The 69,725-nt window shown below is 54.0% G+C and overlaps 1 protein-coding gene across 9 annotated transcripts; it reads right to left on the bottom strand.

Annotated features, from left to right (window-relative positions):
* Positions 1 to 12,842: 12,842 nt before the first annotated feature.
* On the bottom strand, positions 12,843 to 45,133 carry ELN (elastin). 9 transcript variants are annotated; one of them, XR_004967555.1, is made up of 37 exons: positions 44,930 to 45,133; positions 38,975 to 39,037; positions 37,834 to 37,863; positions 37,279 to 37,311; positions 34,974 to 35,003; positions 33,615 to 33,641; positions 33,040 to 33,129; positions 32,679 to 32,783; positions 32,537 to 32,596; positions 31,806 to 31,853; positions 30,858 to 30,929; positions 30,302 to 30,331; positions 29,721 to 29,792; positions 29,110 to 29,151; positions 28,647 to 28,706; positions 28,327 to 28,374; positions 26,874 to 26,969; positions 26,746 to 26,790; positions 26,041 to 26,235; positions 25,025 to 25,078; positions 24,417 to 24,533; positions 24,143 to 24,184; positions 23,597 to 23,719; positions 22,705 to 22,761; positions 21,563 to 21,664; positions 21,420 to 21,479; positions 20,732 to 20,869; positions 20,162 to 20,200; positions 18,443 to 18,523; positions 18,299 to 18,358; positions 17,938 to 18,027; positions 17,470 to 17,504; positions 17,267 to 17,305; positions 17,006 to 17,059; positions 16,542 to 16,583; positions 16,114 to 16,155; positions 14,030 to 14,086 (listed from the first exon to the last, which is right to left on the bottom strand). XR_004967555.1 is itself a non-coding variant. In XM_036309303.1 (36 exons), the coding sequence occupies exons 1-36, from the start codon at positions 45,009 to 45,011 to the stop codon at positions 14,043 to 14,045; spliced, it is 2,412 nt and encodes an 803-aa protein (XP_036165196.1). In that variant the 5' UTR covers positions 45,012 to 45,131; the 3' UTR covers positions 12,843 to 14,042. The 9 variants fall into 9 exon arrangements, 7 of the variants coding, with proteins under 7 accessions (XP_036165196.1, XP_036165200.1, XP_036165199.1 ...); XM_036309303.1 differs by lacking the exon at positions 17,470 to 17,504 and having other exon boundaries at positions 12,843 to 14,086; positions 44,930 to 45,131; XR_004967556.1 differs by lacking the exon at positions 16,114 to 16,155 and having other exon boundaries at positions 13,988 to 14,086.
* Positions 45,134 to 69,725: the final 24,592 nt, after the last annotated feature.

The following is a 69,725-nucleotide window of genomic DNA, read 5'->3' as shown; positions in this document are numbered from 1 at the left end:
ACCTTCTGCCAGACCGTGACAGATGTGCTCAGGGCTTTGCTCTTTGCAGTGCTGGAGACTTGAGGCTGGCGCCGCCCGGCCCAGGGTTCAGGCGGGGGAACAGAGGAACAGGGTTTTGGCTGAGTGAAGGGGCCAGAGGAATTGGTTGGTTCCCAAAGCACAGGGGCCCAGTTCAGCACTGGAAGGGTGTAGCACCCTGCCTAGAATTGGAGAATCCTAGAATGCCCCCTGGGGAGGAGCCACCCCCATCTCCCCCTAGGCCCACCCTCCCCCTTTATCCTATTGTCCAGGAAGCTGTAAGCAGAGAGGTGGAGCCATGTGCCCAAGTGAGTAAAGGCAGAGGTACCCAGACTCTGGCTTCAGCCATCACATTTGCTAGACTTCTCTTGCCAGGGCCCTGGCCAGTGGCCTGTAAGGCCAGGCACTCACCCCTGGTGCAAAACAATTACCTTGGGGGATATTCACATCTTGATTTCTAATAATAAAGAAGCTGGGCTTTAAACACACTGAATATTTAGACAGACACTAGTGTCCTCCCTGCCTTCTGGTCAGATGGCCCCAGAACACTTACAGGAAAGTGTCCCAAGGAGACATGGAGGCCCTCAGAGGCTGTACAATGTTTTTGCTTGTCTATAGGGCATATCTCAGATGAGGTCCCGGCAGGAAACAGGAGCACTCAGTGGGGGTTATTGAGCAGAGTTTAATAAAGGAGGTTTTACAATGGATCGGGCAGGGTTAAGGGAGACCAAGGAGACAGGCACCCTCTAGGGCAGTGGTTCTCAACCTTCCTAATGCCGCGACCCTTTAATACAGTTCCTCATGTTGTGGTGACCCCCAATTTCATTGTTACAAATTGAACATAATTAAAGCATAGTGATTAATCACAAAAATAATACGTAATTATATATGTGTTTTCCGATGGTCTTAGGCGACCCCTGTGAAAAGGTCATTTGACCCCCAAAGGGGTCGCGACCCACAGGTTGAGAACCGCTGCTCTAGGGGGTGGGGGGGTGGGGGGGTGGCAGCAGTCACTTCCCCAGGTGGAGGGGCTTAGGAGAGGGCCACAGTGCAGGGTGAAGGGAGTGCTCAGAGTGGACCTGGAGGGGCGATGGGCCTGTCCCCGGTTAGCTGAGTGATACTACCTAGTTTTAACAAAACTAACCCGCACAGAATGGACTTGTGTCTGCAAAAGATTGCTGAAAAGAAAGCAGAGATAGACAACAATGCTAATACTGCAAGGAGACTGACAAAATAGAGCTGGCATTTCCATCCCTCGTTGGAGCTCCTTGTCAGCAACATCACCTGGTGAAACCAGTAACCGGCTCATCAGATCTGACACATTCGGCCACATTGCTCATACACTGCATTGCCTGTTTAAAACTGAAAGCAAAAAGGAATATTGTACTTTTAACAAAGACAATAATTCAAAAATTGTTTATCTCATCTTTAGAACACCCTTCTTAAACTCTTTTTGCATTGATATGTGAACATATTTTATTATTTGTATAGTCAAGTGTGTATATAATTTCTAAGTGAATATGTGTACATGTGTGTGATAGGGTACAGATCTTAATTTGGGTGCAAATGAAGAGCTCTGGCTTCAGTGTGTTAGTTTTAAGTGCCCATTTGCAATCCAAGTGGCAAATACACATATTTGCTAAAAAATATTGTATTGATGGGATTCACGATAAAAATTCTCTAGACAAGGGGTTAAGAGTCCTGTGGGAAAGGTTGTATTACTCCAGATCAGTGATTAGGATTTGTGCAAACTGGTGCCCGGCTGAACACAAACTGGTGATAAGTGAGAGGCTCCGTGAGGACACTGTCACAGGATGAGCCCAAGACTGTTCCCCAGGCCAGAATCCAGAGCCTGAGTTGTCCTAGCCTAGGGAGGAAAAGAGAGCTGGCATCATGGGACCCATGCTGTCTGACCCAGTCTGCCTCCTCCTCACCCAGACACATGGCTCAGTGACTCCCTCACTCCCTCCTTGAACTGCAGACACAAGGACCCAAATGTCTACTTGGCATCTTTACTTGTGTGGCAAATGGGCCTATCAACTTAATGCATCCAGGCCAGAGCTCTTAATTTGTGTCTGAGCCTGCTCCTCCCCAGGTGTTTCTTATCTCAGTAAATGCCACCACCGTCATCTAGAGTGGCACAGGCCAAAACTTGTAGGTGCCCTTGACTTTACTCATTCTCTCTCCCTACTCCTTGCGTCTGATCCATCAGCAAATCTTATTGGCTCTCTGTACAAAATATATCCAGAAATCTACCAGTTCTCCCCCTTGTCTCTGCTCTAGCTGGACTTTCAGTGTAACAGCCCCAAGTCTGTCCCCACTGCTACCCTTCAGGCTGCAGTGGTTCTCAACCTTCTGGCCCTTTAAATACAGTTCCTCATGTTGTGACCCAACCATAAAATTATTTTCGTTGCTACTTCATAACTGCAATGTTGCTACTGTTATGAATCATAATGTAAATATCTGATATGCAGGATGGTCTTAGGCGACCCCTGTGAAGGGGTCGTTCAACCGCCAAAGGAGTCTCGGCCCACAGGTTGAGAACCGCTGCTTCAGAGCTTCTGAACAAATGGATGAAAACCTGACATTTCCTTGCTTTTAAATCCAAAGCCCTTACTTGAATCCTTATGGGACATAGCACATGGCTACTTCTTTGCCCTTATTTTTTTTTTTCTATTCTTCCTCATTTTTGTTAACCAAGGTGTACCTCTCTGCTCTTCTGACTTCCTAGGTATGTACTTATCACAGGGCTTTTGGCCTGAGGTCAGGTGTCCTCAGCCATCCCAAGTAGCTTAACATTCTTTGTCATTCTTTGTCTCCTTCCCTGGCTTTTAATCTTCATAGCATGGATTCATTTGACATTAGAGTGATAATTTATTCAATGTATTAGTTTCCTGTGGCTGCCATAAGAAATGACCACAAACTTGAAAACTTAAAGCAACAGAAATTAGTTTTCTCACATTTTTGGAGGCCAGAAGTCTCAAATCAGTTTTCCTGAGCCAAAGTCAAGGGCCACAATCTTTCCAGGGGCTCTAGCAGAAAATCAGTTTTTTCCTCTTCCAGCTTCTTCTTTTTTTTTAATTGTGATAAAGATCACATAATATAAATGTACTATTTTAACCATTTTTAAGTGTACATTTCAATAGTGTTAATTATTTTCACACTGTTGTGAAAGAGATCCCCAAAACTTTTTTATCTTGCCAATCTAAAACCCAATACACGTTAAATAAAAACTCCCTTCTCTTCCTCCCCTCATCCATGGTAACCACCATTCTACTGTCTGTTTCTATGAATTTGGCTATTTTAGATACCACATGTTAAGGGAATCACACAATATTTGTCTTGTGACTAGCTTATTTCACTTAGTATAATATCCTCTAGGTTCATCCAGGTTTTGGCATGTAACATTTCCTTCCCTTTTAAGGCTGAATAATATTCCAGTGTATCACATTTTGTTTATTCATTCATCTGTAGACATTTAGGTTGCTTCTACTTCTTGGCTATTGTGAATAATGCTGTCATGAACATGGACATGCAATATTTCTTAGAGATCTTGCTTTCAATTCTTTAAAAAAAAATATATTCTTATTGATTTCAGAGAGGAAGGGAGAGGGAAAGAGAGATAGAAACATCCATGATGAGAGAGAATCATTGATCGGCTGCTTCCTGCACACCCCCTACTGGGGATTGAGCCCGAAACCCAGGCATGAGCCCTTGACCGGAATTGAACCTGGGATCCTTCAGTCTGAAAGCCAACGCTCTCTCCACATAGCCATACCAGCTAGGGCTTGCTTTCAATTCTTTTGGTTATACACCCAGGGGTAGGAATGCTGGATCATATGATAGTTCTATTTTTAATTTTTTGAGGAATCTCCATACCATTTTGCATAGTGGCTTCACCATTTTACATCCCTACCAACAGTACACAAGAGTTCCAATTTCTCTACATCCCTGTCAACAATTATCTTTTGCTTTTTTGATAGTAGCCACCCTAATTGATGTGAAGTGATATTTCATTGTGGGTATTTTTTTTTTTAAATATATTTTATTGATTTTTTACAGAGAGGAAGGGAGAGAGATAGAGAGTTAGAAACATCGATGAGAGAGAAACATCGATCAGCTGCTTCCTGCACATCTCCCACTGGGGATGTGCCCGCAACCCACGTACATGCCCTTGACCGGAATCGAACCTGGGACCTTTCAGTCCGCAGACGGATGCTCTATCCACTGAGCCAAACCGGTTTCGGCTCATTGTGGGTATTTTTTTGAGAGACTGGTTCAGAATTTTGATTCTCATGTAATCACAATGTACATTTGGGAATATGATGTAATTTAAATATTCACATCAGAAAAAATAGTAAATAGATTAATTAATTCATAAGTCTTTTGTAAGAGGAAAAGTAAATAAGGATGTTTAACGGAGGAGAAGGTTTAATGGAGAGGGGTTGTCATTTTAGAAAACTTCTTTTCATCTTTTTTTTATCTTGACCTGTAGAGATTCCATAGATATATCTGATAAGTTTTAATTTTCCTCTGCAATATTTAGGCTATTTTTTTGAGATGTCAGTTAGTGCTTTGTGGTTTTAATTTGCATTTCTCTACTGACTAGTGATGTTAGTAGGCATCTTTTCATATATTTGTTGGTCATTTGTATATCATCTTTGGGGAAATGTTTATTCAGGTCCTTTGCCCATTAAAAAAAAAGTCTTTATTGATTTCACAGAGGAAGGGAGAGGGAGAGAGATAAAAACATCAATGATGAGAGAGAAAACATTGATCCGCTGCCTCCTGCATGCCCCCTTCCTGGGATCAAGCCCAGGCATGTGCAACCCAGGCATGTACCCTGACTGGGAATCAAACTGTGACCTCCTGGATCATAGGTTGATGCCAACCACTGAGCCACACTGGCCAGGCATTTGCCCATTTTTTTTAACTGGGCTGTTTGACTTATTGTTATTGAGTTGTAGTTCTTTGTATATTCTGAATATTAACCCTTTATCAAATACAGAGGTGGGCAAAAGTAGATTTACAGTTGTGAGTATGCGAAACACAGACTTTATTCTTGTAATGTTATTGATTAATTATTGTATTATTTTTCATATGAACAACTGTACACTACTTTTACCCACCTCTGTATATGATTTGCAAATATTTTCTCCTACTATGCGTTGTTTTTTCACTCTGTCTATCTTTGATGCACAAATGTTTTAAGTTTGATGTATTTGCATTTGTCTTTTTTTGTGGTTGTTGCTTGTGCTGTTGGTGTCATATCTAAAAAATCATTGCCAAGTCCAATATCATGAAGCTTTTCCTCTATGTCTTTTCTAGGAAACATAGAATTTGAGGGAACTTATAGTTTTGAGTCTTAGGTTTAAGTCAGTTTTGGATTAATTTTTGTCTATGGTATAAGATAAAGGGTTCAACTCCTTTTGCATGTGGATACCCAGTTTTTCCAACACTATTTGCTGAAGGGAATGTCCTTTCTCCATTGAATGGTCTGGGCATCCTTGTTGAAAATAATTTGACTGAAAATTTCTCGGGGCTCTGTATTCTATTCCATTTGGCCCATTTATCTATCTTTATACCAGTGCCACATTATTTTGATTACTATAGCTTTGGAATATGTTTTGAAATCAGGAAATGTGAGGCCTCCAACTTTATTCTTCTTTTTCAAAATTGTTTGGTCCTTGAGATTTTATATGCATTTTAGGATGAATTTTTCTATTTCTGCAGAAGATACCATTGGAATTTTGATTAAGATTGCATTGAATTGGTAGATTGCTTTGGATGGTATCAACATCTTAACAATATTAAGTCTTTCAATCCATGGATATGGGATCTTTCCATATATTTGTGTCTTATTTAATTTTTTCAGCACTGTTTTGTAGTTTTTAATGGATAAGTCTCATTTCGATAGTTGAATTCCTAAAAATTTTATTCTTTTCGGCATTATTGCAGATAGAATTGTTTTTTTAAATATCCTTTTGGATTGTTCATTGAAGGTGTACAAGACCACACTGATTTATTTATTTATTTATTTATTTATTGTAATCCTCACCTGAGGATATTTTTCCATTGATTTTTAGAGAGAGTGGAAGAGAGAGGGAAATACAGAGAGAAATATTGATGTGAGAGAAACACATCAATTGGTTGCCTCCTGCACATGCCCTGACCAGGGCCCAGTCCAGGGAGGAGCCTGCCACCAAGGTACATGCTCTTGACCGGAATCGAGCCTGGGACTCTTCGATCAGCAGTTCTATCTATCCACTGAGCCAAACCTGTTAGGGTACAACTGATTTATTTTTAATTATTTTATTTAATTAAACATCTTTCCCACATTTTTTGGCATCTGCTTTTTGTGTGTGTTAAGTTTGTATCTTACAAATTTGTTGACTTCATTTATTCTAACAGGTTGGTTGTGTGTGTTTGTGTGTGCGCGTGTGTATGTGTAATCTTTAGGATTTCCTTACATATAAGATCATGTCATCCATGAGCAGAGATAATTTTATTTCTTTCCAATTTGGATTCCTTTTATTTATTTTTCTTGTGTAATTGTTCTGGATAATATTCTGTAGTAGAAGTGGTGAGAATAGGCATCCTTGTTATATTTCTGATCTTAGAGGAGAAACTTTCAGCCTTTCTTCAGAGAGTATGATGTTAGCTCTGAACTTATCATTTATGGACTTAATTACGTTGAGGTAGTTTCCTTCTATTCCTAGTTTGTTGAGTGGTTTTTTTATCATGAAAGTGTATTGAATCTTGTCCAATGCTTTTTCTAAATCTATTGAAATAATCGTGCGATTTTTGTTCTTCATTCTGTTAATACGTTGTGTTATATTGGTTGATTTTTATATGTAGAACCATACTTGCCTTCCAGGAATAAATCCCACGTGGTCATTGTATATAATCCTTTAAGATGCTGTTAAATTCAGTTTCCTAGTATTTTATTGAGAATTTTTGCATAATATTCATCAAGGATATTGGTCTGTAGTTTTCTTTCTTTCCCCTCAAAAATCAATCGATCAATCAGTTAAAATATCTGGCTTTATTGAGGTATAATTGACAAATAAAGTTTGCATATTTTATTTTTTATATGATAGGATGTTTTTATATACCTATGCATCGTGAAATGATTTCCACAATCAAACTAAATAACATTTTAACATTTTCATCACCTGACATAGTTGCTTTTGTGTGTGTGTGTGTGGTGAGAACACTTAAGGTCCACTCTTTAAGAAAATTTGAAGTATACAATATAGTATCATTAGTTATAGTCATCATGCTGTACATTAGATCTCCAGAACTTATTCGTACTTCATAACTGAAACTTTGGACCCATTAACCAACATCTCCCTGTTTCCCCTACTCCCTGACAACCACGATTCTACTCTCTGCTTCTATGACTTTGATTTTTAAAAAATTCCACATGTAAGTGATACCATGCAATAGTTGTCTTTCTGTGTCTGGCTTATTCTATTTAGCATATTGTCCTGCAGGTTTGTCCATGTTATTGCAAATGGCAGGATTTCCTTCTTTTTCTTAGGGCTGAATAATATTCTATTATAATTGTATATACACAACACGTTTCCTTTATCCATTCATCTGTTGATGGATACTTAGGTTGTTTCCATATCTTAGCTGTGATAAGTAATGCTGCAATAAGCATAGAAGTACAGATATCTCTTTTAGATTTAATTTTCTTTGCATGTATACCCAGAAGTGGGATTTTTGGATCATAAGAGTTAATTTTTAATTTTTTTGAGGAATCTCCATACCATTTTCCATAGTGGCTGATCCAATTTACATTCCCACCACCAGTGTCCAAGAGTTCCCTTTTCTCCACATCCTCTACAACGCTTGTTATCTTTTTTATAAAATAGTCATTTTAACAGGTGTGAGATGATACCTCAGTGTGGTTTTGATTTGCATTTGCATTACCTGGTGATGGATGACGCTGAGCACATTTTCATATGCCTGCTAGCCATTTGTATGTCTTCTTTTGAGAAAAGTCTATTCGAGTTCTTTGCCCATTTTAAAATCAGGTTTTATGATTTTTTGTTTTTGCTGTTGAGTTGTTTGAATTCCTAGGTGTGTTGGATATTAGCCTATATACAATGTGTGGTTTGGAAATATTTTCTCCCATTCCATAGGTTGCTGGGAAAATTGGATACGAGATATTCAGATGCAGAAGAATATCCACAGTTTGTTTCTTCACTCTATTGATTGTTTCCTTTGCTGTGCAGAAACTTTTCAGTTTGATGCAATTCTACTTGTCTATTTTTGCTTTATTATCTGTGCTTCTGGAGTCATATTTAAAAAACACACAAAACATTGCTCTGACCAATGCCAAGAAGTTTTCCCTCTATTTTCTTCTAGTATTTTATATTTTCAGGTCTTCTGTTTGTCTTTAACCTATTTCGACTGAACTTTTGCATATCGTGTGAGATAAGGGTCCATTTTCATTCTTCTGCATCTGAATATCCAGTATCCAACTTTTCAACACCAGTTATGAAGAGACTATCTTTACCCACTGTGTGATTTTGGCACTGTCATTGAAGATCAGTTGATTGTAAATCATGGGTTTATTTCTGTACTCTCTATTCTTTTTTTTTGGAGAAATTTTATTTTATTTTATTTATTTTAAAATATATTTTTATTGATTTCAGAGAAGAAGGGAGAGGGAGAGACAGAAACATCAATGATGAGAGAGAATCATTGATTGGTTGCCTACTGCACGCCCCCTACTGGGGAATCAAGCCTGCAACCTGGGCATGTGCTCTTGACTGGAATTGAACCGCGGGACCTTTCAGTCCACAGGCCGACGCTCCATCCACTGAGCCAAACAAGCTAGGGCCTGTACTCTATTCTGTTCCATTGGTCTATATGTCTGTTTTTATTACTATAGCTTTGTGATATATTTTGAAGCAGGAAGTGCGATGTCTCTAGCTTTGTTCTTCATGCTTTAGCTGTTTGGGGTCTTTTGTAGTTCCACATTCATTTTAGAATTGTTTCTGTAAGGGAATGTGGGCTGAAGACCTCCTGTTCAGCCATTTTGCTGATGTCACATCTCTGTAGTTTTTTCTTCTTGTGGTGTCTTTGTCTGGCTTTGGTATCAGGGTAATGCTGGCCTCTTAGAATGAACCTGAAAGTGTTTTCTCCTTTTTAATTTTTGTAAGAGTTTCAAGAGGATTGATCTAAATTTGTCTTTAAATATTTGGTAGGATTCATTAGTGAAGAAATCTGATCCTGGCTTTTTTTTTTTTAATTGGGAAATGTTTGATTACTGATTTAATCTCCTTACTTGTTATTGGTCTGTTCAGATTTTCTACTTCTTCAGTCTTGATTCAGTCTTGGTAGGTTGTATTTTTTTAATAAAATATTTTTATTGATTTCAGAGAGGAAGGAAGAGGGAGAGAGCGATAGAAACATCAATGATGAGAGAGAATCATTGACTGGCTGCCTCCTGCATGCCCCCCACTGGGGACTGAGCCCGCAACCCAGGCATGTGCCCTGACCGGGAATTGAACTGTGATCTCCTGGTTCATAGGTTGATGCTCAACCACTGAGCCAAGCTGGTCAGGTGGTAGGTTGTATGTTTTTCAGAATTTATCAGTTTCTTGTAGGTTATCCAAGTTGTTGTCATGCAGTTCTTTCAGTTTGTTATAATAATATATATGATTGCACTTGGGGCCCCTCATAATATAGGATAATCTTCCCAGCTCAAGACTCTTAACTTAATCACATTTGGGCTGAATTATGTCCCAACCAAATTCATACATTGAAGTCCTAACTCCAATACCTCAGGATATGACTATGTTTGTTGATGAAGTCTTTAAAGAGGCAACTAGGTTAAAATGAGGTCACTAAGGTGGAACCTAGGCCAATAAAACCAGTGTCCTTATAGGAAGAGGTGATTAGGTCACAGAAATGCACAGAGGGAAGACCATGTGAGGACAGAGGGAGAAGATGGCCATCTGCAAGTGAAGGAGCGAGGCCTGAGAAGGAACCAACCCTGCCAACACCTTGATCTTGGACTTCCAGCCTCCAGAACTGTGAGGAAATAAATTTCTGTTGTTAAAGCCCCCCGGTCTGTGGTACTTTGTTATGGCAGCCCAACCAGACTAATACAGTAATATTTATAAGGCTCCAGGGATTAGGACCTGGATATCTTTGGGCTATTATCAGTACACTTGCTTGCCATCTGTCTATCAGAGTGTATAACTAGGGAAAGCAGGGAGTTTATAGATTTTGTTCTTAAAACAGTGTCTATCCTTAAGGAGTTTACATTCTGCTATGGAGAGTTCATTAAAAAAAGGACAATCTAGAGAAAAAGAAGGCAGGGGCAGGGTAAGAGAGTGCTGCACAGGGGAGGGTAGAGGTTGCAGTTTTAGGGGATAGGGAAGGACCTTCTGAGAAGGTGACATTTGAGTCAAGACCTGAAGGAGATGAGGGAGCCACGCGCAGTGACAGCTGAGGAAAGAGCATTCTGGGCAGGAGAGACAGCAGACGTGGAGGCCTGCAATGGGGGGCCGTCTGCCCACAGAAAGAACAAGAGGGCCCGCATGGCCTGGTGTAACCGCATGGCCTGGTGGAGGGATGAGTAGCAGGATGTGAGGTCAGAACAGCTGGTGCAACTCAGGTAGGGGCTTCTGAGCCTTTGAAAGGCTGCTGGCTTTGTGCCTGAGCGAGATGAGAGCCGTTGCAGGATTCTGAGCAGACACATGACCTGAACTGACTTACATTGTAAGAGAATTGTTTTGGCTGCTGTGTGGAGAGAAGGCTGCTTGGAGAGCCAGGGCAGAATCAGGAAGCCAGTTAGGAAGCTGTGTAGTAATTCCAGGCACTAGCTGCTGGCGGACCCCGGAGGTTGTGAGAAGTGGCTGGACTCTGGATATCTTCTGAAGATAGATCTATCGCAGAACTTGCTGGCGAATCTGCTATGGGGAGTGGGAGGAGAGGACCCAGAGATGGCTCCAAGCTGCCAGACTGACCCACTGGAGATGCTATCTACTGAGCTGGGATGGTGGGGCAGGGTGTGGGGTGGGGAACCATCCTGTACATTGATGCCTTTGAGACTTCCAGGTAGAGATATAAGAACTGGCCTTGGGTGTGCAAGGCTGCAGCTTAGGGGAGAGGTCTATGCTGGAGGTATCACTTTGGGAGTTGCCACTTCATGGGTTGTATTTAAAGTCATGAACCATAAGAAATCAAAGCAGCAATGATGCCCCCAGCTGGGGCTGGCCAACTTTTGGAGGCCAGAGAACTGAAGAGGGATCACAAGGGATATTTTTGTTGAAGGAATAAATGAATGAATGAATCTCCTTTGCCACTGTTCTTGGGCAGGCTGTCACTCCTCACTGATGGCCATAGCAGCCCCCTGTGGGTCTCCATGAACCCACCTGCTACCAACTTCAGATTCACCTTCCATCTTTTCTTAGCTCTGCCCTGGCTCACTAGGGCACTCCCACTGTCCTGCCCTCTAGGCCTTTACACAGGCTGCTTTCCCTGCTCGAAAGGCACGGCCGTCCTCCCGGCTTTATTCTTTGCCTGATAAATTGCTTTTTGCACTCTACTAGCCTTTAGGAAGCTCTCTCTGAGATCATCCCATCCTCTTTCTCTTTCCATCCCAACTCCTTCTGCACTGCAGAGGTCCTGTCGAACAAATGCAAGAGAGTCCGGACTGCCCACTCCGTCCACACTCCCAACAAATAGCTGCCTAGCCACCCTTCTGACGGAGGGGTGTGTCACTGGCCCTGGAGTCTGCCCCAGGAGGTCAGATGCAGGCATGAGGCCATGTGGTCCCTGGAAGTGGACTTGGTGGTATAGGGAAGGAATTCCGGAATCTGGTATCCAGAGCTAGTCCAGAAAGGAGTGGTAGGCATGGCCCGAGGCCCCATGGATTTCTGGCCCCAAAGGGAGGGGGATGTCTCTGCAGATGGGTGCACCTAAGAGTGGTACTGAGTCTCCCAGTGCCACCTGCAGGTGACATTTGTTATATTTTATTTTTAAATGAAAGTTTTAGTGTGTGTGGTTTTTTAATACATTTTTATTAATTTCAGAGAGGAAGGAAGAGGGAGAGAGAGAGATAGAAACATCAATGATGAGAGAGAATCATTGATTGGCTGCCTCCTGCACACTCCCCACTGGGGATCGAGCCCTCAACCTGGGCATGTGCCCTTGACTAGAATTGAACCTGGGGCCCTTCAGTCCACAGGTTGACGCTCTATCCATGGAGCCAAACTGGGCAGGGCTGTTATGTTTTATAAGAAAGTGAAGTGGTACCTTACTTGGCATGTGTGAGAGTGGATGTTTCGGAGGAAAACGCGTCTTCTAGTTTTCGTAGGTAGGACCGTTTTCTCCTTTCTGCACTGCTGTTCACCAAGGCCAAGGGTTTGGTCTGGATGGAAGGGTCACTTTTGTTTACTCCTCCCCTCCAGCTGCACCCTCAGTGCTCAGGGGCCGCCACCAGTCCCTGCGCTCACCTTAGTTCTATGGGGCAAGGGCTGGGGACGGCCCACCTCCAGAGGAGACCCACCGTGGGCAGGCGTGTGTGTGTGTGTGTGTGTGGGGGGGGGGGGGGGGGGGGGGGAGTGTTGAGGCGGGGACTGGCTGGCCCTGTTTCCCCTACAAAGGGGTTTTAATTGTTAAAGGACAATCCGAACTTGGAGAAGGATCAAACCTCAGAAGCCAACAGCAGAGGATTCTGGTGAGCAGCCCCCCAAATACACCTTGAACAGTGGAGGTTTCCCAAGGCCGAGCCCTGTTCCCTATCTGGGCTTGGAGCCGACAGCACGAGGGGATTAACAAAGGAGGCCAAGACACAGTTTCCTTTAAAATATTTTCATTTATTAGTCTTTTTTGAAGCAGTTAATCCTCTTTTCTTATTTTAAAAAATGTGTGTTTCATCCAGAGTTATACCAAAGTGATTAAAATGAATTTTCTTCTGGGGATATAGCTCCCCAGATCAGAAAAAAAAATTTTTTTTCAATTAATCACAAAAATAAAATCAAGAGAAAACATCAACAATCAAAAATAATCCCCAAATATCCAGGACAAAAAATAAAATATTTATTGATCTATCACAGCGAGACACAAAGAGATGGGCGGGGCAGGGGTGGGAGATGCTGTGAAGTACAGTGGCTCGAGGGAGGGATGGGGGATACAGTACTGCATGGGGGGACCCAGGTTAGGGAGGGGATTCCTGCCACCCCAGCTGGCACAGCCCCTCACACCCTGGGCCCCTTTGTAGGGGTGTGTGTGGTGGGGCAAAGGCAGGGCACATGCTGCCATACAGGTTAACCAGGTTGATGGTTGGGGTGCCCAGCCAGCTAGTGGTGCCAGGTGGACAACTGAGGGCAAGGATGGATGGATGGATGGATGGTGGATGGACAGATGGGCGGATGAATTCCACAAGAGAAAGAGGTCTATTCCCATTGGGGTTCTTCTGATCTGAGGTGCCCCAGATATGGGGAACAGTGATTGGTGGAGGAAAAGGGAGCCAACGGGGCCAAGAGATGGTGTGACCAAATCCAGCTTGAGGTTTGTGATGCTTGGGTACCAACTGGACCGCAGCCAGGGGTGGGTCCTGGTGGGCAGGGGGAGGTGGGACTGCCCAGGAAGTGTCTGCACCATTTTCAGAGGAGCCCCAGGGAGGGGGCTTCCAGAGGGGCTGCCCTTCCCTCCTCCCTCCCCTGGGAAGATGAAAGCACCAGCACTTAGCACCGAGTTCCCCTGGAGATGGAGAGTGTATGGAGGGGGAGCTCCTGGGTGGGAAGGGGGAGGGGGCAGGGGGCCAAGCCCACCCACCCCTCGCCTCTGAAGTAGGGGCTTCCCAGGGCCCACTTGGCCACCGTTCTCTTGTTTCCTTGTCCTGTGGATTTCCAAGTCCGCCCGGCCAGCCCTGTCCCCTCCAGAGGTGGGGACGTAGGAGGGGGCGTAGAGGGGAGGGTCACAAAGGGTTTACATTCTCCACCAAGCAGTAGCACCAACGTTGATGAGGTCGTGAGTCAGGGGTCCTGGGAAGCTCACTTTCTCTTCCGGCCACAGGATTTCCCCAGGCAGGCTCCACCTGGGTGGGAGGGGCACACACAAGGTTAGTCTGGCCCCTCCCTGTTGCTGCTCACGCCCACTGCCCACTGACCAACTCCAGCATCATCACCGTGGGGAACAGAGGCTCCAAGAAGCCTCCAGAAGCCTGGGCTCCACCCCAGGCCAAACTCATCGTACAAACTCCCACTGGACAGGTGAGTGGGATCAGGGCTCAAGATGTGGTTGATGAAACCAAGTCTCAGAGAAGGGAAGAGGCCAGGCCACGGGTCCAGGTCTGGGAAAGACTGGGCCTGGGCAAGGTCTCTATACTCTGAATCCACTCCATCTGGGAAGCCTTTAGTGAGTGACTCAGAGCACCCCCCAACAAGGGAGATAGTGTGACAAGCATTCCAGTGTCTCAAATAAGTAAACTGAGGCCCAGAGAGAGTGAGAGCCTTACTCATCCACAGTCAGTGGCTAACTTGGGACGGGACCCCAGAACCCCTGCCCTCTCCCGGGGAGGGTCTGATTGGGAAACCTTGTTTCTAATCATCAAGACACCATTTTCTGGTTGGAGGGCTGGAGCAGTTCCTACCCCTGTGGGAGATAGACATGGCTTGTTACCGCCACCTGGTGGCAGTGAGAAGCCAAGTGGGGCAAGGACAGGCGTCTGTGCGAAGCAAGGGGTTATGCCATGGCCACAGGCACCACTAGGCACCCTGGAAAGGGCCAGGCTGGCCTTGCCTCAGCCTCTCCCAGCCCTGGCCTTGCCTCAGCTGCCTCATCTGTGTAGCGGGAAGCAGGCGGGGGCAGGCGGGAGGGGGTGGTGGTGGTGGAAGGGAATCCACAGTCTGAGCGGCCATAGGGGTGGAGCTGCGGCTTCTTTGGGTCTCCCTTGGGCATTGTTGGGAGGAGCTTGGGAGGTGGTGATCAGGACCCACCGCACACACTTCCAGCAGCGTGTGTGCATTTGTGAGGAAGGGTGTGGCTCAGTGCCAGGTAGTGGCTTCTGCCCACTCTGCCCAGCCTGGGCACCCTGCCCACCCTTCAGATTTCCCTAACCCTATGGCTCCCATCATCTCATCCATTTTCTCCCTCTGTGTCTGCTCCTCTGAGTTCTTCCCCCCTCCTCTCCCTTCTCTTTCTCTTGGCTCCTTCCTGAAAGTGGGCGGGGGGCGGGGGGTCATGTGGGCAGCAGGGAGGCAGGGACTGCTAGGCCAGGCCAGGCTGGGTGAGTATGGAGGGTCCTCGGCCTACTCCCAGCTCTGATCAGCTGTGTTGGAGGCAGAAGAAGGGATGGGTGAGCTGTGCAGCTCCTCCAGCCTCCCCACTGCTGCCAGGCTTAGTCCAAACGTGCTCCCCTCTCTCCCAGACTGATGGGCCTAGCCTCTGCCTCGTCTCTGCCCCTCCTTCCATGCTGTCTTCCTTGCTCCACTCACCTTGGTACCCTAGAGCTCCCAGGGCACCTCCATAGGGCTTGGGAGGTTTGCCTGTGTGAGGAGAGGTAGGGATTGGGGAGGGGACCAGGCTTTCCCGCCTCTCTCACCATATAGGGCCTCGATCCTATCACCGCAGGTTCTGAAGGCCTTGTGGATCATATCCTGCATATAGAGGTCTGAGCAGCTTGGAGGGTGCCTCCTCCCACCATAGCCAGACCCCAGCCTTGCCAGCTAACATGCTGGTATCAGAGAGGTTTTGACCCCCCTGGCTGCCTGCTTGACGGACCTTGCTCTTCCCTTACAGTTTCTTTCTTTTTCTGTGGGAGCTTGTCAGTCTCAGCACTTAGACCCCAAGCTCCAGGGTGACCCAGGTCCCTGTCTCAGTCCTGGTACCTAGTCAAATGCCAGGCTGGGAGCTCTAGGAGTCAGAATCCTTGCCTCCTATCCCCACACCCCAGGGCTGAACTGTCAGCTTCTATGATTCCCCTCAAGCCCCCACACCAGAGGCCCACCAAGGGTTGTGGTCATACTAGCCACTCCCTCAACAAGACTCGTCCCCCCTCCACCCCAGGAGAGGAGCTCAGAGCATTGCTTGAAGTGGGGCCCCTCCTTCTTCTTGCAGACTCACCGCCAACTCCCAGGCCCCCAGCCCCGACTCCGGCTCCGCCTCCTGCAACACAGGAGAGGGGCGGTGAGTGTGCCCCTTCTGGGAGTTGCAAGGCCTCCTGGCAGCATGGGCCTCGCTTGAGAGGGGCCAGGTTCTGGGCTTGGGAGCCTGGCTCTGCCTCACTCACTGTGTGGCCTTGGGTCAGTCCCTGATACTCTATGAACCTCAGTTTACCCCATTTGGAACTGGTGTTTCAGAAAAGCTGATGCTCTCTGGCCTTGCAAGGGGGGAAGAGAAGAATAAAGGGGAGCCCAGCGCGGTGTAACCTGAGGATAGGGGACCCCTCCTGGGGCTTGACCTAGCCCTCCTGAGCAGGAGATGAAGCAGGGGAGGGGAAGGCTTGGGGCCAGAGCTGCAGCACAGGGCACAGGGTAGGAAGCCGGGCATACCTGGGAAAATAGGAGACAATCCGAAGCCAGGTCTTCCAACTCCTGCAGGAGGGACTTGGGGTTGGCATGGGGCAGGCCCCACTCCAGCCTCGCCCCCTCTTTCTCTCTGCCCACTACCCCCCTCCCCTTCTCCATGGCCAGAGTGGCTTTCTTCACAAACCTTGTCCCTGCCTTGCATCCTGGTGTGGGACCCCATCGCCTCAGCTTGCCAGCCTGGTGCCTGAGACCCATGGTGCCCCTGACACTGAGGCCTGCCCCTCTGCCCAGGATGTTTCCTTTCCTGGACTGTCCCCTCTCCCCTCTCCCTCTGTCCTCTCCCCTCTCCCCTCTCTCCTCTCCCCTCTCCCCTCTCCCCTCTCCCCTCTCCCCTCTCACCTCTTCCCTCTGTCTTCTCCCCTCTCCCCTCCACCTTGTGGCCTTGTGCTAGCTGCAGCCCCAGGGTTGCACAGCAGAGATGGCCCTACCTGCACCTGGGAATGGCCTGGCAGCTCCTAGGACGCCTCCAAGGCCAGCGGCACCTGAGAAGAGGGCAGATGGGGTTTGCGACAAGGTACAGTCTAAGGAGTCATAGCCTCCCCTCCGGGTTCTGGGGTCAGGGAGATCCCGGACAGGCTGTTAGGACTGAGCAGGATTGAGGCCTGAGTGGGTGAGATGGGATGGTCGGGATGGGGTGTATTAGCAGCCTACAGGCCTGGGCAGGAGGAGGGCAGCAGGGAGCCACTCACCATATTTGGCTGCTTTAGCAGCTGCAGCTGGGGACACACCTGGGGAGATGGGGTGCATGAGAGCCCAGAAATATCCCTTCCCTCCCAGTCATGTCCCCCTTCTGACCTGTTCACTGTTTACCATCTGCCCACCGACTCATCCTTCTGCCGTCCCTCCACCCCTCCTTTATCCAACTTTCCGAAAGTCTTTATTAAGCGCTTACTGTGTGTCCAGTCTTGTGGCGCACACAGGAAGAGACTTCAGGCGGGTTTAGGTAGGGAGATACAATGACGACCCAAGAAAGAGTGACATGTCAACACAAGAACGGCCAGGATGGCAGAGACTTTGGAAAAGTAATTCCGTCCAAGCTTTGGTTTTTTTCCCCAGCAAGTGGGCATGACCATCATGACCCTAACAAACTCCCACTGGTTGTGGTCATGTGGGTCGAAGGAGAGGAGAGGGAGAGGGAGAAGCAGCCCTCGCTCCTGCTCGCTCAGGCCCCTCGAAACGCCAGAGGAGCCAGAGAAGGGGCAGGCCCACCACAGCCCTGAGTGAGCAAGATGTGGCAAATGGGAAGGCCTCTCTCTCTCTCTCTCTCTCTCTCTCTCTCTCTCTCTCACACACACACACACACACACACACACACTCATTCACTCACAATAAACTAATAGATTCTAGAGCAGCCTCTTACCTCCAAAGCCCCCAGCCCCTGGGACACCTCCAAGTCCCAGTCCTCCAGCTCCGAGCCCGCCAGCTCCGAGTCCACCGGCTCCCCCGAGGCCTGCGGAGAGAGCTGGGTGTTAAAACCCCATCGGCGAGACCCCTGCCGCTCGTCTGTGAAGAGCTGAAGTTTTCCTCCCAGTCCCCAGGTGGAGCCTGAGCTTCCAGAGCCTTTGTGGATGCTGTGGGGCCAGGAGGTGGCTGCGCCCCGGGGAGACAATGCCCCTGAGGGCCGCAGGGGCAGGGCAGGGAACAGTGCTCCACAGTGCGTGGCCTGAGGCCCCCCAAACCCTGGGGACTGTTGGCAGCCCCCACCTCTACACAGCGCTCACCATATTGGCCAGCTTTGGCAGCAGCCTTGGCGGCAGCAGCCAAGGCAGCAGGTCCGGCTCCTGAGGACACAGAGGGAGCTCAGGGAGCAATTCTCCACGGGTCCGTCTCCCTCCCTGCCCAGCCCATCCTGGGGTTCAACTCACCTGCCACACCGCCTGGGACACCTGCTCCACCAAGACCACCAAGACCTCCAACCCCGCCAAGGCCCCCAGGCCCTCCTGCTCCTAGGAGAGGGGCAGAGTCAGTCCCCCATTTCTGAAGGACAGGGTCTCCCTGACCCAGGGGCATTAGTCAAGCAGACGGGTGATCAAGGCCATGTGACCCAGTGGAAGGAGCACTGGACAGAAGTCCATTCCCAGACACCTGGGCCCATGTCCCTGACCAATCAGTCAAGAAGAGCAAGCTTCCTTGCCCGGCCAGTGTAGCTCAGTGGTTGAATGTCGACCTATGAACTGGGAGGTGATGGCTCGATTCCTGGTCGGGGCACATGCCCAGGTTGTGGGCTCGGTCCCCAATAGAGGCCATGAAGGAGGCAGCTAATTGATGATACTCTCTCATCATTGATGCTTCTCTCTCTCTCCCTCTCCCTTCTTCTCCGAAATCAATAAAATTCTATTTTAAAAAAAAAAGAAGAAAGAAAAGAGCGAGCTTCCTTGAGCCTTGGCCTGCCCATCTCTTCTCGTCCCCCCTGGGCTAGCCCTGGAGCCACAGGTGGCCACAAGCTGCGGAGGTGGGAAGACTAGTCTCAGGTTCTGACGGTCCTGGGCTCCAATCCTGCTTTCTCCATTCATTAGAGCCTCTCTGAGCTGCCACCTCTCCCTAAAGGAGATGATGATCCTTACCCCACTCACCCTACAGGTGTTTGGAGAGTAAAAGAGCACACCATCGGGGAATGTGCCCTGAGGTTTGAACTGTTGTCCCGAGCAGAGCTGCTACGAATAGCAGCAGCGGGAGTTTCACAGTTCTCGGTGCTTCTCACAGAGTAGCCTGCTTATTATTCATTGCAACAGGAAAGGTGGGGACTATTGTCATCCCCACTTTGCAGATGAGAAAATTGAGACGCAGCAGAGGTTAAGAAATATGCTCAAGGTGCCGCAGGCAGGAAGTGGCTTTGGAGCCTGTCCCCTTAGCTGCTTTGTTTCCCTGGCAAAATGCGCTAGACTCCGGCTGGCAGAGCAGCCAGCAAGGAACAGGAGAAGGCTTGTGGGTCACCAGGCCCGCCAGGGGTGGGACTGAGGAGACCGGGATTTTCCGAGTGGAAACTGGCCCCAAGTGGACTGGCCGGGCTGATTGGTGTTTCCCTGGCAGAGGCCCTGGCCTGGCTCTCAGAAGGCCAAGAATTCAGGGGCCACAGACAGTGTGGGTCTGGCCAGCCAGGGCTGCTGAGCGCCAAGTGGAGGGGCAGGCTTGTCTGCCACGTCTTCGTGGCTCGTGGCAGACGCAGTCATGCTGACTGGGAGGTGGGCGGGGGGCCGGGGCTCTGCTGGCCGGGAGGCAGAAGCTGCCTCGCTGACAGCAACCCTGCCCTGGGCCCACAAAACTGAGGGCCAGGGGGGCCCCTGGGGACCACGGTTTTCACCAAGGTGGACTTGCGCCCAGGGAGGCCAGAAATGTGAGGGGCCTCTTTGGTTGTCCCAGGGCTGGAGGCTCGATAGGCATTTTGTGGGCAGGAGCCAGGTCTGCTAAGCTGTCATGAACGTGTCCTAGAAACTGCCTTTTTCCACCCTGACCATCCCAGCCCTGTGCTGCAGGCGCCGGGCATGGGGCCCTGGCCCAGAGGGAGGGGAGGTGGGTGACCAGTGCATCAGGGATGGTGGGGCAGCAGTGGAACCAACCGTGGTGGCCAGTGTGGGGACACTCACCATATTTGGCTGCTTTAGCAGCAGCCAAGGATCCAGGTACTGCAGAAAAAGGAAATGTGGGGTGGTCAGCAGCTCAGCTCTGTGCTGAGGGGTACTGCTTCCTCCTGGGAGCCCTCCCTGCCTTCCTTGGCCTTCTTTGCTCCTCTCAAAGCCCTGAAGCTGTGGCTCCCCAGCCAGGAGCTCACCCTGCCTGGGTAGATCTCCGGTCACTAACCATGTCTCTGCCAGTCTGGTCTGGGAGCACTTGAGGGCTGGACTGTGCCTCCTCCTTCCCTCTGCCCCTCCCAGCCCCTTCAGACTCGGTAACCACCAGGTGAAAAACTGGAGCTCCTAGTGGCCACAGCATACTGCTGGGGGCAAGCCAGGTGGGCCCACCCATGCAGCCTGGGGCTTCCTCACCTGGCCTGCCCCCCTCTGTTACCCTAGTCATCTGACTGCTCAGGAGAACCTAATGGGGGAATTCACTATGAACCCTTCGATGAGGTGCTGGGGGATGTGCTGGGAGGGAGCATGCAGTCTCCCTTCTCTGAGCTCAGGGGTCATTTCTGCCCAGGCTAGAAGGCCTCTCACCTGCACCCGCACCTGCCCCAAAGCCAGGAACACCAGCACCAGCTCCAAATCCGGGAACACCAGCACCAGCTCCAAACCCAGGAACGCCAGCACCAGCTCCAAATCCGGGAACGCCAGCAGGAAGGCCAGCGGCAGCCCCTGGGAAAGATGGGCAGTGGGATGGTGACAGCAGGCAGGAAGCATGCCCCTGTGGGGTGTCCTGCCCGGGAGCTGAGACAGGCCCCAAGAGAAGGGGCCAGACCCCTTAATCCACTCTCTGTGCTGCCACCAGAATGGCCTTCCGAGAGCTCCCGCTGACCACCAAGTCCAGCCCCTCCCCCAGCTGGCATTCAGGGCTGCACACTCACTACACCACTTTCCTTTCCAGCCCAACCCCCACTCTTCCCTCTGGATGAACTCATTTAATTCTCCCAACAACCTTCTGCAGCAGGCGCCATCAGCACCCACATGTCATGCCCGAGGACAGGAAACTCAGAGGTCACTCAGCTCGTGTGGGGCCCAGGATTGGAACCTGGGTCTCTCCTTTGCTAAATCTGCTTTTCCAACCCCTTGTCTGCTGTCTTGGGGACCTCCCAGCCTGCAGTGGACCTGAGAGCCTGCATATTGTGGGGCCCAGCTCCAGCCTGGGTCATGCTGGGCCAGCCTGCGCTTGGTGGGGTGAGGAGGGAAAGCCAGGCAGGGCACTCACGGAGCTGGGCTTTGGCGGCCAACTGAGCAGCAGATTTGGCGGCACCCGGGGTCCCTACTCCTGGATGGAGAGGGAGGGGGTGTCAGCGTGTCAGCCACGGAGGATTCAGAGGCTCCTCAGGCCCACTTTCTCACACAACTTACCTGTAACGCCGCCGGGGCCAATGCCAAGACCAGGAACCCCTCCAGCACCGGGGAAAACGCCAAGGCCGGGAACCCCGCCAACGCCAGCGCCAGGGCCTAACCCTACAAGAGTGAGAAGAACTAATCCTTAACCCAGTCTCAACCAAGGAGGACAGAAGCCAATGGAAAGAGCAGCGAGCTGGGAATCGGGAGCCTTGGGCTTTCATCCCCGCTAGGGCACAGATTGCTGTGGACTTTGGGCAAGTCATCTTCTCTTTATGTGTCTCAGCTTCCTTGTCCCTAATATGAGGCATATGTAGGGTCAGGAGTTCTTAACCTTTGGAGGGACAAGAACCTGTTTGAGACTTCTGAGGGTGGTGGAAGCAGAGCTATGTGGTCAAGGGTGCTCTACAAGACAGGCAGACACGAGTTCAAAGCTCAGCTCAGCCACCGTTTAGCTGTGTAACTGTGAACAAGTTACGTAAGCCCTGAGAACCTCAGTTTCCACATCTCTAAAATGGGAATGATGCTACCAACTTCATAAAGTTGCTGTAAGGATTGCTTCAGCAAATGGCAGCTTTATCTAAAAAGGGGTTGTTTGTCATATGTGAGTTTCGGGGGGTCAGTGGACCTAAAATTAAGATTTCTCTGGCCTAGACAGCTCTAGATTTTCTGATCTGAATCTTGCTGCCCACAGGTCCCTGAAGCCAAGGCGTGTAAATGCCCTGGCCCAGGCCTGGTAGACATTTAAGCTCTAAGGTGGGGCTACTGCCATTGGCTATGTTCAGGAAGGTGTGGGTGCTTGGGGCTGCCCTCAGGTCTATGGAGAAATGGAGAACCTTGTCAGGGAGCAAGAAATACTGCCACGGAGGGTGGTGGGCACCCAGAGAAACCAGCTTGAGGTCCAGAATGGGGGCGGCCCAGCTAGATTGGGGGCAGTAGGGCTTTGGGAAGAGTGCGGAGGTTGGTTCTGGGGTCTCACCAGGGCCTGTTCTCGCTTTGCTTTCCTAATCAGAGACTTGACCCACACCTGAAAGTGGCCAGATGGGTCAAAGGCCCACAGCGAGAATGTGAGCTGTGGGGCTGCCAGACCCCAGAACAGAGGACAGGAGAGTGGTGCTATAGGATGCGCGCTGGGAACAGAGTCGGGGCGGGACACATACCATATTGAGCAGCTTTGGCAGCTGCTTTGGCGGCTGCAGCTGCTGGGGTTCCAGCTCCTGGAGAGGTAAAGAGAAGGGGCTGGGGAGGTGCTCCCTGCACCCCTCCTCACTCTCCCCCAACCCTCACAGCTCCAGGGATGCCTCCAGAAGACCCGTGCTGTGCTCTGTGCTGCCTCCTTACGCTGGAGCCAGAGAAGGAAGGGTTCCAGGACTGCTGTGAGGATGGCCCGCTAGCCGCCCTGGACATGCCCCTTCCCTGCAAGCAGCTCGGGGACTGTGACAGTCTAGCTCATTCTATGGTGGTGGGAGCCTGAAGCGGTGGCTGGCCAACCGTCTCCAAACCTCTGTTAAAGGATTTGTGCAGCTTTCTGCTAAAGGCGATGTTAATTTTTAAAACTATTGGAGGAAATGTCTCATTTTGGAGAGAAACTCAAAGGGGGAATTTCCCCCCAGAAAGAAGGAAAATGGAAATCCGGTGGGCAAAAAACCCGAGGAAGGTTATAACTTAATCTCATTGTAACTCTTCATTTCTTCCCTTTGGCCTCTGATTGGTGGAGGAGAAAGAGTGCAGGGGAACCAAAGGGTGACAGAGGCCCTTCCACCTGATCAGGGACAGAAAGGACCCTAAAGTAAGCGAGGCCACCCAGCCCTGACAGGGCAGAGCTCCTGCACCCAGCCGCTGACATCCCCGAGGGAGGGGCTTGCCAGGTTGTTCAGCAGACTGGAATCCCGTAAAAGGTCTTCCCTCCACACTAGGGGCATTGCTTTTCCTCCTCCCCATCTCTGGGCTCAGTCTTGCCATCTATAAAATGGTGCCCTTGACCTGGGTCCACTCCAGGGGCCCTTCCACGAGGCAAACCAAACCCATCTCTGGGTTGGGAACACAGCTCACCTGGCACCCCTCCAATGCCCGGCACCCCTCCGATGCCCGGCACCCCTCCGATGCCCGGCACACCTGGTACAATGCCTCTGGCACCTGGCACCAGCCCGCCCAGGCCTCCTGCTCCTCCAGCACCTAGAGTAGTGAAGAGCATCAGCGCTGCCCTGCGAAGCTCCCCTCCTTGCGGGAGCAGAGGGTGAAGGTGGGGTGGGGAACAGAATGGCTGCGGTGAGCACCTTCAACTCGCTGGTTTGGGGTGGGGTGATAAGCTGGGCACCAGGAACCCTAAGGATTGGGCAATTGAAAAGGGCAGGCAAGTTCAGCGTGGCTTGGGAAGATGGGGTCAGGGGCTCCTGATCTTGGCCCAGGTCATTTCAGCCCTGGAGGCCTGAGTGCGAGCTTGCTTTGTCCTCATGCTGGAGAACTGCTCTGAGCTCAGAGCCTGGGCCCCAGGGCAGAGCAGGGCTGGGGTCCAGGCTCTGAGAGGAGGGGATGGTGCTGCCCAGGAGGGAAGGACACTGCCCTGGGCATGGGGGCAGGCAGGGCCGGGGCACTTACCATACTTAGCTGCCTTGGCGGCTGCGGCTGCCTGGGCTGCAGCTATGGCGGAATGAGAAAGAGAGAGAGAGACCCTCAGAAACCTGGCTGGATCTCAGTGGGGCTGTGCTGACTGCTCTCCTACCCTGACAGGCGCTGCAGGCCCTCCCTGCACACTCCCCAACGCCTCCCTGAGCACGTGCAGCCCAATCAACACTCCCCCACCGCCTCAAGCTCTACAGAAGAGAAGCCCCCATGCCTTCGCCCTATTTCCCCAGGTGGAACTAGGGCTCACGGGAAATGCCAGCTCCAGGGACACCTCCGACTCCAGCTCCAAGACCACCGACTCCAGCTCCAAGACCGCCGTAGCCTGGAAAGCCCCCAGCACCAACTCCCACTCCGGCTCTGCCCCCTGCAGAGAGAGGAGAATGGATAGAAAAAGAGATCAGTGAGAGAGGCTGGGGGGACCCTGGGGGTGCTAGTGGACTAGGAGAGTAGGAGCAAGCCCCCCTCAAGTCTGGTCCTTGAAGGACAGGAAACCATAGAATGCCTGGGCCCCCAGCAGCCTTTTCCAGGAAACCTTTATTGAAACCCTCCCCCAGCATTTCTGCAGCCCCTCTCTTCTCGGATTGGGATCGGGCCCTGTTGGTTATGGAGAGAGGGTGGGCAGGTCCCATTTCCCCAGCCAGACTTGGGCTTCTGTGAGGGGGGTCCTGGCTGGGGTGGGGAGGGGCGGGACACTGTCCCCACTGCCATACTACAACTCTCCTATCACTCAGCCTCATGGCCTCATCCTGGGGCCCAACAGGTCCAGCTCAGCCAGTGACCTGCTATGTAACCCAGGGCTAGTCATCCCCTTTCTCTGGCCAGAACAGGGTGGGGCAGAGCTATCAACACACTTACCATATTTGGCTGCTTTGGCAGCTGCTTTAGCAGCTGCGGCTGGTGACACAGCCCCTGGAGAGACCAAGGGGACGCAGATGATCAGGAGAGAATGGAAGAAAGATGGTCAATATATATCCACCCATCTGTCCAGTCTATCTCCCTTCTCTCTATCAAGCCAACCCAGTGGATGTTTAGTTATCTGTCTACCCAGTCACATCTCCATCTAGTCCTCTGTGTACTTAACCACTCATTCACCCACCTACTTATCTACCCACGTGTCTGTCCATTTGCCTATCTATCCTTAGACTTCAATACAACCACTTATCTCTCTGTCCATCCATGAACCCATCTGACCATCCATTTATTCACTCATCTACCCATTCATCTATTCATATATCTAACCATCCATTTTGCATTTGCCTCTCACCCACACATCTATTCGTCTGTTCATCCAACTATGTGCTCATCCACCATCCATCCATCCACCCACCCATCCATTTATCAGTTTATTCACTTATTTTGTCCCTCATCTACTCTTCCATCTGTCTTTCCATCTACTCATTCATCCCTTCATCCACCATTTTACCCATGTATCTATTCATTCATCCTTTTTTTCTGTCCATTCATCCTCTTATCCTTCAACCTCTACTTATCCACATGGCCATTCACCCACATACCCAGCTGTCCTTCTGCCCATCCATCCATCCATCCATCCACCCACCCATCTATTCACCACTTACTGAGCATCTATCTATTCATCTAAGGACTGGAGACATAGAGATGAAAAAGACATGGTTCCTTCCCTCAGGAGCACACTGGCAATGAGAAGGTGAGTGGGAGGAGATGATGCTGGAGGTTGTTATAGCCCAAGGGAGAGAAGATGAGTCATGGTCAAGGTATGGGAGAAGAGGATAGATAAGTGAAGTGTTAGGGAGAATCCAAAAGTCTTGGCAATAGTGTCAGTATTTCTCTCTTACAACACACACACATACACACACACACACAGCCCAGCTCACTTGGTCCACCCACAATACCTGGGACTCCAACACCTGGGATCCCAACACCTGGGACTCCTCCAACACCTGGGATTCCAACACCTGGGACTCCTCCAACACCTGGGATCCCAACACCTGGGACTCCTCCAACACCTGGGATTCCCCCAACACCAGGGACTCCAACACCAGGGACTCCAACTCCTGGGCCACCAGGTACCAAGCCTCCAGCAGCTCCTGTGGAAGGAAAGAATTATTCTGGCCTAAACCCTGTTGGAACCTTAAAGGGCCTATAAGGGCATGGTTCTGGGGAGCTGTGGGGGTGGCAGGTCCTGAGTCCAGGATCCCAGGTGGGCTGACATTGCCTTTGGAGTTCTAAGGGTTTGGGTCTGTGGGTGGGAAGAACATGGTCTATGTCTAAAGCAAATTCAGAGCATACCACTAGCACCCAGGCAGGTGGTGCAGTAGCTATGGGTTGGCCTTGGGAGTAGGGTGGGAGGAGCCAGATGCTCCACAGGGGTCCCCCATTGCTGGGCCAATCAGTGAAGAACAACAGACAGGGCCAGGCAGAGTGGTCAGACAGGCATGTTTGGGGAGGTGGAAGGGAGGTGTCCACAGGTGGACAAAGGCCAAGTCCATTCAGTCTTAGAGAACTGAGGTCTCCAAGGCCTAGTAGAGGCCTGGGTTGGCTCCAAGGGCCTGAGGGCAGGCCAGAGTCCCACGTCTTCCTCCCCTGAGGGCACTCACCATATTTAGCTGCCTTTGCAGCCGCCTTCGCAGCAGCCCCGACCCCTGGAAAGACAGCCACAGAGGGTGAGGCCTTTCCCTGTGGCCTTCTCCAGGACACCCCCACCCCCTGCTGGAACAGCCACTACCTCCAACGCCTCCAATCCCAGGAATTGCACCAGCCCCACCAGGAATGCCGGCACCTCCAACACCAACACCAGGGAGAACTCCGGCTCCTCCAGCACCTGCGGGGATGGGGACAGTGCAGATGTAGCTCCCAGGGCCCCTCCTGAGGCTGGGAAGGAAGGCCACTTGGATGCTGGCGTTTTAACTAGCACAGTCTCCTCTGGGAACGAGGCCCAGGCATCTCTGGCGGGGCCTGCTTGAGAAGGCCCCCACCCCACTGTTCATTGACTCACCCCCAAAGTGTCCATTTCAACACGCTCATTAAGGGACTTGTATGTTTTCAGACAAATCCCATTCTAATCACTGCCACATACTGAGAAACCACAAGCGGCCACTCCCTGGGCCAGAGGGGCCCCTGTAGGAATGTTCAAGGCTTCCTCTCCTTGTGTTCCAAAGGCTCGGCCAAGTTTGTAATCCAAGCGCCTGGCTGCCTGGCTCTGGCAGGCCCTCGCTGTCCCAATCTCCTGCTCCCACATTCCACCCTCAGGGGCCTGGAGGGACAGCCTATGGGGCCTCCTAGGGGCGGCCTCCAGCTCAGTGCTGCCCTCCACATTTTCGCCCCCTTGGCTGGTCCCACCATGGCTGCAGGAAGGGCTCCCCTGGCACTGGAGATGAAGGTGAGGACTTGAGCCCCAATGATCTGACTCTGAACTGGGGCGACCTGGGACAGGGGGACAGAGGCCCATGCTGCTCACAGCATGGGCACAGGGAAGGGCATACCATGTCTGCCAGCCAAGGGATCATGAGCTTGAGGAGCCAGTTAAAATTTTTATAGTGCACACTACATTGATACTAAACTGTTACATTTTTAAAATGCTCATTCTAACCACCATAGTACCCATTCCCCTCTGCACGGGCTCCTTCTTCCTGCTTTAACCACATGGCAAACTCCACCTATATTTTAAGGCCTCAATCAAATGTCATTTTCTCTGAGAAGGGTTCCTGATTTTCTTCCCCCAGTAGAAATAATATCTCCCTCTTCTCCAGTCCCACAACTGTGCCTCCAGCCTCCAGCAGAGCTCTTATCTGTCCCTGGTCTCTAGAATGGATGGATAGATGGAGGGAGGGAGGGAGGGAGGGGTAATTAGATGGGTGAGTGGACGGATAGATGGTGGATGGATGAAAGAATGGAAGGAGGGAGGAATGAATGGATGGAGGAATGAAGGGATGGATGGAGGAATGAAGGGATGGATGGAGGAATGAAGGGATGGATGGATGGATGGGTGATGGAGAGAGGGATGGAGGGAAGAATAGATGAATGGATGGAAGGAAGGAGGAATAGGTGGGGTCAAAAAAGTTGGACAAAGGCGGGTGGGCTGCCTTGGTTAGTTATCTGTGAGGCAGGCTCTCAGTGATAACAGGATGGAGAGGTTGTGAGGCTGGGGGCTAGCAGCTAGCGACTTCAGAGGTACTCACCATACTTTGCTGCTTTAGCTGCTGCTGCTGCAGCCTGGGGACCAACCCCTGGGGGAGGGGAAGGGGAGAGACTGAAAACTGTGGCCCTGCATCTCCAGAGGCCTCCACTCCAGCCCTAGGAGAGCCATCTGTTCACATATGGGTGTAGGTGGGGGCATCATAGCCACCAGAGGCCATAGCGCTGTCCCACCCAGGATCCTTCTTCCGGCTCAGACGGGGATCTGAGTGCAGGGTGGGCTGGCCTGATTTCTGGACAGATCATGGCCCGCCCCAGAGCCCTGGAGCCAGGGTGATCAGAACCCCTTTGGCTGGCACCTTACCTGTCCCTGTTGGGTACCCAGTCTTGGCCCCGGCGCCAGCCGCTCCTCCAGGCCCATACCCTGTAAAACAGAGGCTCACTGGGCATCCGTTCAGCTCTCACTGCAGCTGCCCCCCCTGCCCTACCCATTCAGGGTCTGCGCTGCCCAGAGTCTCCACCATGTCACCTCCAGTCAGAGTTAAAACAAGTTCAAATATGTGTGGGGGATGGTTACTCCCACTGTACAGATGAAAACACTGAGGCTTAGGAAAGAGGCCGGTTCTCTCAAGTGTGAGGGTCAGGCTTGAGAACCAAGCTGTCTGAGTCCAAGTTCCATGTTCCTTCCTGAGGGAGTTCCCTTTCCAAGACCCCACCCACCCCCAGCGGGTACTCTCCTAGCCCTGGGCTGGGGCTGCAGCTCTCTTGCCAGGACCCTGCATCTGGAAAGAGCCAGAAGCCCACTGGTCTGGGAGGGCCTTACTCACCATAGGGCAGTTTCCCCGTGCTGTAGGGCAGTCCATAGCCACCTGAGGGGTGGGGAGGGCAGGCTCAGGTGTTGCCCCAAAGCAGCCCCATGCCTTGTTGGGCTCCCACTACCTTGGTGGACAGATCTATTCCCACAGCTGCTGAGGCCTGAGACCCTTCCGAGGGTCACGAGCAGCCCACGGTTGCTCTCAGGAGAGCAGAGGCCCTGGGTGGAAGCGGGGGGGGGGGGGCACCCCACCCGGTCCCTAGAGTCTGAGTAGCTTCCTTACTCCCTTCCCAATAAGAAACAGCTCATTATGTGACATCTGAGGGGTCTTTCCAACGAACAGTGTTTCTTACCATCAACACCAATGGTTTCCTATCAGGACTGGGGGTCTCTGTGCCTGTGTGTGCATGCGTGTGGGTACAGGTGTGCATGTGAGTGAGGCCAACACCTGCAGGATGGCTTCCCCATGCTTTTCTTTGCTGGCGACCAGAAGTGGGGCTCGGTACACAGGTTTCCTGACACCCCCCACAAGAGACACCGGTGACCAAAACTGTGCTCCCACAAATGCCTCCTCAGCTGTGAGACTCGGTGAGAGGTGCCTCTTGATTCCTCCTTCTGACTTACCTGGCAGCTTGGGTGCCTTGATCGGGTACCCCAGTGGGACTCCAGGCTGCTGACCTCCAAAGGGTCCAACTCCTGTGAGAACAAGGAGAACAAAATCAGGCCCTAGCAACCTGAGCCAGCAGCTCCCGTTGATCCCCCAGCCTCGCTCCCCATTTTCTGCCCAGATAGAGGGAGCCCCACTGCACCCAGAAACCATCCTGCCGGGAGGGTGTTCCTGCTGCTGTCACTGATCAGCTGAGCCCTTCCAGTGCTGGGCCAAGGCCTGCAGAAAGCTGCAGAACTCCCCCCCTCCTGGGGCTTGGGCCAGTTGGGCCCTGCAGCCCTTGCAGCATTTGGCACAGACTGGTACGTTTCCTGGACTCAGTGGGCTGCTACACATGAGGGGTTGGGACTGGGAAGCAGAACTATGATCAATGCCACTTTGTTTGGAGCCAGTCCAAGGCCTGGAGCAATGGGCATGAGGGGCACTGGACAGGCCTGATGGGATTCTGAATGCCCCGCCCCGCCCACGGTGAGAGCCTTTGCCTGGCTGGACGCCCTGCTGGCCTGCCCACCCACCGGGGATTCTCGCCTTGCCTCACCTGGGATTCCAGCAAAAGCTCCCCCTCCACCTGCAATGACAAGGAGCCATCACTGTAGTCCTTTCACCGTGGGCGCAGGGCCCCGAGGCACCAATGGCTGGTGTGAGGCAGCACAGAGGGCTGGGGAGTGGCCAATTCTGCCCCGATTTCCAGGTTTATGCTGCCTCACACACACTTGGGATTTCTGAGAGGTGTTCTGAGAGGTGTCCATCTCGGCCACCAGTACCAAGGCTGGAGCACAAGGGGTGCCCACCCAGAGGGCCCTGAGCCCAGGGTCCCCAGCCCCCCTCCTCCTCCCCTCCATAGGGGCCTGAGGGTAGATACAGGTTCCCACCATGGGTCCCCAGCCCCCCTCCTCCTCCCCTCCATAGGGGCCTGAGGGTAGATACAGGTTCCCACCATGGGTCCCCAGCCCCCCTCCTCCTCCCCTCCGTAGGGGCCTGAGGGTAGATACAGGTTCCCACCATGGTCCCCAGCCCCCCTCCTCCTCCCCTCCGTAGGGGCCTGCGGGTAGATACAGGTTCCCACCATGGTCCCCAGCCCACTGGTCACATACCTGGGGCCTTGGGCTTGACTCCTGTTCCAGTGGGAACCCCAGGGAGCACCCCCACACCTGGGAACCGAGCTCCTGTGAGAGCAAAGGGGGTCAGGCAGTGAGGGTGGGAAGGCAGGCCTAGAAGGCCCAACCTGGCTCCCACGCCACCCCTGGGGCAGGAAGTTGCCCTCCTTCTGCACTGACCATCAGTGACGGCACAGCTCATGTGGGATGGGGGCGGTTTGATGGTGGCTTCTCTTCCCTGTCTGACTCGGAAGATCTGACTTTAATCCCATTTCCTAGCTATATGACCTTGTGCCTCAGCTGGCCTTGTCTCTGAGCTGAGGCCACCCTGCCCACCCTTACCAGAGAAGGCAGACAGTAAAAACCGGCAGGAAGTGGGAAGCCTGTGCCCACAACCGAGCACACAGCCCTCTGCTGTGGCCGGGAGCTCCGCACTTGCCAGTGCCTGGCCCTCCCACCTCTCCTGTCTCCCCTGGGACTGGGCCACCTGGGACAGAGGGAGGGACACTGTCAGCAAATCTCCCAGAGCAGCCCCAGTCTGGGCTTTTAGGGGAATTCAGGAGGTCACATGTCGGGTGGGGTGGCCAGGCCTGGAGGGAGAGGAGGGTGAGAGGGCAGCTCTGAGGGTCTCCTACTGGGCAGATGCTCTGGGCGGGCTCCCTGGTGACGCATGGCTTTTGGGAATCAGCTGGCTACACCGGGGACTTGGTATGTCCTCAGGGGCCCACCTCGGGCTGCGACAATGATCTGGGTCAGGGCCTGGGGTCGGAGCTTGGTAGGATGAGGGGAAGCTGACTGGCCTTCATGGGAAATGATGACAGGGGCCCTGTGTCCCTTAGCCTGAGCTTTGATGCTCTGGTGGCCTCAGCTTACAGGGAGTTGAGGGGCCACCAGGAGATGGTCTCCAGGCTATAGGGAGGGTCTCCTTCTTCTCTGTGATTTTACCTGTGCCTGGGAGCACTCCACCTGGGTATACACCTGGTAGACCCACACCTGTGGCCAAAAGAAGGAGGAGCCGTGAGCAGCGCTCCAGCATCCAGGAACCCCTCCCTGGCCTTCCCTCCACAGCTCCAGGCCTCACAAACCAGCCACCCCAGTGACTGGCAAGGATAGCCAGGGACATGTGTTGTGGCCACGGCCTTCCTCCCCTGAGTTTCAGGAGTCATCTGCAAACCCTTCTGTGCATGGATTTATCTTGTCTTCTGGAGCCTGTTTACATGGCTGGCCCAGCCCACCTCTGGGCTAACAGCTTCCAGATGTTCCTTCCCTGCTGTGTGGACTCAGGCAGGCTTTTGTTTAACCTGAAGTCACTTCCTCAAGGGCTTGGTGCAGAGGAATGAGCACCAGATGGGGAGTCAAGGCTCCTCTGGCCACCCTGGCTCTGCTATGACCACCAAGGGCCCTCTGCACTGACTCCCATGCTGAGCCTCAGTGTCCCCATCTGTCCCCTGGATGTCTGCCACAATCCTGTTTCTGAGATCTCTGAGATCCTGGAAGAAGGCCCCAGAAGGTGGGCTGGAGTCCCTCTCCCCATTTTGAACAGGGCCCCACACTTTGGGCTGGTCGCTCTTCCCTGCCCCGCTGCAGCCAGGCCCCACCTGTCCCACCCAGTACAGAGGTGAGGGCCTCAGCCCCTCCCTGAACCTGCTGTCCAGCCCCAGGGACTCCACACTGACCCGGCACTTTCCCAGGCTTCCCTCCAGCTCCGACTCCCACTCCGGACGGCACCACTGCACCTGGCATGGAAGGGACCGTGTCAGAGCTGGTGTCACCAGGCCTTCAGCCGTCACCAGGGCAACTCAGGGTTAGCCGCCATACCTGTAGACACTCCTAAGCCACCGAGTCCACCGACACCAAGTCCACCGACACCAAGCCCGCCGACACCAAGCCCGCCGACACCACCAGCACCGCCAAGCCCAGCACCTACAGAGCCAGGAGTGGGAGAGGCGAGGAGTCATGCAAGGAGCAGTGGGAGGTGGGAGGGACCTGGTGCATGTGGAGAGCCCGGAGATGATATCTGATCATGCCACCACCTCCCTTGGAGACTGGTTGCCTCTCTGAGCCAGAAGATAAGAGATGAGGATCCCGCCTGCCTCCCAGGAAATGGTCTTTGCAAAGTGGAGAGCCCACGGAAGCGAGAGGGTCTGTACTATGGCATGTCCCAAACCGTCACACTCACCAGCTTTGGCTGCAGCTTTATAGGCTGCAGAAGCGCTAACCCCAGGCGGTAGAGCCCCCGGGAAGGCGCCCCCAGGAAAGGCGCCGAGCCCTGTGGAGGGGAGGGGAGGACAGGGTGAGGCCCTGAGCCCAACCAGCCCTGCCCAGGAGGCACATTGAGGTGGCTCTCCTATTCTCTGCAGGACTTCCACGCCAAGCAGCGGCCTCTGTCCCCAGGACCAGGATCAGTGTTGGAGAGCAACATGTGCCAGATGGTTCTACTCAGTCTGACAAAGCTGCAGGCTCTCTTGGGATCAAACTTCCACACCCCCTCCTCCAGGAAGTCTTCCTGACACCCTGCCGAGTTGAGCAACTCCTCTGGGCTCCACTGGCCCCTGCAGCCTCTTGGCACTACATCATACTAGCACTCAGGACGCAGCGGTTACTTCCTTGTGTCCTGGGCAGCTGCTTAGGGCAAGTGGTCTCAGCATCACCCTCACACCAGCGCCCAGGGCTGGCCTGGCCCACATACCAGGCAGACACCCTGGGCTTGGCTCTGGCCCCAAATAGGCGTCTTGCTTGGATGTCAATACTAACCTGCCCCTCCTGGGAGCCCTCCAGCACCTGTAGGGAGAAGGAGACAGAGCCAGTGAGGAGACGAGAGACTGGTGTGTGGGCATCATTCCTGGATCCTGGGCGGGAAGGGTCTCATGATGGGCAGGCAGGAACCAGGCAGGGCTGTGGTCTGTGCAGCCACTCAGACCCCAAGCTGGACTCGAGCCTTTGGTGCTCAGGGGCTGATCTTGATAAAACAGCAGCTCCCATTTAGTGACCAGCTACTATGTGCCATGTAGATGTAATTGTATTGACCATTCTCCCCCCCCCCCCCCCCCCCCCCCCCCGCCATAATGCACCTAGGCCAGGCCTTGCTTCCCCTAGAAGGCCTGCCAACAAATGGGAGACTGAGCAGGGCTTTCTCTGAGGGTGGAAGCTGAGTAGAGTCTGTCAGCAAGACCTGACCCAGGCCAGGCCCTGCCCGGCTCCCACATTAGCCCCCAACCCAGACCTCTCTTCTACTTCCTTGCAGGTGTCTCCTGGCTCAGCCCATTCCCTCTCCCTTGTATCTGGAGACCCTCCAGTTCCCAGCATGTCTATGTGTCCATCCAGCCTGCCTGCAGTCCAGGAGCCTCCTCGATTTCAGACGGATGCTAAAATGTTTATGAGAAGTCAAATGGTCCCTCTGGCTCTCTCCTTCTCACATCTGGGCCCAATCGCTCCTTCTCCCCCTCCAGGAGACATTCCGGGCTTTGGCCAGGACGGATGGGCAATCAGGTTGGAGTTCACAAGCGTGCCGGGTTTGTTTCCAATTACGTGAGACTCTCTCCTGCAAGCACCAGTCTGGCTGCCTGGCTGCCAGGGTCCTGAGCCCAGGGAAGCCCTCTCTGGGGACTGACCCCAAACATGGGGGACTGCCAAGCTTGGGGAGTCTACCTGGCTCTCTCTGGGTGTGGTCTCCCTTCCCCCCACTTATTTCCTACTTGTGTGAGTTGGCCCCACCTGCAGCTCAGCCAGCCCTCTGTAAGATGGGTGTCTATCTCTGGCTGGTCTCCCTCCCAGGCATGCCTGGTGTGGGTCAGGCCTGGCCTGGGGGCAGGGAGTTCACTTCCCAGCACTGTGGGCCCTGCCCCTCCCCAGCTCTGACTGGGGCTTCTTTCAAGCCAGGCCTGTTTCCTGAGCTCCAACAGGCTGGGACCTTTCCTGAGCACAGAGGGGCTGGACGAGAAGATGGGAACTGAACAGGAAGTGACAAGAGGCTGGGACAGGTGGGGGTGGGAGCAGGCAACCTCTCTGGAGCCATCTGTCCTTTCCCAGCCTCCTCCCTAGGTGCCTGGTCCCCAGGCCGCCCTCCAGCATGACCAGCCCCTCTCCTGTTTACCCTCCTTCCTTTGGACTCACCTGGTCCAAATCCCCCAAGGAGTCCAGCCCCTGGAAAGGAGGAAAGGAGGGGTGAGGTGCTGGCCACAGCAGGGAGCCCAGGGGCCTGGCCAGCCCAACCCCCTCGCATCCTGGAATCAGAGAGCTCTGGATTCAAATGCTGCTACTCCTGCCGACTCCATGCGTGTGGGAGAGAGTCTCTTCACCTTTCTGAGACTCAGTTTCCCCACCTAGAAATGGTCATTGTGTCCCTGCCCTTCCTGGGACCAGTAAGATCATAAGCAGAAAGCACCTAGTGTGTGCAATATGCCAGGGTGTCCAGTGGGTGTGGCCCATTCCTTCCAGTCCTCTCGTGTGGGTGGCTGGCCTCCAGCTGGTGCTCAGGGTGTGGGTGTTGCTGGCTCCCAGCTGCCTGGTCCCCCACTGAGAGCCCAGGCAGGGCCAGCGCGCTGAGGCCCACATGGAGCAGCTGCCAGGCCACCCACCCTCCACTTGCCAAGGGATTAATTGTTCCTAAGCATGACACACACTGCCCATGCCCCGTTCCATCTTGCCTGGGCAGGCCCGGACACCCCCTGGGCCGGATGGAAGTGAGGAGCTGCCGAGGGAAGGAGGGGGGCTGTGGCTTTGTCCGGACTTTTGTAGCTGAGCCCCGAAGACCTCAGGGAGGTCGTGGGATCCAGCCCCTTTTCATCAGGAGGAGACACCCTGACTTTTTGGGGGTCTACTCCTTCACCCTGCCCTGCGAGTGCTTTCGGAAGTCTAAACTAGATCATTAATAAAAGCTTCACTTTAGCAGCCACCCGTTATGGGGCTCTCTGCAGTTTCCTCAGTCTCCCCTCCTAGGTCTAATCACAATCTGCCATGTGTCCCCAGTGAGATCAGCCAATCCCCTCTCTAGCTTTGCAGTCACAACCTCCACAACTTGGTTCTTCTCGGCTAAGCACAGACCTGTTTCCACGTCTTGGCTTATCTAGTCCTTCTCGACATTCTTTCTACCATCAGAGACCCTGTGAAGGTCCCTCCCAGGAGGGAGGAGGCAGGTTCTGGCAGGATCAGCAGTGAATTCCAAGGGCTCCGGCCTCGTCGACCCCCAAATCCCAGGAACCCCTTCCCCTGGCTTCCTGTCCTTCTGCCTCCCCCTGGCCCGGCCCAGCCCTGATGTTTCACAACCCAGATGGGCTGGCAGGGAGGGGGGACTCTGGGTCTTGCAGATTCATCTGCAATTGGATCATCCAGCAGCGGGTTTCGTAAGAGCTGCTGGACACCCAAACTGTCCTGGAGCCTCGGCTTCAGAGCCAGGGAGACACAGAGCAGGGTGGGGGGGCAAGGCCCCATGTGGAGTATCTCACGCCAGTGGGGTCACACATCTGGACAGAGACACCACTTCCTCCACCTGCTCCTTGTCCACCAGTGCTTCCTGGAGGGACACACCCTCCTTCTTTCCTGGGGGTGTGTTCTTTGGAACTGGTGGTGGACCCTGGTGTCAGATTCGGCAGGGCCAGGACAGTCTAGTCCAGTGGTTGGCAAACTCATTAGTCAACAGAGCCAAATATCAACAGCACAACGATTGAAATTTCTTTTGAGAGCCAAGTTTTTTTAAACTTAAACTATATAGGTAGGTTCATTGTTATTAACTTAATTAGGGTACTCCTAAGGCTTAGGAAGAGCCACACTCAAGGGGCCAAAGAGCCGCATGTGGCTCGCGAGCCCCAGTTTGCCAACCACTGGTCTAGTCACATCTCCTTCCTGGAAAACTCCACAGTCTGGACAGCCAGAAGGGGCCTGGGATCAAGGAGGATCCTCATCTGGGGCCAGAGTCAGGGTCCAACCTGGGGTTTAGTTTCGGGCTTGGTCTGGAGTCAGGGTTCAGCCTGGCACCAGGACAAGGGCTCAGATTGTCATCAAGAGTCAGGGATATGGAGTTAGAGAGGCCTGGGGTTAGAGAGGGCTTGGTCTGAGTCAAGGGACCATCAGGTGGGGTCTGGAGCCTACCCTCTGTGTCTGAGTCCCAGAGTGACATTCACAGCATGGTGGCCTCTGGAACATCAAGCCCCCCCTTTGTCCTGAGCACCAGGGCTGTGCTTCTGAGGCCATGTGCATAGGGGACAGGGCAGCTGGGCACAGAGGCCCTTGTAGAATAGATGCTGGACACTCCTCGCAGAAGCTGCTGCCAGCTTCCTGTCCCGGACTCCGGCCCCGGCCTGCACATACCGGGGGATGGTACCGCCCACCACTTCCTTCCTGCCTCTTGCCCTTGCTAGGTAGGCTCTCCCCTCCCCTGCCCCCTGGCCCACGCTCAGCACCCTACGACCCCAGGTCTTACCTGGCTTGGGCGGTTTGCCTCCAGGCCCCAGCCCTGCAGAGGGAAGAGATGGCAGTGAATGGGGAGCCCCAGCACCCCTGTCTTATACCTTCAGGGCAAAGCAAGAGCACTGTGGGGTCTTACTCTCCAAGTCCTAAAAGGGCTGTGAGGAGCAGCCCTCCCTTCGGACAGGGAGCTGCTGGGAGCCCAGGGTCTAGACATCTGGTGGGAAGCCCAGCTCCAGCCCAGATTTGTGGTTTTTACTTTCAGACTCAGTTTCTCAGAGCCTCTGAGGGAACAAGGACACCTGCTCAGCCAGCATTTTAGGGGTGTGCGGAGGATCAAAAGAAAGCGGGAGAAGGCGGGGGCCACCAGGGAGAAAAGCCTGGGGGAGGGGCTTGGAGGTCAGTGGGTTCCAGTTCTCAGACAAGTCTCTCCCCAAGAGGCACTTGGTCAATAAAACAAGAGACCCTTGATGCTTGGACTTTCTGGGGTTCTGAGGTTTAAGGACCTGTATGGGCTAGAGTGACACTTAGACCCCATCAGTGAGGAAATAGATTTGGTTTCTGCACTCACCTGCTCCTCCCAGGCCTCCGATACCAGTCCCTAGGGGGGTGGGGGGTGGGAGAGAGAAACATCAGTGTCCCTGTCAGATCAGTGCCCCTGCCAGAAAGCCACCCATCAACCCACGGTCAAATCCATCACTGCCTAGCTACACCACCTCAGGCAAGCCTTAACTTTTGCGAACCCCAATTTCCTCATTTGTCTCATAGGGCCCATAGCCCTGTGCTAGTTTGTGCCTGAGAGTGTGCTGGTAGCTGCCCTCACTTCCATGTCAGTTCGGAACACTCCAATGCTTCTTAAGTATTAAAAATATGACTTTGATCTTTCAATCTACTTTAAAACATTATGCTTTTTTCTAAATGGCATTGCTCCGACATTTTCCCCATTTTTTAAAATATATTTTATTGAGTTTTTTACAGAGAGGAAGGGAGAGGGATAGAGAGTTAGAAATATCGATGAGAGAGAAACATCGATCAGCTGCCTCCTGCACACCCCCTACTGGGGATGTGCCCGAAAGCAAGGTACATGCCCTTGACCGGAATCGAACCTGGGACCCTTCAGTCCACAGGCCGACGCTCTATCCACTGAGCCAAACCTGTTAGGGCTCCCCATTTTCTTTTGGTGGTGGGGGGACCTCCCAGTCTCCACCTACACATGGTCGTTGCCTTTATGTTGTTTTTACTTGAAAAACATGTCACCATATTGCACAACAGATAACAAATCATACTTGTTAGTAACTGGGTAATATTTCCGAGTTTACTTAATCACACCCTCCAGTCAGGTGGGTTTCTTGCTTTACAGTTTTGCAAACACCACACCTATGAACCTCATTGACGATCATTCTTTTCCTCTTCAGTTATTTCCTCTAAGTGGATTTCCAAAGTGGGGTTAATGGTTGGAAGACTGTGAATGGCATTAGTGCGTGAAAGCACTTACTTTCCTATAGCCTCAAAAGCACTGTTTCATCTTTCAGAAGATTTATGCTCTCGCTAGTGGTAAGACAGTGTCACGCAAACTGCTTTTCTAAGTAGCAGGGACTTGTGGGTCTTCTGTGGTAGGCATGACAATGTTCTTCCCTTCCGCAATGTGCATCTCTCACGGATGTACTCACAAGCTTCCTCCCCTGGGTAGGGGGAAGTTTCATGTACATTACCTGGGAAAAAGCCTCCTCCGGGAAGTCCTCCGGGAAGTCCTCCAGGAATAGCTCCTGGGACCCCTGGAAGGAAGTAGGTAGAATCCTCTATTAGCCAGAGCTAATAAAAACATGGTAACAATGTGATGATGATGAGGAGGATGATGATGAGAATGGTGATGTTGTTGGAAATCTGCAAAGCAATTTTTGTTTTTGAAGCATTTTTTTCCCCCATTTATGCTCTGCGAAGTGGGAAGGGCTAGGATTATTATTTACATCTTAACAGATGTGAAATCAGGCTCAATGAAGTTGAGGGATGTGCCTGGGGTCACACAGCTGGAAAGAGATGGAGCCTGGATTAAAACTCAGGCAATTCCTCCCCCTGGAGAGGGCCTGGCATGAGGCTGGGTCTGAGCGCCTTTCGATGGGCAGCCAACTGTCTCCAGCCCTGAGCAGCATGAGCCGGGGCCAGGGTTGTGGCCGAGCTGTAAGTAAGTGGTAAGGAAATGCGGCTGCTGCCAGTAAAAATGCAGCCATTCCCACACTGATAGGACTGCGTGAGGTCAGCGTCCTCAGCCACTGGGCAACAGTGGATGGGTGGGGTTCTGGCTGTCTGACACAGGGCTGTCTTAGGAGGCGCCGGGCCCCAGAGGGGGACACCATGAATGAGCAAAGTGAATAGTTTCCTAAGGAAAAGCGAGTTCACTGGCCAGGCCAGGGGCTGTCTGCCCAGCCAAGATCACGAGTTCAGTCCCCACCGCCGGGCGAAACACTCACTGGGGGATGCTGTGGTGCTGGGCCCAGACCCATGCCTGGTCATGGCAACAGATGATCCTGGTGCAGACCAGGCCCTAACTCCACCACCACAGAATGGCCCCAACCCTGATAAGCCACCTTGCCAATGCCTCATCCCCAGCACCACCCCACCGAAAAGGGCACGGGCAGGGTTGGGGGACAGTGTCGGTCAGCTCTGCAGTATGACCAGAGGCCTCATGGACAGACATCTGGCCTCGTGGCCTGGTGATGCTGCACAGCTGGGTCTGTTGGCCCCAGGGCCCTGTCAGCCTCAGCCCCAGCCCGGCAGGGTAGGGGATGCCAAGCTGTCACAGCCACTCCGTGCCAAAGTCCTGGCGCCATCCCCCTCCCCCAGGGCCTGTGGTCCCCCAGGAACTGCAATCCAGGCCTAGAGCGTGCGAGCAATCTGGTCAAAGCCTCAGGGGCTCAAAGTGGTGGCCTGAGGAGGGTGGGCCGGCTGGGAATGAGTGCTTTGGCCCTGTCATGTGTTGCCAAGCACGCACATGGCCTGTCTTGAGCCTTTGATGCCGTCCCTGGCTCTGGTCTCCAGCTCTGAGCCCTGTTTCTTATGTGCCCTACCCCGGTGCGCCCCAGGCCTTTCTCTGCCTCGGCCTCTCTCCCTCCTGTCCAGCTCCAGAGCGATGGCAGGAGCAGGGCCGGGGATGGAGGGAACAAGGGGCTCAGGACGGACCCATCTGCCTCTCCTCCTGGCTATGCCACATCTGTGTGACCTTGGGCAAGTCACTTAACCCCTCTGAGCCTCAACTTCCTTTTCAGCCAGGTGGGGCTGATAACTGCTGCCTCGCAAAGTGGTTGCAACTCGTCAGCGGGTTCAGTAAGAGCGCCGTCCTGCCCTGGACCTGGCACACGGCAACGGCCCAAACAAAAGATGGTGACCCCTCGTCTCCACTTCGCTGCGCAGCACACGGCTTGGGGTCGGGTAAACAGGACATGTCCAATAAATGATGTGTGCATTAGGTGGAGGGGAGGCAAGGATGCTGCCTGTGGCTCTGGATTCATCCTGTTCTATCCCCAACCAACCCGGGGGTCTCCCACCTTGGGCCTGGCTGACCCCCCTACTTCCTCTCTTGGGGTTCTGCTCTCCCACACCCGCTTGTGACCAAGCCCCTCCCGGGCCTGCCAGCTCCTCCTCTGCTTCCTCTCTCCCCAGCGCCTCCCCATCTCCTCTTCTCACTCCCCACCCCCATGATTCACATCCCAACAGCACGTGCCAAACTCCGTGCCTGAACCATCACAGCCTGGGGAGCTGTGGATTTTGATCCCCATTTTGCCCTGAGGAAATGGAGAAGACTTAGTGGGTGTAAAGGGTGCCCTGCCCTGCTTTCTCTCTTCAAGTGCAGGAGAGGTGAGACTATAAGACAGGAGGGCCTTCAAAAGGGCGGCAGCCACCCTTCCTGCCGGAAATGCGGTCTCCTCTCCCCAAGTCCTACCCTTCCACCAAGACTGAGCTCAGAGTCTCCCTCCTGCCTTCTCTCAGCCTTTGACTCTCATTGCTGAGTTGGCCGGCAGCACACTTGTCTTATTTTATGTGGGTTTGGCTTGTTTCACCGGCCAGTCCAGGGTGAACTCGTCTCTTGCATCTTAGAATCATGATCCTAGACTGTCAGGGATCATAACGGTCTTCGGGCCTGGGCTGAAGTTCCTTCTGCAAGCATCCCCTGGTGCTCCTGCTTGCACACCTCCAGTGACAGGGACATCACCACCTCTGACGCTGTCAGCTCTACCTGCAGAGAGATCTTCCTCCTATCAAGATAGACTCTGCCCAGAGATCTCTCTAATTCTGCCTCCCAGAGCCCTATAGACCGAGGCTCACCTGTCATCCCAGGATAGCTCCCCACACACTGACCTTTCTTTAAAGGTCTAACTCAAATGTCACTTCTGCTGTGAAACCTTCCTCGGTTTCCTGGGTCTCCTCCAGGCACCCCCTGCCTTCGTCCCGTCTGCTTTCTGCACCATTGAACTCTGCTCCCCACTAGACAAACCATGGCATGAAGAGCAGGAGGGAAATTAAAGCTTATAACTGTGCACGAATTATAAGGGTTGAGCAGCTCAAGTTGGCAAATTCTGAATAAGAAGATACATCGTTTTAAAAATTCACATTTCCACAGTCCTCTTCCTTGATACATTCTTGGCAGTTGTTTCATTGCTGGAGCCGCCCACCAGCCCTAGGAGATAGTGGGGCAGGGAGGTTTCTCCCCATTTTATAGCCAGGGAAACCAAGAGCCAGTGAAACTGAGTGCCTGGCCTGGGACCTACAGCTGAACCCAGTCGCACACGGGCCTTCTGTCTGGGCCCTGGGCTCCAAGTTCCAAGATCTGGGAGAAGGTTGTTTAGGAGCAAGCAGTGAGCCCGCGGTCCTCAGTAGGGGCTTTGCCAAGCCCGAGTCCAGAGGGCCAACCTGGGGAGCAGATAAGACCACACGAAGCTGTTTGTTGTTGGCATGGAGAAGGGCTGCCAAGGGCTTTTCAAAAACCATCTGTCCTCCAGTGGGTGACTCGATCCCTCACTGGGCACGTCTGCCCTCCTGCCTTGGCCTTAGTGGACACAGAGAGCAGGATTAACCCCTGAGCCAGAGCTCCTGGGCCCAGGAGGCTCACTAAAGTCACCCTTGACAAAGCCTCTGTGTCAGGGTCCCTCCACGGACCAAACAAAGCAGGAATTCTTGGGTGGGACCTCCACATCAGAATTGTTCTTAGTTCCCTGGGTAACTCCAATGTGAGGCCAAGGTTGAAAACCCCTCTCACCCCCCACCTCCCAAAAAAAGAAAACCCTCTTCCAGATTGTCCCCAGTCCTGGAATCAGAAAAAAAGTGATAATATTTCTGGGGGATGGGGAGATGCCTGATTTCTTTTTCTTTTCTCCCCACTCCCCTCTCGCTTTAAATAGTATTGGGGGTCTAGGACAGCTGGACCTCAAAGTTGCTTTTGACCCATCCTAACTGGGTCTAGACAACCCTTCCCATTGCACAGCCATCCTGGGGAGCCTCTCTTTCTTGCCTCCACTGACAACGTGGTTCTTTGGATCTGGGGAGCTCGTGGGGTGACACTGTCTTGGGGTGGGGGGAAGCTGGGCTCCCCCAGGGTAGCCAGAGTGCGATGGCTGTGTGTGTGTGTTTGTGTGTGTGTGTGTGTGTGTGCAGCCTCCCTATTGCTTGACCTCTCTAGCTTTTGGTAGGCTCTGGGCACAAGCCCCTGAATTTACACAGCCCTTATTTGGACCCAGTCCTCCACCACCTGGGGCAGAGCTGTGATTTATGTTTGCAAGGAAAGAACAAGGCCAGCGGACATTTCGCAGTGTCACTGAGGGGACAAGGAGAAGGTGCCTGCTGCCCTAGGGCGTGCCCACCCTAGAGGGCTCAGTCCCAGGCCGGATCTTTCCCAAGTGTTGCCTAGCCCCCCGGCCCCTGCCCCCTCATCCTTTGGCCCGGGGCAGAGAGCTGGCTGGTACTAAAGTCCCTGGGACTGCCTCAGCCTGTCTGAACCTCAAGTTCCCCAATCGTAAAGTGAAGACAGTAATTGGTAACCCTCAGGGTTAAGGTGATCCTGTGGGGATTAACTGCCTCACTCTAGGCGGGAGCTCTGGGAAGGCAGGCAGGTGTTCAGGGGCCACACCTTGGAGAGGGGAGGCCCAGACAGGTCCAGAGCTGCTGCTCTCAGGCAGCTGGGTGGCAGGTCCTCTGGGCTGTCTCGCTCCCCCCCGCTGGGCTCCACCTGATGGTGCGCACGTCCCATAGCCCCGTTCAGGTCCGAGAGCCAGTGACCTCTGTGCAGGAAGCGCCTATTCCCAGCAGTGCTGGTCCAGAAAGTCAATCTCACGGAAACAGCTGCCGCTCCTCCCCGGTCCCCCACTCCAGCCCTCCTGCCTGGCCCTGCTCCACCCTGTGCAACTCCCGTGCCGGTCCCCACTGAAGGTCTGGTTCTCATGGCAAGGAGGACTCGCACAGGAACCTTACCCCACCCAGCACACCCTACCAAATGCCTTGTGAACCTTCACTTCCCTTTTCCCAGAGCCAGGAGCACCAAGGCGGGAGGGTCATTCCCAGGGTCCCCCAGGGTGTGTAGCAGCCCCACAGGGGTACCCTTGGGACCTGTGCAGGGCACACCCTAGATGGTCCAGGACTGCCCTGAGGTCTACTCCAGCCTCTGCCATGGCCACACTCCCTCTGCCAGGAGATGGACACTTTACCCAGCTTCCCTGTCCTCCTTGTGTTAGACACACACACACACACACACACACACACACACACACTCACGCACATTCACATGCACACCTGGATACCAGATCTCCCATGTGTATAAGCCTGTCAGGTGGCAGACCTTTGCATATGCCAACAGGCACTTTCACATACCCTACAACCTTCCTCCCCCCAAACACACAAATACACACACACACACACACACACACACACACACACACACCTGTCCAAGGATGAACTTGTGAACAGACATTTATCCCGGAAACCTTCTCCACTATTTGATGAGATATTTGGCATACACACCCATGCCCACCTGTGCAAGAGCATGCAACACACTCATTCATGTATGCATGTGTACGCACGTGCACACGCACACACATACTTCACACACACACACTCAGAAGTCCCAGTCCTTCTCACCAGGGACAGACCACAGTAGCAGTTTTCCAACCACAACTCCATAATCAACTAACCCTGACCTTCCTCAGAGGGGTCCCTGCCTTCCCAGGGGACAAGGAACCTGCTGAAGCCACACCGGTCACTTTGGCTGCTCTCTAGTTCAGGTCCTCTACCCGCAGGGCATGTGTGCCACTGGGCTGGGTCCGCAGGTGTGCAAACTGCAGGTGCCTGCAGACCCAATGGGAACAGTCCCTCCCCAGCATGCGTCCAACACCCCACTGGGAGAGCACGAGGGACGGAGCAGGGGGCCCTCCCTCCACCCAGGGCAGCAGACCCCGGACACTCTGGGGACCATCCCAAATCGTGGGGTATCTATGTGACAGGTTTCCCTCAGCATGGGCTGGGTCCTGGGAAGGGCAGCTCCAAGGATCCAGTGACTGCCGGGCTCCTGCCGGGGAACCCTGGAGGATGCTGGGGGTGAAGGGCACCCTCTCATCTATTAGCCCAGACACCTGGCTGGGAGGATGGAGGGCTGCAGGCGGCTCCGGGAACAGGGTGAGGCCTACCTCCAGGCTGCGAGGGGTGGATGATGGACAGCAGGAGCAGGAGGACTCCAGGCCACAGGGCTGTAGCTGTCGGACCCGCCATCTCAGGGAGAAATGCCCAGCCTGCTCTCCGCGCCTCGTTTTATCCCCAAAGCGTAATTGCTGCCTCCTCGGCTGCGAGGGAAGAAGGGAGGGAGAGAGGGCGGGCAGGAGGGCCTGAGCAGGGGGAGGCCTGGGGGAGGGGGCCGCAGGGAGGGGGGCAATTACGAAAGGCCGGCTCACAATCCTCCCAGGCTGGGTCTGAGCGGACTGGACTGTGGGCTTTTTTCCTTAAAACACATAGTCACTCACGCGTGCGCATACACACACACACACACACACACACACACACACACACACGCAGTTTTCCCCATCTCTCTCCCGCTTTCCCTCTGTGGCTGTTCTCTCACTGCTGGCCCCGTTCCCGCCAGAAAGTGTGAGGGGGGCCTCTGCCAGGACAGCCCTCGGGAGAGGAAGCAGGAGGGAGGGCCCTGCAGCCCGGCCAAAAATCCAGTCCTAGCCAAGTCCTGAGTGGCCAGGCCCCCGCCCCTCCGGCTGGGCCCCGGGCCCAGTGTGGGGACACAGGCCAGCTGTCCCGCGCCTCTGCCCCCACCCTGGCCCTCCAGACTTCCCCAACACCCCCAGACCTGGCCACAGACAGGCCCTGCTTAAATCTGGGGAAGTGGGGTTTTGGGCTGGTCTGGGGGCTGGGCCAGGGCCAGTGTCTACAGAGGTTGAGGTTGCTGCAGGCAGAATGGCCTGGAAGGTAAAATCGTGTTGTCATTGTCCCCTGAGGCACCTGGGAGCTGGAAGGGGGACCCTGACTCACTACACAGCTCCATTCTGCAGGGGCTAAGGTCACAACCTCCTGCCTGAAGCTGGGGGGTGGGGGGTGGGGGGGGGCGGGGGGGGGGCAGGTCTTTGATCCATGTCTGCAGAGGCCGAGGGGCTGCCCTGGGGGACGGCCTGGGAGTTAAGACCATGTTGGTGTTGTTTCTTGGGGCATCTGGGGGACATGTGGGAGACCCTGGCACACCACAGGGGTCCCATTTACATGGATCAAGGTCACAGCCCCACATGTAGGCTTGTGCAGGTCCAAGTGTCTGGCAAAGGTCAGTCCGGGTCCCGCCGGTGCCCTGTGGGTGCACAGGGGTTTAGGGAGCCCACCAAGGCTGATAGGTGGCCCAGACCCCCTTTATCACTTGGCCCCCACCTGTCCCAACACTAAGCAGTGGAGCCCCCAGACCAGTCACAGGAGCTTCAGCTGCCGGTTCTCTCCCAGCCCCAGAACACCCAGGACTGACATTCCTCGGGTGGCCAGGAGGGGGCGACCCTGCGCTGAAACAGCTGGGACCAGCATTTCCAGCAGGACTGGGACTGTTCCTGCCTAACTGGGCAGGATGAGGACCCGGGGGGTTGGGGGGCCGGGAGTAGGGGGTGGGGGGACTTGAGAGCCAGAGGGTAGGAGAGGGGCACTGGCGCTTGCCCTCATCACAGGCTGGAGGGGAAAAGTCGAGGTCACAAAGTCTGAGAGCTTCTCCCCACCTGCCCTCGCCCAGGTGGAGAGTGAGGGGAGGACACACCACAGCTCCCAGGAAAGGAGGGAAACGACCCCTCCTCCAGCCAGGAGCGCCCGGCAGTCTGCAGGGCTACCAGGGGTGGCCCAGAGTGGAGATGCCAGAGGCAGGCGCTGGACTCCGGGGGGACCTAGGCCTCAAATCTGGCTCTAGCACTTCCTAGTGGGGTCACCTCTTCATAGAGCTTCAGTTTCCTCACATGTCAAATGGTTATTAATATGGCTACCTGGGAGGGTTATTGCAAAGATAAATAAAATGTGGTCATATCTTTCTGTCCTGTGCCGCCTAGATCCCAAATGCTCTGTACTCACCTGGTGCTAGTCCTGGTAATAATGCCAGGTTACTACCACAGGTTCTGCAAGCTCCACTCCTGTCTGTAGAGGAACTCTTGGGCTGCCTCTCTGCTGGGCCACCTCGGGACCCTGGGCCATCCCTTCCTCTTCCCGCTCTCAGGTGATGGCGCTCCAGGAGTTTGGAAGGGGTGGGTGTGCCAGCAGAATTGTCTTGCGGCTGTGTTTGCACAGCAAATGTGCAGCTCTTACTTCCAGGGTGTGTGATTTGGGGGTGTTTTGGGGGTAGCTGATGGAGATTATGAGCCCAAGCCAGTCCTTGGGGAGGTAGGGGCTGCTCAGGGTCAGGGCCTGAGGCTCAGTGCTGGGATATGCCTGCTGGTGGGGAGACCAGAGGGTGCCTCTGCATGCCTGCCCCTCCCCAGGAGGGGGGAGGATGGGGTGCTGGTGCGGAGCGGGGCCCCACTCTTTTCAGGGCAATGACGTGGGCAGGAACCGGCTTTCAGACTTACAAACCGCAGTCTGCTCAGAGTCTTTATTAATTCCAGGACCGGGAGAGAAGCTGGAGCCAGCTGGAGAGAGCTTGCTGTGGGGGGATCCAGGAGAGGTGTGGAGGGGCGCTTGCAGGGATAGACTTGAGGCTGCTGGGCCAGGCCTCTCTCTGCGGGACCAGGGCCCTATATCCTGCCCCCCCACCCCGACCTGTGTTCCCCCTTCTTCTTAGCATCCCATGCTCACTGCAGGAGCCCCATGAACTCATATCCACCAAGGTTCTGCGCACCTCCAAAGGGGAGCCTCAGTTCAGAACCCCATCCGTTAACTGGATTACCCAGTGCAGTTTAGCCCAGTGCCTTCCATACATAATGGAAGGATGAGGGGTTACAGTTATCAAACAATTTTCATCCGTTCATTCACTCATACATTCAAGAAAGCCAACAGCCCTCAGCTGCTCTGGCCCCACTCTTAGCTATAAGGATTAAATAAGGTCATGAACTTCCCATAGAGGGCTCCCCAAATGCTGGGGAAGCCTGGCTTCACCATTATCCTTGACAAGCCACATCTGCGGGGCATCCAGGTGAGTCACTGACAGGCCGTCTCTGTCCTCAGCCCCTGCAGGTTCAGCCCTTTCGGAAGAACAGGGCTGCCAGCCTCCACACGGCTCTGAGCGTGCCGCTGCTTTGCTCAGAAACCCTCAGTTGCCTCCGGATAAAGTCCAGACTTCTGAGAATTGCCTTCAAATCCTTGGCCCTACCCAGCTCAGCTTCTCTGTCACTCTCCTTCCCCCTGGCCGGCCAGCCTCCCTTCTGGTTGATGCCGCTGCTCCCAGCTGCCAGGCTTGTCCTAGAGGCTGGACACGGGACCATTGTTGCTGATGTTCCCTGGTCTCAGCTTCTCTCTCTGCAGGTCTGTGCCCTCAGCATCCTTGCCCCTTGGATCTCTACGAGGGCCCGTCGGTACTCAGAATTTCATCTTATCCCCTGCTGGCCTGGCCTTCAGCGGAGCCAGCTAGAGGATGGAATCATTTCTGTCTCCCGCGTCGTCCAAGAGTGTCTGATAATAGGCAAAGATGCGCTCTTCAGAAGATGGGGACACCGCCAGAATGCTGGGGTGCAGTTTTTGTCTTTTCCCTTGTCTACACACAGTCCTTTTATCCACTGAGTGCAGGGTGCTCTATCTGCATGAAACCTTGAACCAGAGAGAGAGATCAGCACGGGCTGCCTGGCTAGTCTGGGAAGAGCTTGGAGTCAGGCAGACCCAGGACCCTGCTGTGCTCCCTACAAGGTGAAAGTCTCTGCTAACGGTCATTTGCAGCTCTGTGTGCGGGAGGGAGGAGCGTGGCTTTCTCATGTGGACCTAGGTGAGGTTTGCCACAGAAAAGAATGTGGATTGGGTAGCATGGGTTCAAACACCTGCCCTCATCCCTGAGACCCAACTGCAGGCATTGAGAAGATGGCCAGAACCTCCTCATCCTCTGATTTAAAATTTTCTAGTAGTCATATAACATAAAAGATACGTAAAATTTAACCCACTACATCTAAAGTACTATCATTTGAACATGTCATTGATAGGGAGAGTATTAATGAGATGTTTTGCCTTCGTTTTGTACTCCCTTAGAACACATCTCAATTGGGACTAGCAGCGTTTCAAGTGCTCAGAAGGCACATGTAGCCAGTGGCCACCGGAGCAGACAGCACAGGTTGAGACTATGAGGGGACTCGTGAGAATGAACCTGACTTAGGACAAGAGAGGAGGGAAAGCTAAATGGTGACTTCTGCTGCTCAAAGTTCACAGGTGAGAAGGGTGTGAGGATGAGGGAGAGAGCCAGGGCAGGAGGGACGGCCCTGAGGGCTGGCAGGGAAAGACCTGGGCGCACCCACGACAGGCAGCCCCAGGGGAGAGGCCCTGCCCTCACGCTGGTGACCGAGCCAGAGCGGGTACCGCCTACTGAAGGGTACCAAGCAGCATCGGCCCAGAGCCAACACTTTGGCTAGAAAATGAGAAAGGCCTGCGTAGCTCTTGTCTCCCCAGCGGCAGCCGGGACCCCTCTGACCGCAAGAAGCCAGGAACAGAAGGGACCTGCAACAGGACAGGTGTCAGACTTCATTGGAGGTAAAGGGTCTGCAGCCGGAAAGAGATGGGGCACTGCTGGTCTGGGCCACCTGAATCTCACTTCATGCAGGCGTGGCTTGAGGGGAGAACAGGCTGTACGTGGAGAGGGGTTTAGCAGCTGCGATGGGGGCTGGGATTCCAGGACAGGCTGCTTCTGCAACCCCAGGCTAGGGTGCTGGGAGCAGAGTGGGGCAGGGGTGTGTGGCGCCAGTGGTCGGTGATATGGCCGGGATTGACACTGACTGACATGAGTAGCAGGTCACCTAGTCGTTCCTGATAATGGCGGTGTAAAGAGTCATTAACCCAGGGAAGCCCCCGTTTCCTCTAATGGAGACAGGGCTTTGCACACGCTTTTCAAGATTGAAGGCTCATGTCTTAAAAGCCTGGTACACAGCAAGTGCTCAAAGGTGGGATGAGGACCACAGCACCATCTCAGGCAACCGAAGCAAACCGCTGAGGCTGGGGGAGGGGGGAGGCAGCCCCTCCCACAAGTACCAGCCCCCCTACCACCCTGGGATACCCTGCCCTGAGCTGCCTTTGATCCAGCGACCTCTGTGCAGTCACTGCCTCTGCTCAGGCCCTGGTGTTTGCGTGTCTGAGTCATTTGTCAGTCTGGGTCCTTGGCGGGTGCAAGCCAGGGTGGGGGGGGGGGGTGTCCTGGACCGGTCGTCCTGCCCTGTGCTTTCCCACATCGCCTCGCGGGCTGTCCGCTGCGGTCTCGGGGGAACATTGTGAGCCGGGTGCTGGGACCACCCCTCCCCAGGGGACGTGGGATGAGGAGGCCAGAACACGCCTCTCATTTGACACTTGACAGTTTACACAGCACATCTCCCTTTGCGATCACAGATATTATTATCCCGGTTTATAAACACGGGGTCAGGAGCCCTGTCTACAAACTCTGGCCGCCAGAAAGAGCGCTCTCGGTATCTCCTTTAGATCTATTTAATCTTAACTCTGAGGCCCCTGTCACATGGGCGGGCAGCAGTAAATTCTACCCCAGTTTACTGGGGCTCTGCCTCCATCTCGGACCAAAATCCAGGCGTCTCGAGAGTGTGGGGTCTGGAGACAGAAGGGCCCTGACCTCCATGACCCCCTTGTTGGAGCCTCTGTGCCTTTGTGTACCCTGAGACTGGGCCGAGGCTGGGGAGCCTGGAGCCTGGGCTGCCTCGCGGACGCTTGTGAGGAGAGATCCGCTCGCGGGACCACAGAGCATTCTCCCATCTCTAGGGTGGGACGTCTTCCCCCTGAGTCTCCTGCCCCTTTAGGATAGGCTCTCAAAGGAAAAAGGCTTCAGACTGCTTTGGCTTGCAGCCGGGTGAGCTATAGGAGGAGCAGGGTACAGAATGGATACACGCAGGTGTTCATGACGTAATAAAACACCCTGCTACCCGGGTGAGGAAACAGAGTCCTGTAGAAATACACACACTGACCCCAGGTCACCTCAAGACACCGTGGCTGGAGCTGAGGGTTTTGGGGTACTTCACCCTGGCCAACCACACTGCCCTCCTATGGGGCAGTAGCCCCAGCTTCAGGTGCACGAACACCTGGAGAGCAGGCACCCCGGGGGTTTCTGTGCTGGCTCTGGGGCCTGATGGGCAGAGCTGTCCATGCTCCCCCTGCCCCCACCCTGGCCCATGCTCCCTCTGCCTTGTTCACAGCCATGCAACCTCCTGCTCTCTCTTATCACCTCACCTCCCCCAGCCTGCCGTGCCCAGGAGCCCTTCCAAGAGCCTGAACCGGGAACACGGCTGGGCAGGGAGCTCTCTTCCTCCAGGGTTCAGCCGGTCTCCATCCCTACACCACGTTCGGCCACTCCCTGCCCTGGATAGACCCCTCCACCCATGCCCGGAACCCTCAGCTGGCCTGATCCCTGTGGCGCCGGGCGGGTCCCACCGGGCGGGCAGGGCAGCTGCCAGGATGCGGGGTGGGAGGCAGGCGAGGCCGGGCCAGGGGCTCCCACGGGGCCTGGGTTATCTACTCCCTCATTTATTCTGCTCTGCACATTTCTGAGCTGCCTGGTCTGGCTTGGAATCGAGCCTTGGGAGGAGGGGGTACAGACAGGACACTGGCACCTGCAGTGTTCTGGGCAAGAGAAGGCAGTCAGGAAGGCTTCCTGGAGGCGACGATGCCAGAGCTGACTCCTATTCTCTTCTCTCAAGGGGAGATGTGTCCGGGTCGTGTTTGCAGAAGGAGGAAGGCTGAAGCAGCTCTGCCTGAGGCTGGCCTTTGCTCTTCAGGCCACCCACAGGCTGCCTGCTCCTTGTCAAGCTCCTGAAAACACCGATCCAGGCTGTCCCCGCCCTGCTTACGGCCCACCAGTAACTGCTTCTGGGAGGATGTCGGCCCTTCCTGCTCAGCCTTCCACATGCCTCAAGCAGTTTTCATATTGCAGGATGTGGTCCATTGGTGGGGTGCAAAACTGATGTAGTGGGTAAGGAACAGCATTTAAAAATGAGGGAACAGGATGAAATAGATGCCAGTGTAATACATGTGACCAAATTAGCCTTGTGTCTTGAATTTTTTGTCTGAATTACATGTATTTGCATGTGAGCACTGGATTATGATGGACTTTTCTTTCTGGATGTCGCAGAAAGTCTGAAAGAAACGATTGCAATGACTCTTCATGAGTTGATTTTCACCTTCCCACGGGGCTGCTGTCCTCCTCGTGGGGAGGAGGCCTGCTCTAACGTAGACGCCCGCAGTGTGGCTGAGCCCATTACAAGTGAACAAGTGAACTGGGGAAAGGGAGACTCCTTGGCTGTGAGTTTCCCTGACCCCTGCCTTGGCTTGGCCGCAGGGTCATGCTTCTGCCAAGCTGGTAAGAACGGGGGGGCGGGGGGGGGGGTGCTGGCATCCAGGCTCTGGTTGCCATTGTTCTGGAGAGCAGCATGCGCCTACCCTGAGCCCCAAAGCCCTTCAGGCTCCCCAGGGCTCCTGAGAGGACATCTCAGGGGAGATCAGGGATTTCAGGGCACGCTCCTCAGAAACCTGAGGACAGAGGAGGGGCTGCTGGGTGGGCAGGCCTAACGGGGGCCTTAAGCAGAAGAGGTGCCAGGTGGGGTCAATCTGGGAAGGCTTCTCAGAGGAGGTGAGAGGTGGCTTTGGAGTCCAGATTGTACTGTGCTCCTGCCACCTGCTCACCATCCTGGGGGCTTCCATGAAAATAACTGGTTTAACCTCCAAGCAAATGCAGAGGTGCTTTTATTCCCCTATATCAATCACATCTTTTTATTCTGTGGTTTTGATGACTGGATGTCTTGGGGTCTTGCTGCCTCTGGAGGGACTGCCCCTCCCAGGGCTAGCTAATCCCTGGAGAAAGCAGATAACTTGCCCAGGAGCATGCCTCTCATACATAAACCAGCCGCCCCAGAGTCCACGCCCAAACCACCTCCTATGTGGGCTCTCACACTCGGGGCCACTCCCCACTTGCCCTAATCACCCCACGGCCAGGTATCAGACAGCCAGAGACGGCCCCTGTGCCAAAGAGCCTGCTGGGTTTGAAATTATCCCGACGAGCCAATCTGAAATCCGCTTACCCTGCCTCGCCCGTTCCTTCCCTCAGAAGCAACAACAAAGGCTCTTGCCCATGTTCCCCTCCTTCTGCCTCCTGACCGATCCTTGTGCTTCCCCGTGGGGCCCGTGGTGACGTGGCCGCCACCTGCACTCGGGAGCTGCGCGTAACAAGCTGTCTTTCCAATGGCAGTTGTCTCCTGATGGGTTGGCTTCACCATTCCCAATATAATGAAGCCTATATTTTAAAACATTCTTCTCCCATTTTTCAGAGTAAACTGAGGCCCAGAGAAGTGAGTGATGTACCCAAGGTCCCTCAGCCAGTGACAGCAGAGTCAGGGTTTGAATCTTACCCAAAGTCAAGCATCTGCCTAGCCCCAATCCTCAGACAGAGCAGGCCCGGGAGGAAGAAAAGTGGGGGTTCAGAGGTCGCTGAGGCCCATCTCCTGGAGCTGGGCCACTGCACTGGGGGTCCTCCCCCTGCTGAGCCCAGGGCCCGCTCTGGTTGGCGCATCACTTCTGTTCTCTGGGCTCTGTTCTATCTCTGGATTCTTGAGGGGCTTGGAAGCAAATGAGACACAAACTCCCCTGAAAGAGGAGGAGGCAGGCCTGCCCTAAGCCGGGCTCCCTCCTTCTGGATAGCTGGGGCCTCTGTTTCCTACTTTCAGGAGCTCCCTGGGGGCTGGTGCTGTGTCTCAGCCCCTCTGTGTTCCCAGCGCCACCGTGGCCCAGCCCACCACACACACCCGGGGGTAGGAAGAAAGTGACTGGATAGATGTTCCCTGCTCTCTGTCCCCTTCTCTCTGTCTTTCACTGTGTGCCTCTGTCTCTTTTTCTGTGTGTGCCTCTTTCTCCCTCCACTCTCTCCATGTTCCTGCTGGCATCTTTCTCTGCCTCTCGGGACCTAGTGCTGCAGGCCTGCGGCTATCTGTCCCTGGGCTTTGCATTCCGTTGTTTATCCTAAGCAGACCCAGCTGCCCGAACTCTCATTCCAGGCCCCAGAGGAGGAAGTGGGACCATGGGGTGGTCTCCATGTTCCCCACACGGGTTTTAGCTTTCAACTCTGGGGGAGACGCATCCTTCGTCTGCCTCATACTCCACACTCGAAATCACCAGGCAGCCTGGATGGCCCTCCTTCCAACCCCTGCTGATCACAGAGGAGGAGAGGAGGAGGCGGAGGCTGTGGGGAGGTGTGGGTGAGGGGGTGTCGGTGAGGGAAGGTGGGTCTGTGTGTGTGTCTCTGTTTCAGTCTGTCTGGGGTATGTGGTGTGTGTGTGTGCTGTCATATTGATTTGCACAGTGAACTCTGCTTACCCAACAGCTAACTCAACTCCACAAGAGCATGTGAAAGCAAGAATGACACACATGAGTAAAGTACACACAGCTTAGGTGCGCAGTTTGAGCCTTACGAGTCTGTAACCCGTAGCATCACACCCACACCAACACGTAGAACAGTTGCAGCCCCGCAGGCTCCTCTGTGCCCCCCTCCCAGTCAGTACCTGCTGGAGATGACCGCTCAGCTGATGTCTCTCACCACAGATTAGTGTTGCTTAGTCTTGAACCCGGTTGTGAGTTAAATTGTATCTTCCAAGATATATGTTCAGGTCCTACACCCTAGTACCTGTGAATGTGACCTTATCTGGAAATAGAGTCTTCGAAGATATAATCCAATTAAGATGGCATCATATTGGATTAAAGTGGGTCCGAAATCCCATGAGTGGTGTCATTATCAGAAGGCCATGGGAAGACACAGAGACACAGAGACACACAGGGAGGAGACGGCCAGGTGAAGATGAAGGCCAAGATGGGAGTGAACCAGCTATCAGCCGAGGAACACCAACGATGACCATCAACCACCAAAAGCTAGAGAGAAGCATAGAGGAGCATAGCCTTTCAAACACCTTGGTTTTGGACTCTGGCTTCCAGAACCGGAAGAGAATAAAACTCTTTTATTTGAACACCAAGTTTGCAATACTTTGTTATGGTAGCACCAGGAAACTAAGACAGACTCCATATAAATGGAATTCCAACATAGGTTCTCTTTTGTGTCTGGTTTCTTTTACTCATATTGTGTCTGTGAAATGTAATTATGTTGTGTGTTCATTCTTTTTCATCACTATGTAATATTCCATCTTAGAACCGTGCCACAATTTACTTACCCATTTTAATGCTAATGTACATTTGGGTTTTTTCCTTTTTGTTGTTGTTCTTATGAGTAATGCTACTAGGAACAGTTCTTTTTGTGGACATACAGTCTCATTTCTCACGGGGATAGAGCCGGAGTGGAATTGCTGGGTTTGACGATAAGTGTGTGTTTAACCTTCTGAGGAACTTCCAGACAGTTTCTAAAGTGGCTGCACCATTTTCCATCCCCGCCAGCAGTGGATGAGCGTTCCAGCAGCTCCGCTTCCTGTTGACGGTTAGAACTGCCAGTCTTTACATGTTAGCCATTCTGGTGGGTGTATAGGGGTTCCTCATTTTGTTTTGACTTTCATTTCCTTGATGAATAATGACGGCGAGCACCTTTTCCTATGCCTCTTGGGCACTTTGTGAAGTGCCTATTCAAGTCTTCTGTCCATAGTTGAAAATTTGGTTGTTTGATATTTTCCTATTGTTTTGTAGCAGTTCTTTTCCCTCCCCCCCCAAATATATTTTTATTGATTTAAATGGAGAGGCAGAGAGAGATAGAAACATCAATGATGAGAGAGAATCATTGATCGGTTGCCTCCTGCACACCCACTGCTAGGAATCGAGCCAGCAACCCAGGCATGTGCCCTTGACTGGAATCGAACCCAGGACCCTTCAGTCCACAGGCCGATGCTCTAGCCACTGAGCCAAATCAGCTAGGGCTGTAGCAGTTCTTTTTTATGTTGATACAATTCTGTGGTCAGTTATATGTATTAGAAAGATCTTCTCTTGCTCTGTGGTTTGCCTTTCTTTTAATGTTACCTTTTAATGAATAAAAATCCTTGATTTTAATAAATAAAGTCAAATTTATCAATCTTTTCTCTAGTGTTTAAGGCATCTTTGTCCTCTAAAAGGTCAGGTAGACATTCTTCTAGAAGCTTTGTAGTTTTACCTTTCGCTTTTCAGTTTCTGACCTACTTTGATACGAGAGCACTTTATTTATTTATTATTTTTTAAAATGTATTTTTATTGGTTTCAGAGGAAGGGAGAGGGTGAGAGAGATAGAAACATCAGTGATGAGAGAGAATCATTGATCGGCTGCCTCCTGCACACCCCCTACTGGAGATTGAGCCCACAACCAGGGCATGTTCCCTGACCGAGAATTGAACTGTGGCCTCCTGGTTCATAGATCAATGCTCAACCACTGAGCCACACAGGCTGGGCGATACAAGAGCACTTTAAATCTCAGCAGAGCCAGGCTTCAGCTTGCCATCCAATCCCTCCCCAAGCTTGGTGGGGAACTGGCTCTTTCATTGGCCCCAGACCTTCCTCCCAGCCCCCAAATTAGTAAAAGCTCCGAGCTACCTGTGGTTTTCAGGCTGTGCCGGTTCCAACCTGTCAGGATTCAGGCAACAAGTGGGGTCCCCATCCCCTCTCCATATGTACTTCTTTTCCCACCTGTTTGGGACCAGCTCTTCCATTCATACAACTCTGAGGGTCCTCAGACTGGGCCAAGGAATCTCCAAGGAGCCTCCTCACCCCATCCTTCCCCACTCCTCACTTCTATCTATTTGTTCATAGATTCACGGGCTGGAGAATCTCGTCCCCTCTCAGGATGGCAAACAAGTTCTTTCACCACCACATTTGACTAGTAATGGCTGCCCAAAGTGGTGTTAGAAAGGAGTCTGAGGATCTCCAGGCACAGCGGGTGCTTGGTAATGTCTGCCTGGGAGCGGAGGTGGGCGTTGTGCCCTGCATGTTGTGTCTTTAATGCTTCTGATCTAGTCTAGGTCCCTCATTAGCATTAATCCAAAGTAGAGTTTAAATGACTCATTCAAGGGCACTCAGCTATTAATTAATTGAGGTGGTTTAGAAGCTCAGGTGTCATCCATTCAACAGAGGCACTCATTCATTTATTCAGCAAATATTGACTGAGCACCTATTGCATTTCAGTCACAGTCTATTTCAGCACTGGGCACGGAGGCCCAATGGTGAATGAAGCCTAGTCTGTCCTATCCCGAGTTCCGCAGGACTTCCTCGATGCCCATATTCAACATGTATAATGAGTGAACCAGGGGTCTCACGTGATGGTCACTTGCCATCTGCTGAGCTTGCTGCTGCTAATCCACCTCCAGCCCCAGCCCCCGGAGTGGGGTGATTGTACAATTTAAAAACACACAGAGAACTTGGTAGGTACCTGGGGTTTCAGAGTTGAAATGTTTCTCTCCAAGTAATTTTCAGGAAAGAGGGTCACAAACGAGGTCTGTAAACAAAGGATGTGAAAACCCTAATTGTTGATGAAACGGACCAGGGGGCTCGGGGGTTCCTAAAAGGGGACCGCCCAGGGGCTGCTCCGCATGCTCAGCCTTTCTCCCTGCCCCTTCCCGCTGTACACACACACACACACACACACACACACACACAAAGGACACACACATACATGCAAACACGGACATGGACAATACACATAGACACAAACATGTGTCAAGTCTTTCTCTCTCTCTCCCTCTCTCCCTCTCTCTCTCTCTCCCCTGTCCCCCTTGCTACCACCAGGTTCTGGGCTCACCATCTAAGGTTCAAGTTCCTATTGTCCCACTTGGAGCTATTTGACTTGGGCAGTTACCCCCCCTGAGCTTCAGTGTCCCCCTTCCTGAGAGAGAGGTGTGGGGAGGAGTTAAGGAGCACATTCCACATGTTGGGCATAGGGTAGCTGCCCACCAATGTCAGCTACAGCCCTCCCTGTGGCCCATGAGGTCACTGGCTCGGGGTTATACCAAGAAAGTGGGGCAGTGCGGAGGTGTGCAGACTGGCCTCGGGGCTCCTTAGAAAATGTATCTCTGTGCCCCACCCAGAGCTTGGCACTGAGCTGGGGACATGGAAAGATGCAATCAAGACCCATTATGCAGGGAGGACCAGGGTCTTGCCCTCAATCTTCCATCTTTCCCGCTGGGGAAGCCCTCACTTGTTTCAGAGGCGTGAGGAGCAGGGTCTGAATGTTTTCTGGACCAAGTAAGCTGGGAGAAGGCTGCTGGGGCCTCCACTGGATTAGAGGGGCCCAGGAGGTGAGCCCCAATCCTGCCACAGAGCCTCTGACCAGAGCTGAGCTGGGCCCCTGCTGCCCACCCGGGACCCGTGTTCTGTGCTTTTTTCATGTCCAACGCCCTGGCTGGGCCCCTGCCAAGCCCTCACTCGCTGGTGAGGGCCAAGCCAGGGCCGTGCCAGGCTCAGTGGAGGCCCTTGGCCAAGAACAGCAGAGCCGTTCTCAGGAAAGCTGGGGGATTAAGCCGCAGGCCTGCGGGGACTCAGGTGTCCGCCTCCTGCCCCAGCCTGGAGTAGAGGGGCAGGATGACCTCACAGCAGCCAAGGGCTGTGAAACAAAGGGGCTGACACCAGCCACCCACCCAGGGGCGTGGGAACGCCGCAACCCCTGGGGAGGACCATGTTCAGGGAGATAAGGCCACATGCCCCCTATAGGCCTAAGTCTCACAACTTAGAGCACCCCTCCCCCACCACAGGCCAAGCCCTGACCCCACTCCAGACTAAACCCTGGATGACAGCGGCCTCCCCCCCTGTCCCTGTTCCGAGGCCGGGCCCTGAGCCATGGTGTGAAGAGTGGATTGCCCTTAGGGGCTGGAGCTGGAGCTGTCCTGGGCTGTCAGTGCCTGCCGCGGAGGGGTGGAGGTACCTAGCTTGTTCTGGTATGAGGCCCGAGTGCCTGGCCTCTGTTCCTTTTACTCCCCTGTCTGGAGTGTGGTTCCTCAGTCCCTATCCTGTCCAGATTCAATCCATCCTTCCAGACTTGCTTGCCTCTGGGAGTGTTCTCTGACCCTAGGCTGGGTCTCAGGCTTCCTCCCTCCCCTCCAGCCCCATTTCTCCCTCTGCTATGACATTGACCACACCGCACTGCCACCATCTGCAGACACCTCTGACTCCCTCGGGAGCCCCAGGGCAGGGCCCCCGCTTCCCTCTGTGCCCAGCCTCGCTCTCTTGACCCTGATAGTCTTGCTGCCTTCTGGGCTGGGCCCATTGCTGGCAGGGCCTCACTGGAGCAGGTGGCCATCTGACCTGGCCCAGTCCCCTGTCTGGGCTGCCTCTAGGCCCCTCCCTGAGGGCCCAGGCGGGTGGGGGTGTCTGTAGGGACGCTGAGTCAGATGTTATTTTGGGCACCCCTTGGGCTCAGCAAGCTCTAGGCCCTAAGGCCTGTTTAGACGGCTGGGCCGGATGTGACCAAATCCAGGCGCTTGGGCCTCCACAGGGCTGGGTGAGAGGCAGGCCAAGGCAAACGCCGACTGGACAGGGGCAGACGGGGAGGATGGGCCTGGCAGGTCAAGAGATCCAAGGACTGACCAAGGCCCTGCCCAACCTGGCCTGGTTCTTGGCTCTGGGGTCCCAGCTGAGGCCCTGAGCCTGGGAGCTGGCACTTGGCCCTGAGAGGTCATTCTCTGGTAGATTTACAGTCTCAGAACCTCCCAGATTAGAACACCAGTCAGAGGGCATAGTCTCAGAACCTCCCGGATTAGAACACCAGTCAGAGGGCATAGCCTCGACATGCCTCCCCCAGACACACACCTGTGTCCAGTGGCAGGGGCCTGAGCCCAGAGAGGGAGGAGCAGGCCCAGTGTCTATGGAGGAGCCCATTTCAGCAGGGTCTCTGAGCTGCCACCTCAGAAGCTGCTCAGTCGAAGGCCAAGGGCAGGTGCCTTGGGCTCCCATCTGGGCTCTGTGCTCCGTGCACTGTGGGCCCTGGGAAAGCTCCTCCCTTCAGTGGGCCTCAGTTTCCTCATTTGTGAAAGAAGCTGTTTGGGCTCTACCACCCTTTGGACCTGGGCGCCCCGTGAGCCTGAGGACCAGGACCACTCCGGTCTGCTGTTCAGTGTGGCCTCAGCCCCCACCCCAGGTTCTAGCCCAAAAATATTCAAGGAAACATGAAAACCCTTAAGGTCTGTCCACCACCGGGCCTAGGGCTGAGGGCTGGGGCGGGGCCCAGCTGCACCTATGGGGCTGCCCCCTCTGCGACTCCATCACTGGCTTGTACAGGACTGGCAGGTGGGTGCTTGGTGTCAGCCAACCTCACCTGGACCCAGTGACACCCAGGCCTACTGCCTTGGTAGGAGGCTTTTCTGAAGGGAGGGAAGGGCTAGCTGCTGCAGAACTGTGAGCCACTGACTCTCCTGCCCCCCAGGGGAGCACGCCCATCACAGCACTGTTTCAGAGCCACCTGAGGGCTGTGCTGTGCTGGGTGACCCACTAGAGAGGGAGGAATACAGACAGCAGCCCCCACAGCCCCAGCTTGCTTGGTCACCTGCAACACAAGGGCAGGGACAGGCGAGAGAGATCAGGGAAGGAGATGGGTCAGTGATCAGAGCGGGCGTCCCAGGCAGGGTCCAGATGCACCTTGGCTTCTGCGCTCAAAGTGGGCGGAGGGAGAGACGCTTTGGGCGACAAGACGCCGTCGGGAACAAAGGCTGATGTGTCCCTGCCTTTGTGGGGTATGGGCGTGGGGATACCTGCGGGCCCCTTTCTATCCTGTCGGTGTGAGCTGCCTAGGCCAAGACCCAAAGTTTCTAACTGCAGATCCCTCAGACTTGGGAAGGCCTTGGGGTAGCCCACTGTATAGAGGGTAAGATTGAGGCCCAGAGAGAGGTGTGGCTTGCCGCACATCACATGGGTGTGGCCTCTATGGGAACTAGCATCCAGGTCTCTGTCTCCCAGACTCAAAGACAGTGCTTGACCAGCAGGGCCTGGGCCTGGGCCTGGGTGGAGGGCAGGTGACCTCTGTTCTCTGAAAACTACCCTCCTCCAACCCCAGAATAGGCTGCCTGAGTTCCCAGGCAGGTGGTGGAGTGGTGGGCGGGGCCCTTCCCAGGGGCCAGGCACTTCTAGACTGAGGACATGGCTGGCTTGGGCAGCCCAGCGGAATTCCGGCAGCTGCCCAAGTATGTGGACGGCAGGGTGGACAGCCGTTCTTGCCACGTTCCCAGAGCACGCACCAAGGAAAACATGGAATGTTTCTTGGATGACACAGTCTTCATCCAAAGTCATGCATTCCTGTGGGAGGGCAGTGAGGAGGGGTCGAGGCTGTCTGCAGGGCTGGGGCTCTGCTTTGGCACGATCAGTCCTGTCTGCAGACGTGGGTCCCTGGGCTGTGCCCACAGCCAAGGGCGTCTGCTGGATGCACTACCGGGTGGCTGTGCCATGGGCATACAGCTGTGTTCCTGCCCTCGCAGGCAGTCAGCAGACACCGGCCCTGTGCACACGGCTGATGCCCTGCTTCTTCTGTTTCCTGCCCTGGGCACTCAGCTCGTACCTATCTCTGCCCCACATGGACATGGCATGGCCCGGCCCACAGGTGTTCTTAGGCCTGAGCAGGCAGCCCTTGCAGACACCACCGTTGCCCCTGTCCCTGTGTCCTGCCCAGACACCAGCTGGTATGTGCCCTGCACTGTACTTAAAGTGGGCGTGTCTTCAACCTACTTTAGACATCAGGTCATTTACATCAACCAGCTTGGGCTCTGCCACTGTTGGAGTATGGCTTGGATAGGTATGTTCTCCCAGGCCCTCAGCCTCAGTTCTCTCCTCTTTAATTGGGCCTAGTCCAGCTGTGGGCAAACTACGGCCCACGGGCCGCCATTTGAAATGAATAAAATTAAAAAAAAAAAAGACCGTACCCTTTTATGTAATGATGTTTACTTTGAATTTATATTAGTTCACACAAACACTCCATCCATGCTTTTGTTCCGGCCCTCCGGTCCAGTTTAAGAACCCATTGTGGCCCTCGAGTCAAAAAGTTCGCCCACCCCTGGCCTAGTCATACCCTCCACATGACCACCGTGATCAGGATAAAGGGCAATGTCCAGAACACCTTTTGTCCCTGGGCCCAGGACAGGGTTTGGTGGGAATTATGCTGGAGGCCTGATCTTTTGGCATCTTCACAAAAGGAGGGAGCCTCCAGTCTTAACCTGGAAGAACCTGCGTCCTCAAGAGCCGCAGTGGAAGTCAGGAGCACAGAGAGGGCACACATGAGCCTCTGTCCTCGGGAGCCCCCATCAAAGGCTGGGAAGAGTGCTGAGCTCTGTGACGGAGAAGGCTGGGATGGGGTGGGGGTTGTGGGAGCTGAGGGCATCCATTAGAGAGGCAGGAATGACTCTGGAGGAAGGAAACTATGAGATGGGTTTTGAAGGTTGAGTAGGAGTTTGCTAGTAGATCAGAGTGGAGAAGGACTTTAGAGCTAAGCCAGCAGGTGTGCAAAGTCCCCAAGGTGGTAAGTACATCCTCAGGGAAGTGTGGGAGGTCTGCAAGCCTGAGCTTGAGAAGGGCCATGATGATCCACGAAGGAGGAGAGACTGACTTGACCAGTCAGTGATGAAGGAGAGACTGAGGAATTCAGGAAAAATTCTGGAACAGGTTTGCCTTGAGAGAGAATGCCAAGTGGGGCAGGGTTCAGCGATGAGGTAAGATCTCCGTGGAAGGGATAGTGTGAGCAGTGGTGAGGAGGTGGCAATGTGGGGAAGAGAGAGGGGTCCAGATCTGCTGGTGGGCAGAGCCCAGCCCAGCCAGGGAAGGTCCTGATGCTTCCTTCTGTCCAAGATGGCTGCCTCGTCCTGCCCTGGTCTCGATGTCTCCGGCTGGTACTGGGGAGTTGGGGTGTCCACCCCCCGCTGTTTACATCGCTCACATACTTGTGGGCTCTTATCTCCAAGGGTCTGTCGTGCGTGCCCACCTTGCCAACTGGTCCCATCACTGCTTGCTCATAAATCAGCCCTGCCTCTCCCCTTGTCTCCTGGCTCATGCCACACCCTTCCAGTGCTGCCCGCCCCGCCCCGAGTCCCACCCTGCTTGGGAGGCAGAGAGGAGCCCAGAGGCAAGCCTAGGGCCTCTCCAGCAGCTCTTGGCTCTGCAGAGCAGCTGCCCTGAGTGACCTGGTTCTCAGGAAGCAGCCCCAAACGTACCCAAAGACTTCTCCAGTGGCCATCTCCCTCCCTGGCTCCTGAAGGGGTGGCCCCTGCAAGGGACTGTTGCTTCCTACAGGGACTGACGGGGGTAGGGTGACGAACAGGCAGGCCCCAGAGGCTGGAAACTAGCCTACACCCTTTTAGAAACTCAAAGCGCTGTGTCTGTACTCCACAGTGGGTTTGAGCCACCATCACTGCTCTTCTGAGCCTCACATCCCTCGTCTGTAAAATAGGTGCATTCCCTCATCTTTCAACAGACATTTACAGTAGTCCCTCACTTTTCTCCATTTTGCTTTCCGAGGTTTCGAATACCTGCAGTCAAGCATGGTCCGAAAATATTAAATGGGAAAATCCAGAATAAACAATTCATAAGTTTTAAATTGCACATCGTTCTGAGTGTGCGCTGAAGTCTCACACTGTTCTTCTCCATCCATTGTATATGCTGTTTGGTACTATTTGTGGTTTGGGGCATCCACTGGGGGTCTTGGAATGTATCCCCGTGGATAAGAGGGGACAACTATACTGTGTGCCAGGCCCCAGGCATGGAGATGCACCAAGGAGAGCCGTGGCCGAGTCCACAGTCCAGTGGGGACGATAGAGGTGGACAGGGTGGTGCCTAGAGTGTCTCATGGTCCAGGACAGATGGCGAGGGGCGCAGCAGGAGGACGGGGGTGGAGAAGTCAGTCCTCTCTTGAGAAAGCAGGGTCATTTGTAGAGGACCTGGGGCCGGGGGGTGCATGGAGGGAGGGCTCCAGGCAGAGGCAGAGGCTCGGGGGGAACAGACTGAGGACCTGCCCACGGTTTACTCTGATGAAGTCAAGTACTGGGGATGCGGTGTGGGTGCTGAGACGAGGTTGAAAAGGTCAGCTGACCATGGGAATCAGGCCAGAAGACTGCCCCGAGGCACTGGGGAGCCATGGCGTGTGTGAGGCAGGGGCTATCACAGTCAGATCTGCATGTGCCCTCGCACTGCCACGTGGAGAATGGGCCGGGGGACATGGTTGGGGGGCTGTGGGATCCTGAGGGGCAGCTGGAGGAGTCAATGAGGTTCAACTCAGGGGTGCTGTCCTGGATTGGCTTCTGGTCCAAAGGGTCACGCCACTTTCACGGCCGCCTGGCCGGCCTGGAGGAGAGGCTGGCTCATCGCTGGGAGGACGGTCCTCCTCAATACTCTGACATCTTCCCATGATGGCACCATGCAGGGCCCTGTGCCAGCGCAGCCACTGCGTTCATACCAGTGACAGTCCCAAGTCTGTCTGTTGGGCCACACTTGTTGGGCCACATGGCCAGTTGCCTGCTGGATGCCTCCCCCAGGATGCCCTCAGGCGCCCACACAGGGCCCCTCCTCAGTGCCAGCCTCTGTTTTCAGAGGCCCAAAGTCCAGTGGGGAAGTTATTACAATGGAGGAATGGGGTGCCCTGAGGGGAGCATAAGGCTGTGGGAACCCAGAGGAGGTGCTGACCCTGCCTCTGCAGTCAGGGAAGCCTTCTTGCAGGGAATGGGGGGGGATTTTTCAGCAGAGTCTTTGAGGACAAGAAGAAGTTGGCTAGCTGAAAGGGACACAGTGGGCATGGCAATCAGGGTAACCACAGTTCAGAAAGCACAAAGCAAGACAGAGGCTAGATTTCGGGTGGTGCTTGAGAGAGGATAGTGGAGAGAAACGAGGTGGGGAGGCTGCTGGGGCCAGATCCTGCCGGGAGTGAAATGTCAGATGGAGTTTGAACAGCTCAACGGAAGTGAATGGGAGCCCAGGGAGGTTCAAAACCGAGAGGATATGTGATCAGGTTTGCATCCTAGAATGACACTTGAGGCATCGCCTCCGTGCAGAACCAGGATGCAGAACACCACGCCAGGGGCACTGAGGAAGGGGCTGCGGGTCCAGCAGGGGTCAGGACAGAGGTCAAGGTAGCTTCACAGAGGAGGTATTTTCAGTCTGGGCCTCAAAGGAGGAGCAAAGGGGTGTCTGGCCCCCATTTGTACCTGCACCTGGCACAGGGACAGGGCTTGGGGAGGGAGCCCGTGTGGATTGAGTGGCCTACAAAGGCGTCCTCTCTTGGAGACAGGCAGTGGGAGGTTTGAGTCCTCACTGTGCTAGGATGTGCTCCGTCCACATCTGCCCAGCTTCCCTCACCCACGGCCTCAGAGTCCCTCCTGAGAAGGCTCCCCATCTTGCCCAGAAGGCGGCGGTTTGCCCCCAGCACCTGCACCAGGCTTGAAGGCCTGGGGTCCATTCCCTGCTCCCAGTGTCTGGGAGCTCAACAGAAGCCCCTGAGGTCACCCCCGTCTCTGGGAGGACACAGGCCCGAGGTATCTGTTCTCTCGAAAAGGCTCCCTCTAGGATCTTCCCAGTGGTGTGCTCCTGAGAACTCAGGCTGGGCGGGGGCAGAATGGAGGAGGCACAGGTGTTGTCTGCATCAAACACACACACGCTGTCCCTACAGGCAACAGCTGTGGAGAGTGTCAGACACAAGGCTACACACGCTGGGATTCAATTTCCATCAAGTTCAGGAACGGGCAAAACTAGTCCATGGTGAGAGAAGTCAGAAGAGTGGTTATCGCGGGTGGGAGAATAGTGGCTGGAGGGGGTGTAAGGGAGCTTCTGGGGGTCCTGGCAGAGCTCTATATGTTGGCCTGGGTGCCGTCAGCACAAATGTGTTCAGTTTGTGAAAATTCACATTTGACTTGATGAACGTTCACATGTGATCTGTGCACTCCTCTATATAAATAATATGATACTGTGATTCAAAAGTCCAAAATTTAGTGGCAATATTTTAATGTATGTATATATGTGTGTGTGTATACAAATCGATGCCTGTCTCTTTCTAAATATCTATCTGTCACCCATGTCTGTATATCTGTATATTTAGGATAATCCGGCTAATGTGTTTTTCTTGAAACGCAGTTGGGTTCTCTGCTGGGACAGGGTGGAGGGAGATACAGACTATGGAGTTGGCCCCCCACAAACCTGCACCCTGGGGGAGGGGACAGTGGTGCTGGCCAGAGGGGACGACGACATCCCCTTCTCAGTCCCTAAGCGTTGCACATGGCGGCAGAGCAGGCTGTAAGCCCTCAGGCTGACCTACACGCCCCTGAATAGATATTTGTTGACCGACTGCCTGCCTAACTCACAGAGCATGTCCCCTGGTCAGGATGCCCAGAGACAGGGTGGAGGACACGCTGTCTTGTCCCAGTTCTTAGGCCTTCTGGAAAAAGAGCGTTGGAATAGCCAGCATTGGTTCAGGGACAAAGCAAGAGGGACACCCAGACGGTCAGACATTTGCACTCACATGGTCACATACACATGGGCACCCGCACACACCAGGCTTGGGTCTGGGTGTCAGGCAACCAGAAGGGCCAGAAACAAAGACTCGCACTTATGCTGGCGCTCAGCTGGGTGACCCTCTGCCGGGTGACCCCAGGGATGAGACGCAGACACCCAAAGCGCTCCCGGGAGACACCCCGGTGGAGCGCAGACACATGCTGGGAGAGGCAGACACACCCTCGATTGTTCTCAGTGTCTCAGTCTGGTGTGTCTTGGCTGGAAGGGACTGGCTCCCAAGAGCCCTTAGAGAAACCGGAGAGGATTCTGGGAGGGGCAGGGTGTGCAGACAGAGTCCCAGATATGAGATCTTAATCTGGAGCCCTCTGCTCCACTAGGCTGGCTCACACGTCCCTGTTCCTCTCACCCCAGCTACCCTCTGATGACTTGAGCTTTTCTCCACCCCCAGCCCTGGAGGCTTGCTCGGTCCCCCAGGGGCCTGGTTTGCCTCCCACACCCACCTCGAAAGGGCAGCAGCAGCTTTCCTAGCGACCCCTAACCTCTCCCTGACCTCTGCTGTCTCCCTCCTGCCCTCCACCCTCATCACCTCTCCAGCCCTGACCTCATGTCTGCAGGGCCTGGGCGAGGGAGAGATAAGGCGGGCATTGCACCCGGCTCCCTCCTGGGTACCGACCGACGGGAAGGGCGGGCCGCCAGCCTCGAAAGCGCCCATGACTCACCAGGTGGGCAGGGCCCAGGCTGGTGTCCGGGAGGAAAAGCCACTTCCTGTGGATAAGGCCAGAGGCCCAGAGGCCCGCCGGTTTTGCATTACGTTTGGGGTTTTGTTTTGAGAAGTCCTTCCCCACTCCTATGTTACAAAGATATTCTCCAACAGTCTGTTCAAACAAACTCAGTTCTTTTTTTTCACGTTTAGGGTCTGACTTTAATCCATCTGGACTTGATGAGGCTTGAAGTAGGCGTCCAGTGCCATTTTTCCATAAAGTGAGCCCGTTTCCTCAACCCTGCCACCAGCGAACCTGGGCGTGCTGGGCTCTGTCTTGGGCCGGCTCCTCTGCCCCTTGCCCGTTTGTCTGTTCTTGCCCTCGTACCACGTCCTTTCCCTGGCGGCGGCTTTGTAGTATGTGCCAACGTCGGGCAGTGCGGCTCTCCCTCTCTTGCTTTTTTCTTCACATTCACCTAACCCAGTGGTCCCCAAACTGCGGCCCCTTGAGTGTGGCTCTTCCACAAAATACCACGTGCGGGCGCGCACGTACAGTGCGATTAAAACTTCGTGGCCACACTCAAGGGGCCAAAGAGCCGCATGTGGCTCGCGAGCCGCAGTTTGCCGACCACTGACCTAACCACGCATGAATCTGTATTCTTCCATATGTCTCAGAGTAAGTTTATCAAGTTCCTCAAAAATATCCAGCTGGAATTAGGGATTTCGGTTCAATGAAGGGCCATGGACAAGGTGACAGATAGGAGGAGGATGCTACTTGTGATTTTACAGCAACAAGGAACTTCAATCTGGAATATACAGGGCATGCCTGCAAAGCAAGGAGAAAAAGACAGCGAAACCAGCAGGAAAATGGGCTAAGAGTATGAAGCGGCAATTCGCAGAGGAAAAATTAAGCAATTAGAGAGCGTAGAAAGACTCAACTCGCTTATGACCAGAGAAATGCAAACTGAAACAATAATGAGATGTTGGTTCACACTGTCAGGCTGCCGGGCATTCGAGAGCTGGGTGACTCCAAGTGCTGGCGGGGATGCGGGCTGAGCGGCCGCTGCAGTGCCATCTAGAAGTGCTTGGTTGCCTTAAAGCCTGCTCTCCTGCCTTCCTCCTCAGGGCACTACCCCCAAGGCTCACAAGGGGACGTCCATGGCTGCATTGCTTGTGGGGGCAGGGAGCGGGCCTTCCTGGGTGGCCATACCCACCGTGGGACACCATGTCACAGTGCAAAGCAACAAGGCTGGTGGAGACGAGACCGTGTTGTTAGATCTTAAAACCAGAGCACGGAGTGGAACACGTGAGGAAGAAATGTGGCCCACAGCCCAATTCCACCCATGTGAACGCCCCCTCCCCCCAAAAAACAGTGATACGCATTTTTAAGAATTGAGGTAAAATTCACCTAACATTAACCGTTAACCATTCTAAAGCGTAGAACCCAGCCGTATTTAATACAGTCACCATGCTGTGCAGCCACCCCCTCTATCTAGTTTCAAGGCTTGTCACCACCCCCACCCCCAAAGGAAACCCTACCCACTAAGCAGTCACTCACTGTCCGCGTGTTACAAGAACACACACGTGTGAAAGGACATGTGTTAGAATGGTTGCCTGTTGGGGGCAGAGAAATGGGACCAAAAAGGACAATGTAAGTAAAACCTGTGTGCTCAAGAACCAAAAAGAGGTTTAAAAAATAAAATATAAACTGGAGGTTCAGATTCCCTCTAACCAGGCACCCAGGGAGCAGAAACCCTGGAAGAGAAAGACCCTACTTCCCACCGCCCCCTCCAGCCCCCGGGTAGGAGACAGACTGAAGGTGGTCATGGGGCCTGGACAGCAGATGATGGGGAGGGAGTAGGCAGTGTGAGGTGGCGGCAGCAGAGGCAGACCCCTTGGGGGTAGATGGTGTGCTGAGGTGCAGTTGGGGGGCTGAGTGGAAGGGGCAGGAACCCAAGGGCTGTGTCAGGCCACACTTCCCGCTGATCCCTGGCTCCAGGGCAGGGCAGAGCAGAGCCTCATTTTCTGAGCAAGAAAACCAGACAAGTGGTTTGCCAGAGGCCTTTTATTTTTTTGGATTTGAGAATTTATTTATATGAAAAGTCTTACCAAGGTATAAACATTCTGGGCCTTTGCACATGCTGCAGACTTAGCTGGAATGTTCCCTCCAAGCCCACCTCTTGCTCTGTGTCCGCCTGGTGACCTGCAGCATCCCTCAGGGCACCTCCTTCAGGAAGCTTTCCCTGATCGATGTCCTCCCCCCACCCAGGGGCAGTTGCTCTCTCCTGGGGGGCCCCACAGCCCCTCACTTGAAAAGCACCCTCCATTTCCATGTCAGTCTTCCCTCCACCCCACTAGGAGGGGGTTCTGCAGGGCACGAGGCTGCCTTGTTCTTCATTCCCAGGTGCCGGTGCCCATGAGGCTCAGCCAACGTCAGGTGCTTGGGTGACTCGTGGATGGTATCACCCCGCAGGGGCACAGGCCAGGGCAGGGCTGTGTTCCCAGCCCTGAATCAGTGGGGTTTGAATTGAGGTGGTCTCCAGGCCCCTCCCCTCCTCTCCTCAGCTAATCCAGGAGGCTGGAATAAGCTGTTCTCTGCTGCCAGAGACCCAGGGGCCTGGGCGACAGGGACAGTCAAGACTCCAGATCCCAGAAGGCAGAGGGGAGACTGGGGTGAGTCAGGCTGCCACCTCGGGGGGCTTTGTGACAGGGCCCAGGGTGCCTCTTTCCAT

Source organism: Myotis myotis, unplaced genomic scaffold (genome assembly GCF_014108235.1).
Source record: "Myotis myotis isolate mMyoMyo1 unplaced genomic scaffold, mMyoMyo1.p scaffold_m19_p_5, whole genome shotgun sequence".
NCBI lineage: Eukaryota > Metazoa > Chordata > Mammalia > Chiroptera > Vespertilionidae > Myotis > Myotis myotis.
Note: the sequence above shows the minus strand (reverse complement) of the source record. Positions and strands in the feature narration are given on the sequence as shown.

Coding starts and splice junctions, on each gene's coding strand:
- ELN (XM_036309303.1), bottom strand. CDS start 45,011: ATGGCGGGTCCGACAGCTACAGCCCTGTGGCCTGGAGTCCTCCTGCTC. Junction 29,152..29,720: donor CAAGGCACCCAAGCTGCCAG/GTAAGTCAGAAG, acceptor CCCACCCCTCAG/GTGGCTATGGACTGCCCTAC. Junction 21,665..22,704: donor TGCCAAAGCTGCTCAATATG/GTATGTGTCCCG, acceptor TCACTCTTGTAG/GGTTAGGCCCTGGCGCTGGC.